The 70,158-nt window shown below is 45.1% G+C and overlaps 5 protein-coding genes and 1 pseudogene across 5 annotated transcripts; 4 read left to right on the top strand and 2 right to left on the bottom strand.

Annotated features, from left to right (window-relative positions):
• Positions 1-11,267: 11,267 nt before the first annotated feature.
• Positions 11,268-12,744, bottom strand: LOC136463687 (uncharacterized). Its single transcript, XM_066462658.1, has 5 exons — positions 12,593-12,744; positions 12,386-12,515; positions 12,071-12,282; positions 11,439-11,568; positions 11,268-11,318 (listed from the first exon to the last, which is right to left on the bottom strand). The coding sequence occupies exons 1-5, from the start codon at positions 12,742-12,744 to the stop codon at positions 11,268-11,270; spliced, it is 675 nt and encodes a 224-aa protein (XP_066318755.1).
• Positions 12,745-14,307: 1,563 nt separating this feature from the next.
• On the top strand, positions 14,308-16,789 carry LOC136463686 (small nuclear ribonucleoprotein SmD1a-like). The gene is made up of 4 exons (XM_066462657.1): positions 14,308-14,445; positions 14,565-14,641; positions 16,168-16,359; positions 16,449-16,789. Exons 1-4 carry the CDS (start codon positions 14,432-14,434, stop codon positions 16,514-16,516), a joined length of 351 nt encoding a protein of 116 aa, XP_066318754.1. The 5' UTR covers positions 14,308-14,431; the 3' UTR covers positions 16,517-16,789.
• Positions 16,790-17,449: 660 nt separating this feature from the next.
• LOC136463685 (ras-related protein Rab-2-A-like) lies at positions 17,450-21,558 on the bottom strand. The gene is made up of 6 exons (XM_066462656.1): positions 21,338-21,558; positions 21,015-21,154; positions 19,321-19,403; positions 19,030-19,234; positions 18,877-18,945; positions 17,450-17,789 (listed from the first exon to the last, which is right to left on the bottom strand). Exons 1-6 carry the CDS (start codon positions 21,381-21,383, stop codon positions 17,700-17,702), a joined length of 633 nt encoding a protein of 210 aa, XP_066318753.1. The 5' UTR covers positions 21,384-21,558; the 3' UTR covers positions 17,450-17,699.
• Positions 21,559-26,290: 4,732 nt separating this feature from the next.
• Positions 26,291-29,923, top strand: LOC136465803 (uncharacterized; annotated as a pseudogene).
• A 16,700-nt stretch (positions 29,924-46,623) lies between these two features.
• Positions 46,624-50,265, top strand: LOC136463684 (cytochrome P450 724B1-like). The gene is made up of 8 exons (XM_066462655.1): positions 46,624-46,823; positions 47,019-47,343; positions 48,000-48,152; positions 48,535-48,777; positions 49,161-49,247; positions 49,425-49,503; positions 49,722-49,828; positions 49,927-50,265. The coding sequence occupies exons 1-8, from the start codon at positions 46,624-46,626 to the stop codon at positions 50,179-50,181; spliced, it is 1,449 nt and encodes a 482-aa protein (XP_066318752.1). The 3' UTR covers positions 50,182-50,265.
• A 12,343-nt stretch (positions 50,266-62,608) lies between these two features.
• Positions 62,609-67,094, top strand: LOC136465802 (thiosulfate/3-mercaptopyruvate sulfurtransferase 1, mitochondrial-like). Its single transcript, XM_066464397.1, has 9 exons — positions 62,609-62,698; positions 63,164-63,223; positions 63,545-63,607; positions 64,025-64,149; positions 64,347-64,509; positions 64,696-64,755; positions 65,120-65,178; positions 65,235-65,286; positions 66,837-67,094. Exons 1-9 carry the CDS (start codon positions 62,648-62,650, stop codon positions 67,092-67,094), a joined length of 891 nt encoding a protein of 296 aa, XP_066320494.1. The 5' UTR covers positions 62,609-62,647.
• Positions 67,095-70,158: the final 3,064 nt, after the last annotated feature.

The following is a 70,158-nucleotide window of genomic DNA, read 5'->3' as shown; positions in this document are numbered from 1 at the left end:
TGTGGAAAAAACTTTGATCACACTGGTGAGCAAAAACGCCGTAGCCGCTGGGGTGTAGGTTTCTTGTAGTCTGACCAGTTTTACTCAATGTTTGTTTTCACAACCCTCGCTTCTAGGTCTTAACGTGTGAAAGGGTCAAGCATAGAGAATGTCTACCAGATAGATATGCTTTTATCAGCCCCCAAGTGAGGCCCGACCCCCTGCCCGTTGCTGGGGTCGGGTGTCACTAAAGATCGAGGAGTTGATAGCAAAACTGATAAGAGAAAGTGTGTGTAAATTAAGGGTAAAAGTGACGTAGCTGTTCGATGTTCCAGGCATTGACGAAGACTTCATCGTCGATGGTCTTGAGCTTGTAGGTGCCTAGTCGGAGCACCTCTGCGACAACATATGGTCCCTCCCACGGTGGAGAGAGCTTTGTGGCGGTCCTTGTTGCTCTGGACGAGGTGGGGCTCCAAGTCCCTGACATTGAAGGCCCAACCCCATACTCGACGGCTATGGTACTGGTGCAACGCTTGCTGGTACTTGACCGAGCAAAAGAGGGTGACATCGCGTACTTCATCTAGCTGGTCCATGTCATCCTTGAGAGACGCCTCGACTCCCAATTCATCGTATGCCCTGACCCTCGATGCTCCAAAATCAAGGTCGGTTAGGAGGATAGCCTCGGAACCATAGACCATGAAGAATGGTGTGTAGTCGGTGGCCCAGCTGGGGGTCATCCTCAGGCTCTAGAGCACCGCGGGAAGCTCCACGACCCATCGTTCGCCAAACTTGTTCAACCGGTTGAAGATCCTAGGCTTAAGACCTTGTAGGACCATGTCATTTGCGCGCTCGACCTGCCCGTTCGTGCGGGGGTGCGCCATGGTGGCCCAATCGACGTGGATGTGGTATTTATCATAGAATCAGAGGAACTTCTTTCTAGTGAACTACATGTTGTTGTCCATGATGATGGAGTTCGGGACCCCAAAGCGATGGACGATGTCAAGGAAGAATAGCACGGCTTGCTCGGACTTGATCGCGGAGATTGGTTGAGCCTCTATCCACTTTGTAAACTTGTCTACGGCGACAAGCAAGTGCATATTGCCCCCGGGTGCCCTCTTGAGAGGTCCAACAAGATTGAGCCCCCAGACCATGAATGGCCACGTGATAGGGATCGTTTGGAGCGCTTGGGCTGGCAGGTGGGTCTACCGAGCATAGTATTGACACCCTTCACAGGTGCGCACAATCTGTTCAGCATCGGCTACTATGGTTGGCCAGTAGAAGCCTTGTTAGAACGCATTTCTGACTAGGGTCCTAGGTGCGGCATGGTGCCTGTAGACCCCACCATGGATATCACTCAGCAACTACTTCCCTTATTCGATGGGGATGCAACGCTGCAGGATCTCGGTGTGGCTTTGCCTGTAGAGCTCACCCTCAATAAGGACAAAGGACTTGGCATGATGCACGAGCCACCGAGCCTCTGTTTTGTCCATCGGCAGCGCTTCATGGAGGTGGTAGTCGAGGTAGGGCGTCCTCCAGTCGGCCAGAGGGTCGGGCTCTATCGTTGGATCCTTGTCAAGCTCCATGACTTCGAGGTCGGATGGAGCCGTCGACTGGTTAGCACCCGAGCCTAGGGTAGGCAGCCCATCACTGGTTTGTTCTAGCTCCTCATAGCGGACTGAGGGCTTGTACTGATTGCTGGTGAAGACGCCTATCGACACCGGCTCTCGGTCAGACACTGTTTTCGCCAGCACGTCGACCGCCTCGTTGAGACGCCTCGGGATGTGACTGAGCTCGAGACCGTCAAACTTGTCTTCCAGCTGGCGGACTTCTCTATAATATGCAGCCATCTTGGCATTGTGGCAGCTTGACTCCTTCATGACTTGGTCGATGACCAGCTGGGAGTCATCTCGGATATTGAGCCATCGGATACCTAACTCAATGGCGGTGCGTAGGCCATTGATGAGTGCCTTATAATTGGCCACATTGTTGCAGGAGGGGAAATGGATGCGAACCATGTACCTCATGCGTACCCCGAGGGTCAAAATGAAGACCAGCCTCACGCCGACACCTTTCTTCATCAGTGATCCATCGAAGTACATCGTTTAGTACTCTTGGTCGATGACTGCTGGCGGCATTTGGACCTCGGTCCACTCTGTAATGAAATTGGCCAGCACTTGGGACTTGATGGCCGTTCGAGGGGCATATGAAATTCCTTGACCCATTAGCTCAAGTGCCCACTTTGCAATTCTTCCTGTGGCATCCTGGTTTTGGACAACCTTGCTGAGAGGGTAGAACATCACGATCGTCACCGGATGTGACTCGAAGTAGTGACGCAACTTCCTCTTGGTGACAAGGACGGCGTACAGGAGCTTCCGGATTTGGGGGTAGTGAGTCTTAGAATCGGACAAGACCTCGCTGATGAAGTACACGGGACGCTGCACTTTGAGGGAGGCGCTAACCACTTGCGTGGTGGCCGTAATGTAGAGCAGAAGCGGTTCCCCATCGGTCGGAGGGACTAGGATCGGAGCCTTCGTTAGAAGCTGCTTGACTATGTCAAGTGCCTCCTGGGCCTCCGGCGTCCATTTGAAACGGTCGGCCTTCTTCAAAAGCCAATAGAGGGGGAGACCTCGTTCACCGAGGCGCGAGATAAAGTGGCTGAGCGCGGCGAGGCACCCTGTAACTCGTTGTGCCCCCTTTATGTTCTGAATCGGGCCCATCCTCATGATGGCTGAGATCTTCTCTGGGTTGGCCTCGAAGCCACGCTCAGAGACAATAAAACCTAGCAGCATACCCCTTGGGACTCCAAAAATACACTTCTCAGGGTTGAGCTTAATGTCGTTTGCTCGGAGTTTCATGAAGGCCTGCTCTAGGTCGGCTATGACCTGGTTAGCCACTTTGGATTTGACCACGATGTCATCCACGTAGGCCTCAACGGTCCGTCCGATGAGATCCCCAAGACACTTGAGCATGCAGCGTTGGTATGTAGCTCCCACGTTCTTTAGGCCAAACGGCATTGTGACATAGCAGAATGATCCAAACGGGGTGATGAAAGACATCGTAAGCTGGTCGGACTCTTTTATCGCGATTTGATGGTACCTAGAGTACGCATCACGGAAGCAAAGGATTTCGCACCCTGAGGATGAGTCAACTACTTGGTCTATGTGTGGCAAAGGAAATAGATCCTTTGGACATGCTTTGTTGAGACCTATGTAGTCAACACACATTCTCTATTTCCTACTCTTTTTTCATACAAGAACAGGAATGGCTAACCACTCGGGGTGGTATACTTCCTTGATAAACCCGGCTACCAAAAGCTTCGCAATCTCTTTGCCGATGGCCCTGCGTTTCTCCTCATCGAAGCGATGCAGGCGCTGCTTTATCAGCTTAGAGCATGGCCTGATCTTCAAGGCATGCTAGATGACTTCTCTTAGAATGCCTGGTGTATCCAAGGGTCTCCACACAAAGATGTCTCTGTTGGCGCGGAGGAAGTCAACGAGCGCGCATTCCTATTCAGAGAAAAGCGTGGTGCCAATGCGCACCACTTTGCCCTCGGAGCTGCTAGGGTCTATGAGGACCTCTTTGGCACCTTCTACAAGCTCGAAAGACCTAGCCAACCGCTTAGGGTCAGGCATTTCTTCGATGATCTCCTCCCTGATGGCCGCAAGCTCTTTGGAGGCGACAATTGCCGCGGCGTGTTCGCAGCACTCGACCTCGCACTCATAGGTGTGCTAGAAGAAGGTGCCGATGGTGATGACCCCGTGTGGACCCGACATCTTCAACTTCAGATAGGTGTAGTTGGGGATGGCCATGAACTTCATGTAGCATGGACATCCCAGGATGGCATGGTAGGTTCCGTGGAACCCGACCACCTCAAAGGTAAGGGTCTCCATCCTGTAATTGGTCGAATGCCCAAAGGTGACAGGCAGATCGATCTGCCCAAGTGGTAAGGCCTGCTTTCCTGGCACGATGCCATGGAAAGGTGCCCTGGTCAGCTAGATGTGTGCTCGGTCGATGCCCATGGCATCGAGCGTTTCAGCGTACATGATGTTGAGGCCGCTGCCTCCATCCATCAGCACTTTGGTGAGCCGCTTCATGCTAATGATTGGATCGACTACGAGCGGATATCTTTCTAGCTATGGGGACGCTTTCTGGGTGGTTGGTCCGATCAAAGGTTATGGCGGACTCCGACCATTGGAGGAAGGTAGGCGCGGCTGGCTCAGCCGTATAGACCTCATGGCGCTTGGAGTCATAGGCCGCCGACCCTCCGAAGATCATGAGGCAGCCATCTAGTGCCGAAAATCTACCATCCTTCCCATTGGCATTGTCTGTGGTCAGCTTGGGCTCCTTCCTATGCTCCCTCTTGTTGGAGCCTTTGGACAAGAACTGCTTCATGAGGACGCAGTCCTTGTATAGGTGCTTGATGGGGAAAGCATGGTTTGGGCATGGCCCTTTGAGCAACTTCTCAAAGTGGTTCGGGGTACCCTCGGTGGGCTTCCGACCATCTTTGCGGTCGGCGGTGGCCACGAGCGAGCCCTCGCGCCACTGCTTATTCTTCTTTTTGTTGGGGCGGTTGGAGGCGCCTTCGCCGGCGTCCTCGTCTCGCTTTGCCTTGCCTTTGAGGCGATCAAAAATTGCCCCAACCGCCTCCTTGCCTGAGGCATGGCTGGTGGCAATGTCGTGGAGCTCCTTAGTGGTTCATGGGCCCTTACATACCAGCTTGTGAACTAGGGACACATAGGTGCTCCTAGACAGGAAAGCTCCTATGACGTCAGCATCGGTGACGTTGCGCAGCTCGTTGCACTGCCAGGAGAAGGGCCGGATGTACCCACGAAGATTTTCCCCAGACTTCTGTCGGTAGTTTTTAAGATCCCATGGGTTCTCAGGATGCGCGTATGTGCCCTAGAAGTTTCCCACGAAGATCTCTTTTAGGTCCGTCCAACTTTGTATTCGGTTGGGCGGAAGGTGTTCCAACCACGTTCGTGCCGAATCAGCCAGGAATAATAGAAGGTTGCGGATAATGAAATCATCATTATCCGCTCCACCGGCTTGGCAAGCAAACCGATAATCCTCGAACCATAGTCCGGGATTTGTTTCCCCAGAGTATTTCAGGATGTTGGTCGGCGGTTAGTATCGCGGTGCGAAGGTGGCGTTGAGGATGTGTCGGCCAAAGGCCTGAGGTCCCAGCAAGTCGGGGCTCAGGCTTCGGTCTTTGCCACTGTCGTAGCATTCGCCACGATGAGGGTGGTAGCCATGGCTAGCCTCCTCCCTCGCATCACCGTGGGTATGCCTACGGGCATCAAGGGTGTCGCGCGCGTCACGGTGGAGGCTGAGATGTTCATGCACCGGGACCACAGCGTGCGGCCTACCGCCTTGCAGCGCCTGGTGGACTGACATGTCCCTGTTGGGTTGCTCTGAGGGATCGCGCTGGCTGGTGTCGAGCTAGCGTCATCGGGACAGCAAGCTCTCAGCCTGTTGCGTCACCGTACACTCGAGTAGTGTGCGAATCTCATGATGGGCCCGACGATCCTCGGGTGTCGCGGGCCCTAGAAGCCCTTGGAGCAAGGGCATCGCAGCAACGATGTTCTAGCTTGCCCGGGTGAAGTGTGGGAGGGCTTTATCATCCTCGATGATCCTCCGGTTCATGTCGTGGGCCACAGCGCACGCACGCCCACCATCTCCACAGCGCTCGATCTCTCGTTCGAGCTTTGCGCATTCCTGCTCGAGCTAGAGTCATGCTTCCTCGAGCTCTTGGTGCTGGGCCTTCAGCTGCTCTACCCGTAGGCGAGGTGGGGCCCCTGCATCCCCCTCGACCTTATCATCGAAGCCATTCGTTGGGGTAGCCTCTCCCTCGTGGATGCTTTCGACGTACCCCTTGGGGGTACCTGCCATGAAACATTCACGAGAGGGGTGATGGCTCCCCCTGCTGGAGTCAGAGTTGGAGGGCGACTCTGATTCTCCTGCGAGGAGGTCATGGAAAGATTCCACGACATATTCGGTCATCCCCACAAACTCATCGTTCATGGAGGATGGGGGCGTGCGTTGCGCCACAAGGAGGCCAACGGTCTAGGCGGCGTTGCGCAGACCGAACAGGAGCACTGTTGGGATGCTCTGGATGAGGTATTCCGGGGAAGCGGCTCTCCTCCGACAAGCTACATTGTGACATTGATGAACGAGAAGGTGAGGCGGCCTAAGTCCTCCTGGGATGGTCGGGGTCCCAGTAAGACGCCGAGCTGGCGTTCTAGCCTCCTGTAATCGAAGCTGAGGAAATGGTCGCTCCTAGAGGCACGGGCCTCCAGTGCGCGCAGCCGCAGCTCCTCAAGCGCCTTGGCGATCACATAGAGGCCGGTGGAGTGGAGAGATTGGACGGCGATGGGAGCCTACACCAACTCTCCCCCCGTCATGATGATGAAGTCTAAGTTCCTAAAGCGCACGTGCGCGTCCAGGACCCAGCTGACGTCGTGACTAGCTATCCGAGGCATGATGTGGATATCGAGACGCGCAAAAAGCCCCTACCTGATGCGTCAACTGTCGGTGTTTTGAGTTACCAACTAGTAAATTTCTAGTATTGCACGTCTGACTCAGATGGTGTACTTAGAGGACACGAGGTTTATACTGGTCTGGGCAAAAAGTCCCTACGTCCAATTCGTCGCTGATGCTCGTATTACTAGCACTGAAAAGTTTGTAGTAGGGGTTACAAATGAGCGAGAGAGGGACATGTCCCAAGTCTCTGATGTGCGTGTGCTCCTAAGGCGTGTTAGGGCGTGTGTTTTGATGTCTACAGCCATATAGAGTGGTGAACCACGGTCCTCCCTCCTAGGGCGTACTGCTTCCCCTTTTATAGACAAAGGGGAAGAGCAGGTTACACAGAGAGAAAGAGGGAGAAGAGCCAAGGAGAGGAAGGCTTCCAGGACCGCCGGACCTTTCTTCTTCTGTATGCGGGTCCCACCGACACTGTAGATGGTGACAGGGACGGCTCCATGCCGAGCGCCTGTTCACCGTTGATGCGACGCCCCAGCGTTGTCAACAGGTCGTGATGTCCCATTCCGTCCCGGCGGGCAACACGGCGAACCAGCATAGTGACCACGCGTTCGTCACTGTTGGTGATGTGAGTTCCCTAGAGTGACATGTCGCGGGCACGGGTCATATTGAGATGTGCCCGCTCCCTGCACGATGTCAGAAGTTTGACCTTGGGTTGTACTTTGTGACCCGTAGTGGTTGGCGACTGTGGCAGAACCTCCTAAGGAATCGGGCCCACATGCACCTATCGTTGTCTTAACAGACCTCGGATAGCGTACACGAGTTCCCAACAACTCAACAGGTCTGTCGGGTGTCCTCGGGAAACCCGAATCATCCACGTTTCTCTTTTCAAACAGGATCCCAATCACAGTCATTGCAGATTACAACAGTTTATTCAAATATATACCAGAGTAAAAGATAGCGGAAGTCTTAAGATAACATAATTACAAACCAGTTGTTTTCAAACTTACAATACCATAAGTGTTATACAACCATAGTAGCGGGATAATATTACATTAACTTTATTTATCAAACAAACTAGTGCCTTGTCCAAAGGCCATTCATTACTCCTCATCATCATTGACTTCAAACACTGACATGCAGCAGGGACCAAAACAAGCCTGCGCATACGACTCACCTGCAACAAGGGTTAACAAACCCTGAGTACAAAGGTACTCAACAAGACTAACCCGACGTAACGGGGTGTAAGACTTTAGAGATGCAGGGGTTTGGGGCAAGGTAAGGATGAAGCAAGATTCAAAAGTTCTTTGCCAAAAGCTTACTATTCTTCATTCTATTTTCAAGTTTTACCACTAAGTACTTTTTGTTCATTATCTCAAACTAAATGTACATTTCTCGTATTCCTTTCCTTCTCATTCCATTCTTTTCTCATATTTTAGTAATTCACCAGTCCTACATTGCTTCTGTAATGAATCGAGTCTCCATATCCGCGGAGTACCGGCAATTCGAATTGATTCAAGTCCCAGCTGGGGATTCCTTATCACACGACATATGTAGAACTTAATCTTGCATATATCAACCTCGCTACAGGATCCTCCTATACTAAGCCGTCTCCACGCCACCCGAGAGCACAGCACACCTCAAATCCGGCCACATTCCAGCCACGAGGGTACACGCTACTCCCACCATCTCTCCACTCCCAGTGCGCGGGCATTCGTCTTAGTATCGGATTAGCCGAAGTAGGCTTACCGGAGTATGTGACCAGTACTACAAAGTGTCTCGTTCAGAAGATCCACAATGAGTGGCCTTTAAGCGACATAGTCGGTAACATTACCCAACATTCAAGATAAGTCACCCGGCTAGTCTCTAATTCATTCTACATTCTTTCTTTCTTTGGCCAGTATGCCATCTTTGATTGTATCAAAACTTTTACTTTGAAAGCCTACCATAAAGCATACTAAGCACACTACGCCTTTATAAACGAAAACATCTTCAAGGATGGTAAACAATTATCAAGGTAGGTAATGCATCAAGTAGGTAACATTTGAATTAAACAACTTAATGCAATAAATAACATAGGTGATAAACTTTTCAAAGTAAACAAGGTAAGGGTTTAATGCATAAACCGGGGCTTGCCTTTGTTGACGATTTCCGGTTCCGGATTAGTACCACAATTATCAAATCCCGTGACAACCGGGGATTCTTCCAGAACTTGCTCAACTAGAATCGTTTCGTTCTCGGGTTCTACACGAAATGATAACATATGCTTTAACATGATGATAATGTAAACATGATGCTTTCACGATACATGAAATGTAAAAACACCCGCAATGGATTTTATTTCACGGTACAGTTGCAAGCCAACAAAACCAACCTGTAACCCTATCATTAAGAACCACACATGTGACTTGACCTAATGGATCTTGGAACCCTACTAGTCACAAAACATGACCAAAACAAGATCCAACACTAATCAACACTTAGGGTTTTGACGAGTTAACTTGTTAATGACTTTTGTTATCACATGAAATGTCATTAAGATTTACTAATTACATATTAGATATTAGTTCAAATACTAATTAAGGTACTAAGGATCATTATAAGTTAATGACTCAAGGTCAATAATCAATTCTAAAATCAAACAAATCCCAATTGATTAAACATTAATTAAATGAATAATTAATTAAATAATTAAGTCTACATTAGGTATAAAATAAACTTTGTCCAATTAAGCTCAAATTTATATGTAAGCTTCCTCATGACAAATTAGTGTACCAAAACAAATTTCATAATTTTTGGAGTTATATAGTGACTTACAAAAATCATGAAAATTGCATTTTTCAATTAATGGACTGAATATTTGAACATTCAAAATTTATTCAAATTTCAAGTTTCAAATTTTTAAATCATACTAGAACATGTACAGAAGCTATACAAAAATTTTCAGAATTTTTGGAGCTATGATTATTTTTCTACAAATTTCCAAAGATTCAGTACTATTCACAAATTCAGAAAACAAAAATCAGCACTGTTCTTCTTCTCCCTTCTCACTGACAGGTCGACCCCGCGTGTCAGCGTCACAGAGACAGGGCGCGGCGGCGCTGCCGACTCCGACCGGCAAAACGCGCCGTCGGCGGGACTCTGGCGAGGGGACTGGTACCAACAGGATCACCACCTCACAGCGGACCCATCCCGACCCTTGGACAAGCAGCAGGCAGACCGGAGATGACACTACGACGACTATGGCGGCCACGGCGGCGATAAACGCGGCGGCACATGGCGTATCACCGGCAACAACACAGTAGAGTCAAAAGCGAAGGGTGAAACACGATCAGGGACTCACCACGAACACTTTGATGTGCTCGGTGGAGTCGGAGACACTCTAGAACGTCCTGGCCACGGCGAGCTTGACGGTGGCGGAGCTCCGGCCGGGCTCGGGGAAGAAACAGTTGCGCCGGGCGATTCCGGCCAACACCAGCGACGAGAGCAAATCGAGGAGGAGCGCAAGACCAATGCGATCACGTTGACGTAGCTGGGAATGACCGACGCGGCTCGACGATGCCTACGGCGAGCGGCGGAGCTACGCGGTGGAGGAGCAGAGCAGAGGGGAAGAATGAGAATGACGGCGGCGACTGTGGCTATTTATAGCCGGGATGAGCTCGCCCGGCTGCGACAGCGCACGACAGAGACGCCACGGCGACGGTGACGTGCCTGCGTGCGGGAAAGCGGCGAAATTTGATCGGCGGTGACCCCCCGCGTGGCGCCGGCGGCAAGCAGTGAGGTGGAGATGATTTTTGAAATAATTACAGAACTGCCACTGCATTCATTTCTCAAATTACTCAGAAATTTTCTAAAGAAGTTGAAAATCTCCAAAAATGAAAGTTGTTCAATTTTTCAAGTACTACAACTTTGGTTTAAGAAACATTTTCAAATTCTGCCTCCATTTTGAAATTCAAATTTGGGGTACATTTAAAGATTTGAATCATTTCAAAATTACTCCAAATTTTATATGTAAACTTGAAAAACTTTGAATACCAAAGTTGATCTTCATAAAATAATCTCCAACTTTGCTTTTTGCCTCAACCCCAAATTCCTCATAGATTTTGAATTAGTTAAAAGGGGCAAAAAGGACTTTTATAATTTGAATGTGAATTCAAATTTGATTTGTCTTCCTTTTACTTAGATTTTGATTTTTGACCAGCAACATGGCCCATTAGGATTATTTGAGTCAAAGGACATATGACCTCACATGATCACATGAAATTTAACCCTTGTGGTCATGATCTGTATTTAGGGTTTTTGAAACACATCACATGAAATAACAACATTATAAAATAAACCTTATTTAGTGAATGCATTCAAAACTTTATACTATATGAATGCTTTGCAGTGCACATGATGACATGTCAAATTTTAGTATTAGGTCAAAACACCAGAGGTGTTACAGCGACGGTACGGGCTTCCGTCAGGAGCCACACCTGAGGGGTCGGGCCAGGCAGAGCCCCCGACCCAGAGGTCGGGCGAGGCGGGCCCCCCGACCCAGAGGTCGGGCGAGGTGGAACCCGCGCACCTGGGGGGTCGGTTGGAGCTGTAGCTGCGCTCGTGACTGCTCGGTTGAATCAATGTTGATGATCATTAGCTCCTCCTCTTCGGGTACCCTACTGTTGGTTCCTGACAACATGTTATTCTCATGATCTCACGCGGTCCTTAAATCCTTATGCAGTGGAGGGATGGTCCTTGAGGAAGCCAAGGAGCATGTCGTTGACCTGCTCTGGGAACTGCTCGTGCACGAAGTGGCTCCCCTCCGGGATTTAGGTGATCTTCAGGTCCGGCACGAAGGTGTCCATGATGGCCCCGTTCGGCTTATCCAGAAGCTGGTTTGTTCAGCTTCTTTTTTCAGCCGAAACAGTATTTTTCTCTCACAACAATTCAACCAGAATAGTATTTTCAGCCAGTTTCAGCTAAATTTTAGCAAGCCGAACGGGCCTGATGCCGCCGCGCATGGCAGTCTCGAACCCCGGGAACTTGAAGCAGTAGTCCTTCTCCCCCATCACCATGAACACTGGTACCTTGAACTTGGCGTCCGGCCGGTTCAGGGTCTTGTGTATAGCTCTGCATGCCCAATGGATTTTCCATGGAAGCAAAAGCAACGAACATCAGTCTCTTAGGGCACGTTTGCGAGGGTGTACCTCGCCGGCCTGGCTGGCTGGCCATGGCCTGGCCACCCTTAGTCCGGTCCAAATGGTGCAAGTGGTCGTGTTTGTCATCGTGGCTCAACAGAGCCGAGCTCGATTGAGATCGTGTTTGTTGTGCTTGTAAAATTGAATGCGGTGAACTTAGAGTGCGCCTCCAGCGCTCGAGCGAGCCGCTTCTGCGCTCGAGCGAGCCGTGCCGCCAGGAAACGAACCTCCACCTCGTTTCTCGGGAGCCATGAGAGAGAAGGCAAATTGCACGGCGACAGCCCGGCTCGCTGGTGGGCCCTAGCTCGCAAACATGGGGAGTTGCATGCGGAGGACGCAGCCCGGCCGTCGAGCCAAGGTCACAAACGCCCCCTTAGTGTTGAGTCTCTGCCGTTTGGCTGGCGAGAGCCGAGAGGGGTGCGCGCGGTGGCTACCTGTACATCTGGAGTGGGTAGCGGAAGCCGGACTTCTCGTAGAGCTTGGCATAGGCGTCCAGGTCGTCCGGCGTGGACAGGTCGGCCAGGTCCATGATCTCCTGCCCTTCCTTGGCAATCGGGATGTCGGCGCGGGAGAAGAGCACGTAGACCGTGCGCACCACTCGCCTCACGTCGAACCGGCCGAAGTCGACCTCCGCCCTGCCCGGCTCCTGCAGAAGAGAAGCAGAAGGAACGCCAGCTGCAGACTGTCAGTTTCAATAAGAAGAAGAGTTTTTCAGAGGTGATGCATGCAGTCAGTGGAGTGCTACGCACGCGCCAGCGCAGGACGTAGAAGCCTTCGGGCAGGGTGCCCAGGCACACCACGCCGCGGGTGCGGTCCGGGTGCTGCAGCGCGAACTCGTACGCCGGAAAGGCGCCCCAATCTTTGCCCACCAGGAACGCCAGCACGTGTGGCAAGCAGGCTGATCAGTGGCAGTGGGACACGGCAAATATTTCCGTTTGGTGAGCTGTTGCTTTACCTTTGGGACGTTGAGGGCGTCGAGGATGCCGAGCACGTCAGCGACGAAGTGGTCAAAGGAGACCTCCTCGTGCTCCGGCGGCAGGTCGGACAGCCCGTACCCACGGCAGTCCGGCGCGATGGCGCGGTACCCCGCCGCGGCCACGGCCAGCATCTGGTGGCGCCAGGTGTACCATATCTCCGGGAAGCCGTGCAGGAACACCACCGTGCCCAGGTCGCCTGCAGGAACACACCGGTTGTGAGGTTTTAAATCTAAGAGCTCATGTAACTTTTAGCTGCTTCTCCCAAATAGGCTGAATTTTATATCTTTTATCTAAAAATATAGTTTAATAATCTATATTTATATTAGAAAGAAATGATAAGAAAATTTTTGTCATATATATTTTTTGATGTCTTCTAGACAACTAAATGATACATAACACAAATAGAATAGAATATTTTGATTAATCTAAACTTGTTTGCCTACCATATTAAGACACATTTAGTGAAATTTTAGGTTTTACTAAATACGTATTTATATTTTACTGAAGGCATACTTAACTAATAATAACAATTCAGGGGTCATCGGTACTTTATCGTCATCAAGCTTATTGAACAGCACTATTAATATATGTCGGACTCTCTTTTTACTCTGAACCGCAATACAAATATGGACACTATTATACATGCACACACACCCGTAGAAACAAGCACACATCCTACCATATTACGAGTACCTCCGAAATACTAAGCCGATATGTTTTGAGATCTGTAAGTCATCACATGCACCTCGCTGTCAACAAACATGTTCACCTACCACGAGATGGCATGTTTCAAGTGTTTCAGACGTATGTTTCAAGTGTTTTATCTGGATGTTGCATATGTTGTAATGACTATATACGCATATTACAAGCGTATGTTTCATGTGCTTGAACACATATGTTTCAAGTGTTTCATGTGGATGTTGCAAAATAGATCTAGATGTTGCATATACATGTTTGTTGCAAAAGTGTATGCTTTAGGTGTTTCCATAAGTATGTTGCAAGTGTTTCATCTGGATGTTGTATAAGTAGATTTGGATGTTGCATATATTTGCAATGGCTGCACACGTGTTTTAAGTCTTTGAGGTATTTGCAAGTGTTTCAGACGTATGTTGAAAGTGTTTGAGCTGTTTCGGACGTATGTTGCAAGTGTTTCATTTAAATGTTGCAATGGGACTCACTTACCGCAGCCGGCTGCTGTAGCTGCTGGCGCGCTGTCGTGGTGCGGGCGCTTGAGATCGGCTGACGCATCCGCGACGCGCATCCACAGACGGGGTAGGTGACTGGAACCTTCTCACGTGCGGGCACGGCGTTCAGGACGGGAAGCAGCGTGGGCAGCGGAACAGGCCGCCGCGAGTGACGCGCGCGCTCCGTTCTGTTATGCAGGAACAGACGCGCTCCAGTGCTCCAATCTTTTTTTTTTTTGTTGTTGCGGGCTTGATCAGACGGGTGGAATAAGTAACGTTGCAGCATCCGGACGTGTCCTGGGCCGGACGTCCCGCTAGCTGCCCGTAAAATTTTGCCTTTTGTCATTTGTCTTCATATATATGCTTATCTATTGTGCTAAAAAAATTTAAGATCCATAACAACGTTCGGGCACAAACCTATAAACCTTTTGCTTTAGAAAACCCACCGTAGGCCCAGATACAGCCCATTGAGCCCATGCCATTACGCGAGTACAGTCCACAGCCGCAGATTGGGACTTGGGAGAAGGGGTTTTTATGCCTCCTCACCCCGCTCCGAATCAGCTCGAGGCAGCAGCTCCCCCGCAAAAACCCTAGCTTTACCTCCGCCCCGAGTCTCCCACCAAGCGGCTCCAAGATGAAGCTCGTCAGGTAAGCCAGCATCCCCTTTTCCCCCTCTTTTTCCTCGATTCGGTTCACTCTGCTGATTCGTTTGGTGCAATTTTCGTCCGAATTGGTGCGGATTTGGGCGGGGCATTGCGCTTTAACAGGTTCTTGATGAAGCTGAACAACGAAACGGTGACCATCGAGCTCAAGAACGGCACCGTCGTACACGGAACTATTACCGGTATGACATCCTGCGAACTTTACCACTGTGGGAACTAGAGGGGCGGGGGGCACCTTTAGGTGTGCGGGCTTAGAAAGTAGCTTAATACTGTGTTTGTGGCTATAACCTAGGAAAATGTGACTAACAGAGCCAATATATGATCTTTTACTGTCATCCAGTTTCCTCTTAGTCGAATTACAGTGGATTTTATTCATCTCTAGTATGCCCATATAATCGAGTTATTCCTTCCATATAACATGCGACTTGCAGCATCATGTTTCCATTTTGTGTAATTCACTTTAATTTTTGCATTGCTACCAGTATTGGCTGTTAGAAATCTGATTTGAAGTGTTGGTCATTTTTATAGTTTCTAATGCTTGGTTTCAATGGGTAATGTTGCTCCTGCATACAAAAAATTATGCTTAAAGTGGATAAAATTTTCAGGCGATTTCAGTCGTCAAATGTGGAATTGAAAGATTTCCCGATGCAACCTAAACCAAATTTGAGTATAGTTTTACAAGTTCCTTCTAAGTTAGGTGCTTGTGAAAAATGGAGGGTGAACCAAGCATTTATTTGTGCTTCACACACGACCATGTTTACTTTTCTTGTAGGCATCTTTTTCCCCCCCAAGGGTTCAACTTTCATGTTTACTGACTTAATTAGTCTATACTAGTGCACTTTTGAACTTTGGATAGTATTTTCTTTTTTCATGTCCTCATCATATGTTGAAATTTTCAAGAAATTCATTTTATCTACAATACCTGCACTAGATACTATGGTATTTGATAAAGGATATGTGCATTGTCCTTTATGTATTGGATTAATCCTACTTAGCATTAATAGTCACAATGTAATGTTTCTTTCGTAGTTTGTCAGATCGATTATGATTTACATGTACAGACAGCTAGGTTCAGGTAGTTAAGTATTTTTCATGGTGTTTAGAACTTATCATATGACACTGTAATTAACTAAGAGTAGAGAAGATTTATGTCATTTGTTTGTGATTTAAAAATTGTTCTTCTAATTTCAGTCCTTACAAGAACTCCACAAATCTTAGATTTTGCTTTATTGGTAGGATCAGTTATTCCGTAGTCCGTACCAGTATAACTAAACATGGCAATCTCTACCAACATTCAAAAATCTGAAGCAGGGAGAATTTTGAAGTTTGATCTTGAGTTATTGTTGAATGTGTCTTGCAGAATGTGTAGGAAATACTACTATGGCATTTAATTAGGTTAGTAAGCTGCCCAAGTACATAGGATATTTCAATGGTAGATTATTTAGAAATTTGAATGTTGAAGTGACATGAGATGTAAGATTACAGATTTTGCCAGAAAACAACAATGGCTAGTCTTTTAATCTTTTACTTACTAGCCTTTCATTTGTCGCCTATATCATTGCATATCTGTCAGCAGCTTTCGTGTGATTTTTATTATAATCAGTTTTTAACATCCCATTAAAATTCTCTCCCATTCCCTCAGACTTTGCAGTAATCCTAGAAATAAGATTATTCAGTACTGTATTCTGAATTTATGATCACTTTGTAGGCGTTGACATCAGCATGAATACTCATCTGAAGACTGTAAAGCTGACGCTAAAAGGGAAAAATCCTGTTACCCTTGATCACCTTAGTGTGAGGGGAAACAACATCCGCTATTATATCCTTCCTGATAGCCTAAATCTGGAGACTTTGCTGGTTGAGGAAACACCAAGGGTCAAGCCTAAGAAGCCTACTTCTAGTCAGAGTTCCTTTTCTTATTCTCCCATTTCAACCTTAGATTTACTACCTGCTAGGACTGTCATCTTATCCATCTTCATCCAAAACCAGGGAAGCCGTTGGGACGTGGGCGTGGCCGTGGTCGTGGGCGCGGTCGGGGTCGGGGACGGGGACACTGAGCATGCTGGCTGCTTTTGGAAATTGCACTGCATGCATCTGCAGTGTAATCTACATTCCTATCAGTTGCACGGAGTTTGGAAATTGCACTGCGTGCATCCGCAGTGTAATCTACATTCCTATCAGTTGGACGGAGTATGCCTTTGATTACGGCAATCATATTAGTGTCAGTTGTTTTTGCTGTGGACTCATGTTGATGAGGTTACAATGTGATCATATGTTCTTTCCCTAGCACTCATATGGATGACCACTAAATACTATCTTTATTAAGCATATGTCCTACTTTTTGCCTAAGATACCACGCAATGATGGTATTGTCTAATCGCAGGTGTTCTATGCCTTACATTCCCAATGTATTTCTCTCACAACAAACTAGCACCAGCCAGCCCAAACCAGCCCAAAAACCAACCAGCAAACAGGCCGATTATCAGTGCCGAGATCATTCTCTAGTCAGCCATACTTGTTGCAATTCTGGAGGAAATGCAAATGTCATGATCTTTGTTTTCTTTAAAGATTCTTGTGAGAATCCAGTGATGCAATCAGGGAGATTGGCCAGTCGCCATAAGCATCACCTGACCTTTTTTTTTGTTGAAAAAAGACACTGAAAAGGGTGTCTTATATCTGATATTGATAAAGGAAAACAGTAGACTTTGCCACAGCGATAGGCAGCAGAGTAACAACACTGGCCACACAAGCATATTCACATTTTTAACAAATGAAAATACCATAATAAAGCCGATCGCAGTTTGGCTACAGAAGACAGCCCATGGGGCAATAATAATCGTGAATGATTGCCTTTACAGAATCCAGTAATGCAATCAGGGAGAGATTGTCCAGCAAGATCTATGCCTCGGGTTGTTGCTATGTAAGCACCACCAAATTTCATCGTAGCGATAGGGTTGCAGGGAAAGAACATGACTTGCCAGAGAAGCATATATACATTTTGAACAAATGAATACCATAAAACTGATTTCAATTTGGATACAGAAGACACAAAGGTAGTAATCGTGAATGATTGGCTTTACAGAAAGATTGCACAAGTTGAAACGACAGCTAACACTGAAGATGGTTTCTTCATGGATTGAAACGTGATGGCTGAACGAACAAATCATCCAGGGCCAGCTACGCAAACATCAAGATACTGCAGGGAGAACCTTGTGCAATTGTATGACTTGCTGCCACCACTCAACTGCAGCAGCCACCAGCCTGAGAGGACGAGCCAGCACCACCTCCAGATGAGTTGGGAACAACGTAGCCAACTTTGATCCCGTTGGACTGTAACATTTAGGGAAAACGTTATATATAATGCAAAACATATAAAAGATTACAATGTTTCATCAACACACACAAAAAAAGGAATAGTATGGTACCATCCTGTACCTGGACACTTCATGCAAAAGACATGTACCTCTTTCACATTAAAGAAAGAATTTCTCCACCCCAAAACCGTAAAAGAATATCAAATTTTGGTTTCATGTATACTTGTAGTAGTTTACAATCTAGATCATATTAATACCATCATCGAAAAAAAACTTAAAAGGACGCCTATCATTACACATTCACACTCATATAAAAAAAATAATGTAAGACTACTCTTTCAACCATTAGCTTTGATGAGGATTAGAGATCTAGAATTCCATAACCATACTTCCTACTGTTAAGTAGTAAGTAGAAAAGGTTTGAATTGGAAGAGTTGTAATGTCACCCCCCCCCCCCCCCCCCCCCCCCCCCCCCCCCCACCCCCCCTCTTTTTCTGCACCAAAAAATCTTGCTGAAGCTGAGGTTTTGGGAATCCTACACAAAATACTACGGAGTACATAACATCATATGGTTCATATGGTAGTTCAATTGGTCTTGAATGTACAAGTAAGTAAATGCATCAGATAGGCCACAAACATTTTTAATCAATCTTCTACAGGTTTCTAGAAAGACAAAAGGATTTGGGGGGCAGTGAAAAAGTGCAAGAGTTTTTTTAAGTTTTGTGCAAAAATGTGACTGAAATGACAGTTCTATTCTTTTGTTGTTTTTTCGATTTCTAGTGGCAAGTTTGCAATAATCATGCAAACCAGTGGCAAGTTTAAGACCAATCCCGCATTAAATGAATTATTACTGTAAAGTGCAAGAGGTTTTTTTTTAGTTTTGTGCAAAAATGTGACTCAAATGACAGTTCTATTCTTTTGTTGATTTTTACGATTCTAGTGGCAAGTTTGCAATAATCATGCAAACAAGTGGCAAGTTTAAGACCAATCCCGCATTAATGAATTATTGCTGTGGTATAAACTTGCGATCTCAGTAATTACGAATGCTTAGCACAACCTTGAACAAACACTTGAAAAAGGAAAGGAAGTTACTAAAGACTAACCTCATTTGATACATCAAATATGCCATCTTGGATTTTCTTGTATATTGTACCAGCGGTCTTAATGAATGCCTACATCAGAAAAAGATGTTAAAATGGTTAGAAAACACACTAGTGGGCAATAGCTGTAAACATGTAGTAGGGTAAAAAATTCACCTCCTCAACATTTTGTGCAGTTTTAGCAGATGCCTCCATAAAGACCAGACCATGCTCCTTGGCAAACTGTTCGCCTTCCTCATAGCTCACAGCACGTCTATGAGAAAGATCACATTTGTTTCCAATCAGCATCACTGTCATGTTAGCATTTGCATGCTGCCTGGCATCTTCTAGCCAACTTGCGAGATGATTGAAGGTCTCCCTCCTGAAGTCCGGTGACAAACAAATTATCAGTGATTGTAAATGCCGAAATAAGATATAGAACCAAAAAAACATATAAGTAGTGAGTACCTAGTGATATCATAAACCAAAAGGGCACCAGCAGCACCTCTGTAGTATGACCTAGTAATAGATCTGAATGATTCTTGGCCCGCCTGAAATTCAAGTCATAATCAAATGAGAATATAGAGCTTTATGACTTCAGACTCAACAAAAAAATAATGTTGCAGTTGTAGTTAATTAAAACCATACTCCTAAGCAAATAAACAAAAGCCAACAAGAACATACCACATGATGAAGAAACAAACAATTATAAAGATAAGCAGATTCTGAAACTCGAAGTTAGGTGGGAAATGGCAATAAAAAGGCTTTACATGTTACAATACCCTGGTTACAAGTGTTAAATAAATTTTGAAAACATGTAGCCAGACCATGGGAGCAATTACCAAAGGTATTTTAGCAACAAAAGTGTTGCAATTACATATAGTTGAGATCAATACAGGTGCAATTGTCTAAGAGGAGATATTTCTTATATCACTATATAACTTTATTAGGTTTATTGATAAGTACGAATAAAATCAGCGATCATACTTGCAATTCAGAATGCAAGACTATGCTTCTTTTGGTACTGCCAGTAGTACTCTATATGGAAACAAGGACTAATAACATATTGTAATCATAATATACTAAAGCCTGTTAGCTTGTTGGGGTCCGGTGGTATGTCACTACCTCGATTGACAGTAGCAAAGCATGGCCCATGAACTAGAGGGGGCTAAATTGCTTACTTCAGCATCAAATCATGGTGAGATGTTAAATAGACTTCTAGGGATTTATGGGTCATTGAATTTCTGTCAAGCAGCAAGGGGGGAGGGGGGGTTGGCCTCCACTACCCTCCGCCCCTATCGACAGATGCTGATTGATTTGATAGTGATAGCCTAAATTTGGGATGTTTTTGTAAAGGGTTATTTGGATTGGTACCATTACAATTTTCAAAGTTTGGAGAAGTACCATTACTATTCAGCTATTGTGAAGCGCACCATTATAATTCTTCGTTTCTTTGAAACATGCCATTGTGTACGCCTGGGAAGGACATGGGCCCAGCTGCAGGTGTATCTGGCGACTGCGTATTTTCGTATGGTCGGTCTTTGCCCCTCACCATCTGCTGGAAAAAGGTCCACGGCATCAGGCTGACTGGCCTCTCTCACTCTCTTCCTCCTCTCGTCCTCTCGAATCGTCTCAGGCGAAACCCTAACCCTAGTAGGGCAGAGCCAGACGGCAGCGACCGGGACGGCGACGACCGAGAGGAAGGCAGCTGCTGGCCATTGCTGACCTTGGATGCGATGGATCCCTGATGAGCGGAATGGCTGACCCCCTCAGGTGCGGTTTGCGGGAGATGGAGGACGGCGACATGCATACGACCTTATTCGCTTTCTATAAAAGCAGGGTATCCTACTTGAAAAAGGAAAATTGACAAGAGTCTGCAGAAGGATACAAAATTTTGCACAGAGTGGCTGGATGTTGCAGAACTGCAGAGTCTGTGATTCCAAAATCGCAACATTATCAAGTCAGTACAGAAAACCGCAAGAGGAACATAAGTACCATCGGCAATTAAGGATCCCAATGGCCAATACTCAACTGCCTTGTTTCTGAATTATTTTGAAATTCCTACAGCCACCGTTGCTTAAAACTGCTAACCTCGCACACAGCCTAAACAACACCACGAAGAGGACAGGAAAAAAAGAAGGGAAGAGAGGAGCACGACGGACCGTGTCCCAAATCTGGAGCTTAATGGGCTTATTGTCGATGGTGATCATGCGGGCGCCGAATTCAACGCCGATGGTGAGGTCGTGCACGGGCTGGAAGCGCTTGTCCGTGAACTGCAGCAGCAGGCACGACTTCCCCACGCCTACAACACAAACAACCAATCAACCAACCGATCAATCGCCGCTCGTATCTACCGACACCGACGACCATACGACACCCGAGCAGCAGATCCCCAGCCGTGTGGATCCAATCCAATCTCCCCCGCGCGGGGCAGGGCAGCGGGGATCAGAGGAGCAGCCGATACGGGAGCGAGGGGGCGACGGACCTGTGTCGCCGATGATGATGTACTTGAAGAGGTAGGCGTACGACATCCTCGATCGATAGGATCGGGTCGGTCGGTCCCGGCGGCGGCGGCGGTCCTGCGGCGGCGAGTTCCGGAGGATTCGGTTCGATCCTGCGTCGTTGGGGACTTGGGGTGGGGGTTGTCAAGGCCGAACGGGAACGGAGCTAGCGAAACGTAACTGGACGCGACAGCTAATGGCGACGCGTCCCGTCCCAGCGCTCCCAATCAGGATTCCAACGGGGCGCCTCGCTGGCTGGGCGGTGGGCCGGCGCGCGGCGCGGTTTTGCCTGCCTTCGTACCTAAGGAATTGCTGCATGTGATGTGTTTTTCTTTTTCACTTCTTGCCTGAATTTTAAAATAATTTCAGGCTTTTATGCCACCAAAGTATAAGTAAATTATTATTTTTTATTTTTTCATTTGTCTTTATATCATAATATATTAAATTTATAGAAATAATTATAAATTGTTAATTATTTTTGTGCCAACACAAAAAAAATTGTCGGGTTACTGGTTTTGTCTAACATGTTTTCTATTCTCGGAATTAAAAATTGCAGATTGTGCACACAGAATTGTAACGAACTAAACCTGCAATTTTAATATAAATATATGGCCGGAAAGAAAACTAAAACGCAGGCACCTAAATTTTAGCAAATCCTTTTCTTTGATATAATTGCACCAAACAAGTGAATGGACATTCACCAGCACATACTTCTTATAATCTTATATGAACACAATGAAGAATAGCATTTTGAGATTGACGAAAGTTACCATAATCTTGCTACATCATCTATATTTCAAAAGATGGTGTTTCTTTCGAGAATAAATCTCGCTACTTCATTGTAGAATAATCTCTGCAAAACACAACATAAGCATATTCTAACACTAATATAATCAAGTCTTAGCATTGTGCTAATTGGGAGCTCTCAAATGTAAGTAAACATGTCCCCTCTAACTTTAGCCACCTTCAACAATATCCAGAAGGCCCAATCAATAATATCCACAAGGCCTGGCGTGAGGTATAAACAACTCCAACACATATAACTAGCCGTTGCACTTACTGGCACAAAAATAATATAATTGTGTGTACTAATGTGTCTTCACTAAAGTACATGGGTATAGTCAAACTAACATTTAGAAAATGCTATTGAACCCTCGACAACATCTTTATGCAATCTTCTCAGAAAGTACATGGGCATAAAGTGTCTAAGCAATCTTCACTCCTACTATGGAATTGCACTGGTAAGCATCTTCCTCATCACTAGTGTAGGATGATGCCCTTGTCAATGTTCTGGTGAAACATTTGGCACGCATTGCTTGTGCAGTTGAAAATAAGAATTTAGTTGGTAATGGCCATTTTTACATTGCAACACCGAAAATTATAAGGTACTGTTACAAAATAATGGTTGTTTGCCATGAACACCACACCCATTAAAATATTAATTTTCAAATCTTGAAGAAAGAAAGTTTAACACCCTAAATTTAATTTTGCAATAACTAAAGTTTTTGTTAGAGTTGAATAGAGACAACACCTAATTATTAGAAGGAGGAAAATAACATGTCATAAAATAAATTAAAGACAATAGGTTATGAAGTTGTTGCATTCATGCCCTCATGCATTATGTTTAATTGGATGTGAAAATGATTTAAAATGCATTTGAACAAAAAGGATTTAAAATCTATTTGAAAAACATGTTCGCAAAAATATCAAAAGTTCCTAATGTCGTTTTGGCCAAATACCACTTCAAAGCCTGGCCCAAACTACTCTTTTCCACCCCCTTCCTTGTTTTCGGCTAGCCCATCGTCCTAACTCTAATCAAACCTATGAGTTTTGGTGACTATGTGAGTATAGGAATAAATGGATGAAAAATGGGCCAGATCGGAGGTCAAGTGACCTAACCCTAGGTCGGCCAACTCCCCATCTACCCACCAATGCATCCCATGCGAAGGAAACACACTTGGGAATCATCCTACATGTTGGTTCAACATCGGTTTAAATCGAGGGATGAGATGAATCAAGCACAAGGATTCATGGGCCCATCCAACAGGTCCATTCCAATACTTTTTAGTCAAGACTTTTTTTCATTTAAGATCACTTATTCGTGGCTAAAATATCCAATACAAGGGATGTTGTATTAACATTTTTTAATCTTGTATGAACATTTGACGAATATCCTCTGCGCCATAAGCCAATCAATATATAAAAGAAGTCTTGGGGCGAAGACACTTGTGGCCATTTTCATTGTGACTAACTCAATTGCATTCACCATAGTAAAACACACATTAGTCACAATACTTGTGCTCATCCATCACCAAAACTCTAAGCACACAACATTGGGCCTAAATGTGTTCAACCATACAAGGATTAATATTGTGCAATTCTCAAAAGCATAATGTAAAAGAAGTTTGATTAATTCATAAAAGGTTGTTGGTGTTGGAGGGAGTAAGGTTGTCCGCACCGCGCAGCGGTAAAGGCGACGGTACGCCAGCGGTAGCGTACCGCGCGTCCGCACCGCGCGCCTGTAAATGGCCCGGGAGCGTACCGGCTGCACAGAAAAACTCCACGGACCGCGCACGCGAGAGAGAAAACGTTAAACACTGTAGAAATACTGTAGCGTAGAGAGAGAAAGAGTTGGTGAGAGAGAAAGAGAGAGAGTGGAATAAAATATGGAATAGTGGGTATAGAGTATGGGATAGAGATAACACGGATGCGCGAGAAATGGATATAGAGTACAGAATCTCAATGACTAGGATAGAATATTTCTTTTTAGAGATGAAAATATAGGTGAACGAGTGCGGATAGCCTAAGAAGTTTCTACCACCCCTTAAGTTTTATTAGTTGGCCAGAAACCGACAACAATTAAAAAGGCTCTCACTTTTCTCAAGAGATTGTTGGGGCTAGTTATTAAGGTTGAAGACTTCTAAATTATTAAAGCAGATTCACGTCACTGCACCGCAAAATTACCCCACTATACAGTCCCTCACGGGGCACACCTGCGACCGGACTGCTGCGGGCCTGCGGCGCTGCCTATCTAGGAGTACAGTATAGGACGGCGCACGCTTCCGACAGAATGAGCCAGTACACGTGCGCATGGCAGGTCTACCTCGCTTCTTGTCGTGGTTGCGTTGCGTATTTGCGTGCCAAGCAGACGGCCGACCAGCACCACATTGCTGCCTCTCGGAGTAATACACGTACGGTTCAGATCGGGATCAACGCCTTGTTTAGATGCCATCCAAATTTTAAGTTTTTTTACTCTCTCTCCATCACATCAATTTTTAGCCGCTTGCATGGAGTATTAAATATAGATAAAAAATAATTAATTACACAGTTTAGTTGAAAATCACGAGATGAATATTTTGAGCCTAGTTGGTCCACGATTTGACAATATTTACCAAATAAAACGAAAATGATACTATTCATCGGGTTCACTTTTTTTGCAAAGTGAACGAGGCCAAATAAAACATGTCTTCCTGTCATATCTGGTTCAGATCGGGAGCAAATAATAATTTCTATATATAAAGTATACATATCGCCCGCAGCGCACCACGCATCGGATCGATCGCTGCACCGCTGTTGACTTTATAATAAAATATGGGAACGAGATTACCTGACCGAGCTCTTGGCTCATGTATTTATACTCAAACATAATGTACAACAGATTACATGCTGATCTCAACAGATCATGCCGTAATACACGAGATACATACGCTTGCCTTATAAGCTAAGTTACAACAGCCGTATCATATCATATCAACAGAAGATATCCTATCATCTAACACTCTCCCTCAATCTCAGCCACTAACAAGGTTGAGATTGAATCTAAACTCCTTCAATTTGGATGCCGTGATAGGCTTTGTGAATCCATCTGTCAATTGATCATCGGTGTTTATGAACATGATGTCCAAGAGCTTCTGTGCTACCCTTTCATGCACAAAATGTGGAGTCTTTCAATGTTTCCATGATTTTCGATGCTTGTAAACCGAAGAATCTCCGAAGAAGTTTCATGATTTCGTGAAGAGGGCGACGAGGTGGTAAGCATCGTACGTGACAAACTTGCGCGAAACCTCAATTTTTTATCATAGCCTCCACATATGATATCTTGACATCTTGACAAGTTTCATGATTTTCGAACTTCGTTTGCTTTTTATAGAATTTAAAAACAACTCGACCGTAAATTCGTAGTCATGTTTCGTGAACAAGATGTTCAAAATTGATGGTCTGTTCCTGGATACGGCATCACATTATACTAAATAACATGAATATCATTTTTCCATTCATTTTTTCATTATTCGAATGACTAGCAGTTACAATTTGAATTATCCAAGAAAATTCAATTAAATGAAATAAATTAAAGAAATATAGAAAAAGTCCGAGAAATGTGCCACATTGAAACATGGAGTACCAGGTATTGTATGAGGACTGCAGAAAAAGTTTGGAGGTCAAAAGTAAAAAAAAAATATGGTTTGCCGAGTATAAAAAAATAACACTCGGCAAATGAGCCTCTTTACCGAGTGTCAGGACGACGGGCACCCGGCAAAGATTTTTAAATTTTTTTTAAAAAACCCCTCTTTGTCGAGTGCCAGGCCAGGTGGCACTCGGCAAAGAATTTAAAAAAATAAAAAACCTTTGGCAAGTGCCAGATTGGGGGCATTCGGCAAAGAATTAAAAAAAACATTTGCCGAGTGCCAGATCAGGGGCACTCGGCAAAGGAGGAATTTAACCCCGCCAGCTAGGCTGGCCCACACACACCGCACACACGCACGCACCCGCGCCACCGGCCAGCGCAGCGCCGCCCGCGCCGCTGCAGGAGGAGGAGAAAGAGAGGAGGAGGAGGAGAGGAGGAGAGGAGGAAGAAGGAGGAAGAGAAGGAGGCCGTTGAAGCAATGGTGCCTTCGCATCCGGCCATCTCGGTCGCCATTCTGCAGTGGTGAGCCCTTATGCCGTCTCTGCCTGATGGATGTGGATGCATGAATAGATTAAGATGTCCTGGTTAGGGTGCCTTCGTGTGCATGTCGGCCATCGTGCCGTTCATATATATGTGCATGTCGGTCATCGTGCCATTGGTTTTCTTGCAGGTTTTGGAAACCTCACCGTGCAGGGGAGGTGCTACCGAAATTTTATATTGACAGTTTTATGTTTCTGTTTTTGCAGAGAAGAGCCCGTCGGAGCAGAGCCGGAGTACCTCGGCGACCCCGATCTCCTTCCTCGCCGCTGTGGGTCTGCCTACACCGTGTCGCCTCGCCACTGCACCGACCCATCATGGCCCCGCTAGCCTGACTCCACCGCCACCCTAGGTATAACCCCTCTTTCCGTATCATGGTCGTAGATCACGTAACCCAGTTAGGCATCTCCCGTTCGAAAGAGATACGGTTGGAAATATGCAGATATTTCCATATCTAAAACCGTATTTGTTTCAAATTGTCCATATTTTTTGGACAGCCCGCGGATGCGTAGGTGGGGTTAGTTTCCATGGTCTGCTCCGATCTGAGATAGAGTTTCGGCATCATCTTCCTTTTGTTCTCTGAATACACACTCTCCCTAGCAGGACATATATTTGGAGAACAGCGGGGAGGTGCTGTCGAAATTCTGTCTCAGATAGGAGTAGAGCATGGAAACTAACCTCATCTACGGATCCTCGCGTAGGATTAGGACCTATCCTCACTTATTAGATAGCAAGAACGTCGTGTAGATGCAATTGATGTTTATATTACTCGTCGCTATATATGTTAGAGGATAGAGGACCGTGAGTGGATATACACGGGCCGCGTAAGTCAGGGTTAGGTCACCAATGAATGGATCGACAAGACCGATGCTTTCTTAGAACGGGCATGTGGCGTGGCTGCTAAAGGAGCGAGTAAAATTTGTTGTCCCTACAGCAAATGTGCAAACAAGAAAAAACAAACGAAGAAGGTCATGGGGGAACATCTTTGGAAGAATGGATTTATGGCAGACTATACCCGGTGGGTCTACCATGGTGAAGCCAATCGTATGAGAGAGGAGGTGGTGAGACCACGCGTCGAGGATTATGATGCTGATGCGGGGGTAGCAAAGATGTTAAATGACTATCATGAGTCACAGTTCGCTGAAGGACGTACGGAGGAGGAGCCAGAGGCAACCGCAAAGGCGTTCTACGACATGTTTGCCGTGGCACAGAAACCCCTTCACGGCCAGACAAAGGTTTCTCAACTGGATGCCATTGGACGCATAATGGCGTTAAAGTCCCAGTATAGCATGAGTCAAGACGCCTTCGATGGTATGTTGACAGTTATTGGCAGCCTGCTTCCGAAGGATCACCTTCTACCAAAGAGCATGCATGAGTCACAAAAACTCCTTCGTGCACTTAAGATGCCGTATGGGCAGATACATGCTTGCCCAAAGGGGTGCGTCCTATTTAGGAAAGAATACGTGGAAGCAAAGTACTGTCAAAAGTGTAAATCCTCTAGGTTCCTAGAGGTAGATTCTGGTGATGGCCAGAAGAGGCAGCTTGATATTCCCGTGACAATCCTACGACACCTTCTGTTCATACCGAGGATCCAATGGCTATACATGACCGAGGAATCCACGAAACAGATGACATAGCACAAAAATGGCAAATGATACAATCCTGACAGGATGGTACATGCATCCGATGGTGAAGCATGGACCCACTTTAATGGCATTCATCATGAGAAAGTTAAAGAGGCTCGTAATGTACGTGTTGCGCTGGCAACAAATGGGTTCAATCCTTATGGAATGATGGCTGCCCTATACACATGTTGGCCCGTGTTCGTTATCCCCCTCAATCTCCCCTCGGCGTATGCTTTCAACGACAGAACGTATTCTTGTCGTTGATAATTCCTAGACACCCGAGAAATAATATAGGTGTGTTCATGGAGCCTGTGATTGATGAATTAGCCCGTGCTTGGGAGGAAGGGGTATGGACATATGACCGAGCTACAAAGAAAAACTTCAAAATGCATGTTTGGTACCACTACTCCCTGCATGACTTCCTAGCCTATGGGATATTCTGCGCCTGGTGTGTTCACGGGAAGTTCCCATGCCCAGTATGCAAGGAAGGTCTGAGGTTCATTTGGTTGCAGAAGGGTGGCAAGTATTCATCATTCGACAAACCTCGGCAATTCCTCCCTCTTGACCATGCATTCAGACGAGGCATCCTCGGTCTTCTGTGCAAGGAGCACTTCCCTGGCCTGGTTGAGTATGCCAGAGTGACGGGGCTGGCCTACTCTTTTGACCACTACGCCGCCACTCCCGATGCTACAGATCAGGCCCGTAGGGTATTCAACAACAAGGCGGAGCGAGTGAAGCAAGAGCTGTGGGTAAGTCCTCGCACTACATTGCTCAATACATCGCATTCATTGGACATTCTTGAAATAGTGAATGGATATATCGTGTTTGTATGCAGGATTTCTTTAGATGCCAGGATGGACATGAGGCCAGGGCGGATGCGGTGGCTACCAAATGCTGCAAAAAACTCGTGCTCACATTGGTACGCCGCGCATCCCCAGTGCTGGGAATAGATGGTGGACAAGTGGTGCTCACGTGAGTGGGAGGAGACACACAACTTGTGCCGGAAGCGACGTTTGATGATGCTAGGTGTAGCACACCATCAAGGCAGCTGCAGCCTTAGCGGATACATAGAAACATGGGTACGTGAATTCATTTATTTATTCTAACGCTCAATTCTGCATGATTTCTAACCATCTTGCTGTTTTTCTCGCAGTCGGCGTCACATGGTGGCCAGCCTTGCTCCATCTTCAAGGCATTTGCTATGGCCCACAAGGGCAAGGCGACCTTCAATGTCGACTACAACTTGGAGGATGGGCCCGAGGTGTACAGCAATGCGACCGTCCACAACCGTCTTAGTGAGTACACATCGATGGCAAGGGAGGTCCATGGGCCACAGTACGATCCGAGCACCGAGGACCTTGATGGAGAAGTCGTCATGAGGGTGGGAGGAGGCAAGAAGCATGGGCGGTACTAGATTGGCGACGACCCAATCGACTTGGCCGCTACTCCCAGTCTCTCCTAGATTCGAGCAAGCAGCACGAGCAAGAGCCCAGCCATATGACCTCGACGGGACACTTCACACCACCGGGTGGAGGCACTCGAGGTTATTCCTAGTTTATTCGTCATTCATTGGTTTTTTCATACCTTTCCTTTGCATTATTATAACATTGGGGTGAATATATTGTAGGCCCAGCTGGAACAAGAGAGGAGGATACGGGAGCAGATGCAGACAAAGATGGAGAGGGTGGAGGCCAAGCGGGAGGCCGAGCAGTGGAGGATGGCGGAGATTCTTCAGTACATGCAAAGTCTTGGCGCCGCTACAGGTGTAGTTCCGCCACCTTCGCTATTCGCTCCACCTCCACCTCCAACTCCTCACTATTCTACTCCTGTGAGTATAAATGTTTTAGTTTGTATGTTCATGCTTACGGTCAAATCTAGTGGAGTATGAAAGTTTTATTCATGTATGGTATATATTTATCTTGTCTCACACATGCAATCTCTTCTTCTTTGTGTAGAATCAATCGGCGGCATCGAACGATCATCATGCTTCAGCGAATCCTTCACCAAATCAGTGATGATACTTGTGGTTGTTAATGGTACTTTTGTTTGCAATTGTGGTTGACGATGATGGAGCACTTGGATTGCTTGTGAACTTATTTGTGATATATTGTGAGACATGTGACGTTTGTGATATATATGTGACGTTTGTGATATATATGTAGTGTTGGTGATATATATGTGCTGTTGATGATATATATGTGATGTTGGTGATGTTTGTTATATATATCTTCTATTTGTTTGGATGGGATGTAAAAAACAAATAAAAAAGGCTATTTTCAGTCACTTTACCGAGTGCAATGGCCATGACACTCGGCAAAGTGACTACCTGGGAACATGCTTTGTCGAGTGCAATGGCCATTACACTCAGCAAACATCATAGATTTGTCGAGTGCCATGGGCCAGGCACTCGGCAAAGGTCGCCTGTTTGCCGAGTGTCTTGTCGGCGGCACTCGGCAAAGTGGCCACCTTTGCCGAGTGTCTAAGTCAACGGCGCTCGGTAAAGCGGGTACCTTTACCGAGTGTTTGACCTTCACACTCGGCAAAGCTGCCGTCACGGTGGCACTCGCTATCACAACCACTTTTCTTTGCCGAGTGTCGGATTGGCACTCGACAAAGCCTTTGCCGAGTGCCCGATAAAGTGCACTCGGCAAAGAGGTCTTTGCCGATAAACTGTTTACCGAGCGCCCTTTGTCTAGTGTAACACTCGGCAAAGGCTTTGCCGAGTGTATATCGGCCTTTGTCGAGTACCTCAGGCACTCGGCAAAGAAGCCACCTCTAGTAGTGCTTGATGGTACGATGGTTTACTTTTGGTAGAATATTTGGAAAGAAATGAACCGAAGAACTTTCCAACATACCACTTTGGTCTTTGCAACCATTACAGTTGGCATTCTTGATCAAGGAAGAAGTCCAACTCTATATAAGATGGCACACTCCCCAAATATTTCACAGGAGCAACGCTAGGAGCAGTCTTGCTGATGTTTCTATTTAGGTTAAGCCTATGGGTTAGTCTGATTAAGTGTTGGCAAGGTGGCGTGAGGATTTTTTATCCGATCTAGTTGTAGGTGTCCCCCTATTTTCCCTTATTTTATTAGAAACATGCTGTTGAACAGGTGGTGAGCAGAGGATGGAGCTAGTAATCACCTTTGTCATCGCCATGGTCATCATCCCCATTGCCAACGATGGGCACTCGGGCTCCTCCTCGTCCTCTGGCCTCCTCCTCTTCCACCGCCTACTTTCCTCTCCATGCTCTCAGGCCTCTCCACCTCCTCCGCGCTCTTCGCACACCTCCCACCGACCTCCAACGTGCGCTGGGGCATCGCCATGCTATCGTACTTTGCCTACCTACTCGCGGGTGTCCGAGGGGATATGAGGAAGCTCTTTGCGACTGCTCCTCCCCCTCTACCACTTGAGGAACCGGTACCTACTCAACCTCTCTATCATCCTCCAAGCTCCCCATGGCTTTTATGCGCACTACTACCAACGTGTGTGCATTCAGGAACTCTGAAAGCTCTAGTTTGGTTTTGGTTAATTGATGAAACCCTAAGTGCTAACCTAGTTTATCAAAGTGATTATGAGATAGGTAGCAATACTCCAAGTGATGAAGCAATGGCGAAGATCATGACGATGGTGATGGCATGGTGATGATCAAATGCTTGAACTTGGAAAAGAAGAAAGAGAAAAACAAAAGGCTCAAGGCAAAGGTATAAATAGTAGGAGCCATTTTGTTTCGGTGATCAAGACACTTAGCGAGTATGATCACATTTAGGTTAGATAGCCGTACTATTAAGAGGGGTGAAACTCGTATTGAAATGCGGTTATCAAAGTGCCAGTAGATGATCTAACTCATTGCATATGCATTTAGGATCTAGTGGAGTGCTAACACCCTTGAAAATGTTTGTGAAAATATGCTAACACATGTGCACAAGGTGATACACTTGGTGGTTGGCACATTTGAGTAAGAGTTAGAAACTTCACCGGTGGAGTGTCCGCCCGTAGAGTGTGGATAGTCCGACGGTGCCACCGGCGCCCTAGACAGAAAAGACAAGGGGTTCACAGAGTGACCGGATGCTGGTGGTGTAGTGACCGGACGCTGGGTTTAGAGTCCGGTCAGTAGCAGCAGTGAGCACGCGTCTTGATCTTGTGACCAGACGCTGGTGCGAAGAGTGACCGGACGCTAGCAAGGTGTGTCTGGTCAATGCTGATGTACGCTGACATGTGGTGCACAGTGGAGACATTGAGTGACCGAATGTTGGGTGAGTCCTGTCGAGCATGACCGGACGCATCCGGTCGTGAAAATTCACATTTGGAACCTTACTGGAAACGACCGGACGCTGAGGTCCAGCGTCCGGTCACTTTCTAACTAACGCGTCCGGTCATCAATTGACCGTTGTAATCGGGTGATCGGTGTTTGAAGCCGATGACACATGGCGCACATCGCATGACCGGATGCTGAGGTCTAGCGTCCGGTCAATCTGACCGGAGCGTCCGGTCGGCCCATGTTCAGTGCAGTGAGGAGCCCAACGGCTCTATTTCATGGGGGCTTCTATTTAAGCCCCATGGCTGGCTCAAGCTCATACTCTTGGCCATTTGTATTGACATAGCAACCTTGTGAGCTTAGCCAAAGTCCTCCCACTCATCTCCATCATTGATCCATCATCTTTGTGAGATTGGGAGAGAATCCAAGTGCATTGCTTGAGTAATTGCATCTAGAGGCACTTGGTATTCGTGTTGCACTACGGATTTCGCTTGTTACACTTGGTGGTTGCCACCACCTAGACGGCTTGGTGCAGTCGTGGAGGATCGGCATGAGTTGGTGATTATTCATGGCCATCTCCGGTGATTGTGAGGGGAGTTGTACCTTCCCCGGTGGAGTGCCGAAAGGTAACTCTAGTAAATTGCTCGTGTCATTGAGTTACCTCACTTGTGGGTAGGTTCTTGCGGTGTCCAATTGTGTGGACGAGGTTCGTGCAACACCTCTTAGCCGCCGAACCACCAAGTGTTGGTCGACACAACGGGAACTAGCGTGCCGGCAAGCACATGAACCTCAGGAGAAAAATTGGTTGTCTCTTGCCCTTTGGTATTCTCCCGGTGATTGATTTAGTATTTATCTTGTGATTGGTTCACTCCTCTACACGGTGGTATAATCACCCTACTCACTCATTTATATTCTTGCAAACTAGTTGTGGCAAGCTCTTTAGTGTAATTAGAATTAAGAGCTCGCTTTGTTATTTTAAGTTCATCTAGTGGAGCTCTTTAGAGTAGCAAGATTGAGAGCTCTTAGTGAGTAGTAACTTTGCAAGTTGTGTGCCTAGTAATCATTGCTACTAGAATTGTTGGATAGGTGGCTTGCAACCCTTGTAGAGCTAGAGTAAGTTTGCATTTTGCTATTTGTCATACTAATCAAATTGCTCTAGTTGATTTGTAGATTTTTAAATAGGCTATTCACCCCCCTCTAGCCATATTAGGACCTTTCAAACTCCGCTACAGTCTGCCCACACCGTGTGGATCCGCTGTGCTCAGGACACATCGTGCCTATAACACCTTAGGTGTTTATCACTAGTTAAGTAGTGGGCTTGAGCTCCAACATGACAAGTTAAGTGGTAATCAAGAGCTCTAGTTCAAACTAGTAAGTGGTGACAAAGGTGTTGAGATCAAATCTATGAAAATGAGCCCCAACGTGGACTCGGACAATACACTTTGCTTACATGTGGACCCTAGTTAAGGTTAGGCATGAGTAATGTTAAACATGCTTGTTTCATGTACATTATATCAACATGCATCCATCTTGAACAGTGGAAAGGTTTCATGAAGATTGGAGCCAAGAAGCCACATGAAATGATAAGTTATAACCTTTATGGAATTGCTTTATTAAGTAAATGGGAATATGAGATGTCGACCAAACCTTGGTACCTTTCCCAAATGACTCTAATTGAACTCTACAACAAAAGTCATGAAGGGTTCGTATTGAGCAAATGTCAAAAAATGCCTCAATTGGTCAAAAACCCTAATTCTAGGGTTTAACGAGGTGCTGCTTTGACCAAGATGAAGCAATGGTTTTTGTACTAGATATGAAGTTTTACCTTTAATAAAAGTTAAAGTTTGAGTGGAGTACAACAAACTTTATTTTTGGACCAAGACCTTATTCAACTTTTAAGTGGCTCAAACAGTGGCCTCAAGTTTGAATGCAGCGCTCCTTTTGAGCTCTCAGAAATATTTCTAAGTCCCCGATTGACAACAACAAGTTGACATGTTTATGAATTTTTATCTTCCAAATTCATATGGTAACTCAACTGGATTCCTTAATATGAGTTGAAGTACATTTTGTGTTGCAAACAACAAAATAAGTCTCATCAAGTTTGGATCACGTTTACACCTTCGGTCTGAATGTTTAGAACTTGTTTTTAGTTTTGTTTACTGATCTTTAGAGCTCTAGATCTCTCAAACCAATCCGAATCTCACTTGGATCCTTTAAGCAAAGTTGTTCATCACATATAGCTCTACAACTCATAGTATGAAAGTTTGATCTGCTACAACACGAAATCAAGAGTTAGTGAGGGGAGAAATTTAGGGATTCAGTCGGTTTTTGAAACGATTTGAAAAAAGCTTCAGGAGCAGCGCTGTCGTCCAACCACGCATAGGGGAATGATGCTGCGTGGCCTGGATGCTCGCTCGCATGTTCGCCACCTCGCTCTAGAAAGATGTCAAGTTTGTATGGAGTTCGACTTGTGAGGAAGCTTTCCAAGCCCTAAAGAAATTTCTTACCTCTGCTCCTATTCTTGCCCAACCAGATATTGGCAGGCCATTTGATGTGTATTGTGATGCCTCAAGGACTGGATTAGAATGCATGCTTATGCAGGATGGACGTGTGATAACTTATGCTTCATGCCAGCTGAAAAAGCACGAGGTGAATTATCTCACCCATGGTTTAGAGCTGGCTGCTGTGGTGCACGCTCTAAAGATTTGAAGGCATTATTTGTTGGGAAATAAAGTGCATATTTATACGGATCACAAGAGCCTCAAATATATTTTTACTCAGTCTGAGCTGAACATGAGGTAACGGAGATGGTTGGAGCTAATCAAGGATTATAATTTAGAGGTTCATTTCCATCCTAGAAAAGCTAATGTGGTAGCTGATGCTTTGAGCCGGAAGTCGCATCAAGTTAAAGAAGCACCCTTGTCTCTCAACCATACTGAGGTGCTAGCCCATATTGCTCTAGTCTCAGATTTACTTAAGCAACTTATTATAGAGCAAAGGCAAGATATTTCAGAAATTCCTCACATCAAGAAGTTAATTGCCGAAGGGCATGGTCCTCATTTTAGTGTTGATGACCAAGGTGTAGTGAGGTTCAAGAACAGATTGGTTGTTCCCTCAAGTGATGAGCTTAGGAGAAAAATTTTGGACGAAGCTCACAATTTTAAGTTATCCATTCATCCAGGAAGTTACAAGATGTATCATGATTTGCATCACTTGTATTGGTGGTCAAATATTAAACATGACATTACCAAATACATCTTAGAATGTGACATTTGTGGAAGGGTTAAGGCGGACCATATGCGTACGCCTGGATTTTTATAGCCCTTGCCTATCCCTATTTGGAAATGGGGGGATATTTCCATGGACTTTGTTGTGGGTTTTCCCCGCACGGCAAAGGGGTATGACTCTATTTGGGTCATTGTGGACCGCCTTACCATGTCTGCTCATTTTCTTCTGATGGATACCAGATATTCAGCCAAGAAGTATGCCAAGTTGTATTTTGACCAGATTGTGACCCTGCATGGAGTTTCCCTTACTATCGTCTCTAATAGAGGGTCAGTCTTTGTTACTTGTTTCTGGGAGCAACTCTAGAAATGTCTTGGTACTAGTCTCCTCAGAAGTTCAGCTTATCATCCGCAAACTGACGGTCAAACAGAAAGAGTCAATCAGGTACTTGTGGATATATTGAGGGCTTGTGCCATTTCTTTTCCTGAAAAGTGAGATGAATGCTTTACTCTAGCTGAGTTTTCTTATAACAATAGTTATCAAGAAAGCATTCGAATGGCACCATTTGAGGCCATGTATGGTAAGAAATGTAGAACACCTCTTAACTGGGTTAAGGTGGGTGATCGTGGATATTTTGGGCCTGATTTTATCAAAGAAGCTAGAGAGCAAGTTAGTATTATTTAGAGCCATTTGAAGGCAGCTCAAAGTCGTTAGAAAACTTATGCGGACAAGAGAAGAAGGCCCTTGCAATTTGAAGTTGGTGATCATGTGTATCTCAAAGTGTTGCCCATGAGGGGGTGCATCGCTTTAGTGTCCGGGGAAAGCTAGCCCCTCGCTATGTTGGACCTTACAAGATTTTGGCCCGGTGTGGTTCTGTTGCCTACCGTATCCAGCTCTCGGATATTTTGTTAGCCGTACATATTATCTTCCATGTTTCCCAGTTAAAGAAATGTTTGTAGGTCCCCGATGAAGCGGTGGAGATTGAAGGACTCACTCTCTAACCCAACTTGTCTTATATTGAGCATCCTGTTAAGATCTTAGATGCAAAAGAAAGAGTGACTAGAAACAATGTGGTGAAGTTTTATAAAGTTCAGTGGCAAAACCACTTGGAGGACGAAGCAATGTGGGAGCAAGAAAGTTATATCTTAAAGCATTATCCCCACCTTCTCTCTAGTTCACCGAGGTAATTGTTTAAATCAGAATTTATTCTTATCTATTTTCCCACACTAGGCACATGAAATCTCGGGACGAGATTTTGTTTAAGGGGGTAGAATTATAACACCATCGTTGTTACACCGTAAATCATTTACTAAAACATGTCATGAGCATCATGTTTATGTGTTAATGCATGTAATAAAGTGTGTAGATCAATTTCCGTAACTCAAAACGATCAACAAAAATGTGAAACGAAAGTTGATTCGATAGTCATGTTATATCACTTAAGGTTAAAAACCAATTTTTATTAAGCAAGAATGCTATAGAACATATATGTGTCACCTTAATAAAGTTGGAAGTACAAACTTGGTAGATGACAGTGAAATACTTGCGGTCGAAAAATGATATTACTAGCTAATATTTCCGCTAGCTTAGAAATCGTAAATGGAAATCAAATTCAGCTCAAAAACTTAGAAATTTTCAAGTCTGCCAACAACTAGACATTGCTATGTTTAGCAATTTAATGTGAGAGATTGGGTTAAAGGGTGGTGCAGTGTTATAGCTTGGTTTGGTAGTCTCATGTGCCATCTTGAGCATGGTGAAGATGGTTTAGGTACTAAAGCAACCGTTTGGTCATGTTGAGCGCTTTAAAATTTGTGCACGTACTTGTCTCGGGCTAGTTGGTTGTGTGACCGCGATCACCGCGCTCAGGCGCTTGGCGTTGTGCGTTGGCTCGGCTGCCGCTAGCCGTCGCGCGAAGCCACAGCTATTGCCGCTAGCCCCACCGCGTGGAGACGCGGCTGCCCCGTCCCACGCTGTGCTGCCACCGCGTCCACCGCCGCTGCCTCGCATCACAACATTGCCGCTGATATCGCATCATCGTCGTGTTCGCGCCTGTATGCTGTAACCGCTGGCCCGCTTTGATGCGGCGTGCACGTGGCTGTGCCGCCATTGCCATGCCATTTATGACACTGTGGCGCGCGGGCCATGCCAGTCGGACATGCGCACGCGTTGTCCGTAGCACCGGCGTGTGGTCCTCTCGATCTCGTAGCTCGCATCCCGCCAAGGCAAGGACGAGCCGAGCCCACCTATCGCGTCGTCTCTCTCTTTCCATCTTTTCCCTCTGTTTTCTGCCGCTGTCGAGTGACGTCACGGTGAAGCCAGAAAATGAGCACCTCTCATCAATTCCTCGTGCTCGCGTCTCCGCCTTCATGTCCCCTCTCCAGCCGACCTGACCCCTTCTTGATTACGGATAGGCCGAGCTCCAATTTTGGATGCTTTGCCCACCATCGAGCTGTTAAGACCCGTCGTCGCCCACGCCGTGGCCAGCCTCCACCACTTCACCTCGCGCAAATTCCTCTGCACCACTAGCTCACCTTGGCTCCCTCTTCACCATGCACACGCCAGTGGGAGTGCTACCGCCTCCCCACTGCTGCTGATGCGGTCGTGTCTGCCGCAGCTCGTCGCCTTGCTCGTCGCACGCACGTGGCCAACCCTACTCAGGTTGTTGTCGTCTGAACCACTACTTTGGCTGGGTTCATGGTGTGCCCATGGTGCTTATCGCCTATCTGTACCATCCTATTAGCGCTATGGCTCACCAGAATGCGTTGCCGCTGTTGTAGGTCATCTGCCACCGGGGAGAGCCCTCTCTATTTCACCCCGTTCATGCAACCACCACCCATCGTCGCGCATCGGTCCATAGGTGAGCACCGGTCCCCTATCTAGGTCTACGAGGGTCTCGGGTGGCCGCTGTACCGCCTAGTGCCACCGCCTGCTGTGCCGGCGAGCGCGGGGCATCTCGAGGACCTCTCCGGTGCGAAGGTGAAAGTATCTGAGAGTTCCGTTGCAAAGTCGTTGTCTATAGAAATACTATGTGTAGTGTTTGCGTGATTTTCTGGTAACGCGAGGACATTTTTGCAAGAATGCACGTGCACGCAGGGTTTCCTCGCCGTGGGCCGCCTCACGTGCGTGGGTCGGTGCGTGTGGGCCACACCGTGGGCCGCCGTGCGAGCGCACTGCGTCGCGTGTGGGCCATGTTGGGCCAAAATCAGTTTAACTTTTTTCGTAGAGAATAGAAATAACTTTTCATTTTAATTCTGAGCTGAACTTTGGTAATTAATATAAAATAATATAGGTCTCAAAAAATTGTGAAACAAATTTTGTTAACTTCCTAAAATTGTGCTCTATCTGTTACTGTATTTAGTTCATATATATACATGTTGATATTAGGAGCTATTAAATCATTTGAGAGTGCTTAATATTATTAGGTTAAATATTGTAGGAATTTTTGTGGCAAAATGGTGATAGTTTTAGCTTTGAAAATTTTACAGTAGCTTCATGGTATTATTATGTGCTCACTATAATTTTTGTAGCTTTAGAATAGACTTAACATAAGGGTGGTTAAATGCTCTTTGTTTCAAATATACATTAAATCATTAGTAGAAATAAAGATATATCCTTCATTTGTAACGCTTGGTGTTTATTAGTTGAACCCAACACTTTACTTGGTAAAGATGATAGTTAGCTTAGTGCCTTAGTCATTAGAGCTAGCTTAGTAGTTTACCATGTGTATTCTTATTTTAGGAGCTGTTGTGCTAAAATACTAAGTGTTGCATCATCATCGCATGCATGTAGAGAACGAGTTGGCAAAGATCGTGACCATCGGAGACCATGAGTTTGAGGAGGTGATCAAGGAGTATGAAGAGAAGATCCTCATGTAGGAGGAGGTCCCAAAGCCACCACTGACTGACTGAGTTGACACCCCGCCTACTCAAGGCAAGCCTCGGTGCATAACCCCTATTTTGAATAATAACTGGATATATATATGTGATGTGCATTTACGTTATATGCTTATTGTTGAAACTACATGCATAGATATAACCTACCTATAAGTCATACTAGCATAGGTCGAGTAGCTGCTATGCTTAGGCTATCGGTAGCGTGAGTAACCTATCGTTACTCACAATAGGTGATTATTATTACCACTCTAATGATAAAATGGTGAAAAGAAATAGAGACTGGGCAGGGATATGGTACGGGTATTGGTGGGTGTAATAGGTTGTGTCTCGTGGCCAATAGGGCATACCTTGGTTACACTGTCTTCCCTATCCGTGTCGGTTAAGGACCGTCCGTTGCATTGCATTCTAGTCAGGTCACAGACTTATTATCCTGAGCACATACTTGCTTATGGGAGCGGGAAGGCTCATTGCTCTCTTGTCGTGGGTTCTGGCTCTTTCCGAACCGACTGATTGGGGGTAGGGATGGTGGATGTCTAAGCACCACACTGAGTCTGGGACTTAGGTGTGGGGGCTTGGAGTCCAAGTTTAGATAGGGACCTAGACCCCTTGACAGGAGAGTGGTGGGTTGGTCCTACTTGTGCCTGGGGTACAAGCGGGGCATGTGTTTCGGGGTGCCCAGCTGGGATACATTGGTTTACGAATCACCATATGATTCGGTACGGCTTATCTACGATCTAGCACCATAGTAAGAACTGGAAGATGAAAGAGGATGAAATGGATCTGATTGCTCAACTCTTGCTTGAAAGTAGAACAGGTGCTTACATAGAATGGTTAGCTAATGAACTAATCAAGACTGGTAATAAGAAACATACATAAGGATTCACTACTAGTAATGCTTTTTGCAAAAAGGAAACCCAGCAAACCATAAAGCTTATCGTATTCTTTGGAGTCAGGAAATTATTTCCACTAGTCGGGTAAGTCTTGTGAGTACATTGTGTACTTAGGGTTTATTTACCCCTGTTGTAGGTGCAGCTTGAGGAGTAGCTGTTGTGTGGAGGATTCTTCTGATGGGCATAGACAGATCCTTGTATCTTATCGTTAGATGTTTATTTTAATTCCATTGTTTAAATTGCGCACTCTGAACTTGGTATTGTAATAATGTATTTTTGAGAACTATTGTTGTATGAAATGGACTAAGTGATGTAAACTTGTTCTCATTATTGGATCCTGGTGAAAAAACATGGATTGTTCGAGTTCTCCCTTGGGGTGTGCTCGATGGAACCGTTTGATGTAGCTAGCTTTTGGGGTGCTTACTGTCTGGTGGAAGATGAGCGCCTCCAGAAGCCTGCTATTTCGAGCGGTTCTGCCACATATTTCAAGAGGTGTGCAAACTAGATTAAGATTGGTATCATTTTGTGAGCATTTCTCATTTGTGTCATCCACTGAACCAAAGAAGATAGGTGAAGCTTTGAAGGATATTGATTGGGTAAATGCTATGCATGAAGAGCTAAACAACTTCATAAGAAATCAAGTATGGGAGTTAGTTGAGAGCCCTAAGGATCATAATATGATTGGAATAAAGTGAGTATTTTGGAACAAGCAAGATCAAGATGAGATAGTAGTAAGGAACAAAGCAAGATTAGTGGATCAAGGTTACACTCAAGTTGAAGGTCTTGACTTTGGAGAAACATATGCCCCGGTTGTAAGATTGGAAGCAATTAGGATCTTGTTAGCCTATGCTTGTGCCCACAACATCAAGTTGTACCAAATAGATGTAAAGAATGCATTTCTCAATGGGTACATCAATGAGCTAGCCAATGTTCAACAACCACCAGGTTTTGAAGATGAGAAGAAACCCAACCATGTCTACAAGTTGAAGAAGGTATTGTATGGCTTGAAGCAAGCACCAAGAGCATGGTATGAGAGGTTGAGGGATTTCTTACTCTCCAAGGGATTCAAGATGGGCAAGGTTGACACCAGTCTCTTTACCAAGAATATAGACAATGACTTGTTTGTGTTGCAAATCTATGTTGATGACATTATCTTTGGATCAACCATTCAAGATTTTTGTGAGAAGTTTGGAATAATGATGGCAAATGAATTTGAGATGTCCATGATTAGAGAGCTTAGTTACTTTCTTGGTCTTCAAATCAAGCAAATGAAGAATGTCACATTTGTGAGTCAGGGCAAGTACATCAAAGACATGCTCAAGAAGTTTGGAATAGATGATGCTAAAGCTATTAGTACACCAATGGAGGAAAATGGAAATTTGTATAGTGGTGCTAGTGGCAACATGGTGGATCAAAAGATGTATCGGTCTATGATTGGAAGCCTACTCTATGTGACCGCATCAAGGCTGGATGTGATGTTTAGTGTATGCATGTGTGCAAGATTTTAAGCCTCACCAAGAGAGAGTCACTTGAAGGCAACAAAAAGAATATTGAGGTACTTGAAGCATACATAAAATGTTAGATTGTGGTATCCCAACGGAGCAAGATTTGAGTTGATTGGATATTCAGACTCTGATTATGCAGGATGCAAAGTTGAGAGAAAGAGCACATCGGGCACATGTCAATTATTGGAAAGATCACTTATATCTTGGTCATCAAAGAAGCAAAATAGTGTAGCACTTTCAACCACCAAAGCGGAGTATATTTTGGCTGGTAGTTGTTGTGCTCAATTCCTTTAGATGAAGGCTACTTTGAGTGACTTCGGAATCAAATTCAAACAAGTGCCATTGCTATGTGACAATAAGAGTGCCGTGAAGCTCACCAACAACCCGGTTCAACATTCAAGAACAAAGCATATTGATGTCCGTCATTATTTCATAAGAGATCATCAACAAAAAGGGGATATTTCAATTGAGAGTGTGGGCACCGATGATCAATTTGTCAATATTTTCACCAAGACACTTGATGAGAAGAAATTTTGCAAGCTAAGGAATGAATTGAACATACTTGACTTCTCAAATATGTGTTGATGCACCCCCATTATATGACATGCCTCTCCTTTGAGCAAAGCAAGGTAAAATTGATTAACATGTCATTCATCCCTTGCTAAGGACTTGCTTAGTGCATTTAGTAATTCCTATCATGACTTAGGCTCATTCATGAAAATCAAATGGATTTGATGCTTGTATGGTACCACTATTGCTTTTATGTTTGAAATGATCTAGTGGTAGCATATGACATGTTTGTAGGCTTGTGAACCTAGTGTTTAATTTAGAAAATGAGCTATAAGTGTTTAACTCAACATGATCCAGATAACCCTTGAAATGAGGTGTGAAGAAGCTTGCCCTTGGATCAAACCGAGTTAAATATCTTTTGCAAGTGGTCTAGATTGAACCAAATATGAAAAATGATCCTCACATAACATAGTTTCACCCCAACCTATCTAAAATTTGAGCACACCTTTTTTGGTATTTGATGTCAAAGGGAGAGAAGTAATTCACAAAGATAGTAAGATAAGGGGAGCAAACAAATGAAATGGTAATAGAAGGGGATCAATTGAAATTTGAAGCACACAAGTAGGGGGAACAAGCTCATAAACTTGGATATTGCATTTGTATGTGCATTACATATGTTTGCTTGCATGGCATAAGTTTTTAATTCCATACCCATGCTTGTGTGGTGTATGCTAGATAGTAGAAAATGTTTTATGAAATGGAAACTAGTGTGCATAGAATGATATCAAGATATTCACATGCTTTTTCAAGTGGTACTAGAGCCTTGCTTATAATGGTGATCTCATGAGGTATCTAGTGTGTTTGTTTTTATATGTGGTGTCGAGCAAATCATGGTGATAAGGATGGTATTATTGGCAACTACGATTGTTATCACGCTTCAAAGGTCCATTCTTTACACCTTAGCATCATTTGGTAGACATTACTCTCCCACACTTTCTAATCCACGCATATGTGCAAGCTTTCAATCCAAACTCTTAGCACATATGTAGGGAGAGCTAACGCTACTAATTTGGGTTTATGAAACTTGTCCATATCCTTTACACATGGTAAAATGCTTGGCCAAGCAACATGAATCCAAGAAAACTTTATTGAATATCTTTGTAAAAAGGTTGTCATCAATTACCAAAAAGGGGAAGATTGAAAACCCTAGTTTGGTTTTAGATAATTGATGAAACCTAGGACTAACCTTTGATCTAAGTATGTGAATTAGATAAGATAATCCAATCCAAGTAGTGGAGCTAGATGATGGTCATGGTGAAGGTGATGGCTACAAAAAGATGGATCAAGTGCTTCACATTTGGAAAAGAAGAAAGAGAAAAACAAAAATGGGCTCAAGGCAAAGGTATAATGATAGGAGCCATTTTTTGTTTGCACTCAAGATACCATAGAGGATGTGAGTGATTTAGGATTGATAGGCCGTACTATAAAGAGGGGAAATCTTTGGCTAAGCGGTTATCGAGTGCTACTAGGTGACATGATTCTTGCATATGCATTAGGGACCTAGTGTGCTAACAATTAACCATTATAAAATAATTTAAAAAATGGTAACACATGAGCACACAAGTTCTACACTTTGTGGTTAGCAACTTGGAAGCAAGGGTAAAGTGGTTGAGGAGTTAGAAAAAGAAAAAGGAGGACACAACAGTGACTGGACTCTGGCGCCAAGGTGACCAGACTCACCCCGGGCGCATCCGGTTAGTCAACGCAGAAATGGAGGTGCTCGGCCTCACGATCGGACGCAGGCGAGGGCACACGACCGGACGAACAAGGGTTGCGTCAGGTCACACGTGACGTACAGTGACGTAGGGGCGCTAGAGTTTGGTCTGCGGCGTAGAGGTGATCGGACTCAGAGCCGCGTCAGGTCGATGTCGACCTGACGCGTCTGGTCTCAAAAAACCCTCTTGGGGTGCTTACTAGAGTTGATCAGACGCTGGCGGTGGCGCGTTCGGTCGTTGGGCACTAAGTTCGATCTTGGCTTCGCTGGCTCGGGCGCAAGCGGGAACTGATGCAGCGACAGTGCGTCCGGTCATGCGTTTGTGCATCCGGTCAGTATTTAAGTAGTGAGCGCTGACTATTTCGACCGTTAGAATCCAAGGAGTAGCGTTCAAAACGGCACCACGTGGACGACATCCGTGGACCGAACGCAGCCGACTGGACTCTAGGGTGCGTCCGGTCGGTCCTCGACAGAGCAACGACTCTATTTGCTTGGGGTGCCTATTTAAAGGGTTTGGCTGGCTTGGGGCTCACTCTCTTGGCACTTTGACATTCTTGACATCCTTGTGAGCCTAAGCAAACACCTCCCACTCATCTCCATCACTGATTCATCATCATAGTGAGATTGTGAGTGATTCCTAGTGCATTTGTTTGAATGATTGCATCTAGTGGCATTTTAGGATCGTTGTGGCTGCTGATCTCTTGTTACTCTTGGTGGTTGCCGCCATCTAGATGGCGAGGAGCAGCGGAGGAGCATCGGCATGAGTTGATGATTGTTCATGGCCGTCTCCCGGTGATTTGTGAGGGGTCTTGTACCTTTCCCGGCGGAGAGCCGAAAGTTAACTCTAGTGGATTGCTCATGTCATTGAGTTACCTCACTTGTGGGTGGTTTTTTGCGGCACCAAGTGTTGGCTAGGTATGTGATACCTTTTAGCCGTCGAACCACCAAGTGTTGGTCGACACAACAGGGACTAGCGTGCCAGCAAGCACGTGAACCTCGGAAGAAAAATCGTGTGTCATCTTGTGATTGGATTTCTCCCGGTAATTGATTGGCATTCATATTGATTGGTTCATCACACTTGCCATGGCGGTATAATCATCCTACTCTCTCTTGTATTACTTTCTTTACTTTCTTGCCTAGTGTCATGCTCTTTAGTGTAGCTAGTTGTGAGAGCTTGTTAGTTTGGTTAGTGAGGCTCTTTAAGTCTTTAGTTAGCCTTTGAGTGCTCACTAGCTTAGCAAGTAGCAACCTAGGTTTATGTGTGAATTAGTGATCATAGCAACTATAATTATTGGGTAGGTGACTTGCAACCCTTGTAGAGCTAGAGCAAAATTATATTTCACCGTTTAGTGTACTAACAAATTGCTCTCGTGATTTTGTAGAGTTTTTAATAGGCTATCCACCCCCCTCTATCCATATTAGGACCTTTCACCAGCTCTGGGTCAGGGAGCGCCCCGGCATCTCCAACCCTGGCGGCGTGACCTGTGGTGGCCCCTGCATAGGCGGCAACAGAGGCATCTCTGTCGTCCACTAGGCAGTCTTCGCCGGAGGACGGGTGTCCACCAGCGATGCGTCCACTTCCTGAGAGGCCGTCGCCGGAGCAGACGAGCACTCAGGTGCTGGTGCTCATGCTAGGGGGCTCACGATGAGTGAGGTAGAGAGCTCCTTCACTGGAGAGCAGGTGTCCACCCGAGATGTGTCTTCCTGAGCGACTGTTGCTGAAGCCGATGGGCACCCAGCCGCTGTTGCTCCTGCTAGGCGACTCACGACGAGTGAGGCGGCGAGCTCCTCCAGCATAGGGTCGACCCATGTGGGAGCCTCAACGCTCACGCACAGCTCCCACCCTAGCGTATCAGGCTCGAGGAAGTAGAGTGCAGCAGCAGTTGGAGCAGCGTGGTCAGCGCAGTCGACAGGCACGCCCAAGCTGAAATCCCCCATCGGCTTACTCTAGCGCCGCCATTGTCGGTGGCGGGTTCTGTCGGCGCCCCCCGCGGCATCTAGCATGGCCCCATTCGAGCCGTCGCGAGGCGCGTGCTGGGAGCCGGTGGGTTGCCACCACGAGTGGAGTGCTGTGGCCGGTCGATGCCCTTCGCCGCCGACGTCGCAGCTTGCCTTGGCCGCTTGCAGTCCTTGGCGACATGGCGGAAGCCATGGCAGCACAGGCAACGCGACTCATTAGCTTCTAATGTAATGGTGTTTGCGAATTAATAAAGTGCTCCAGGTTGCTTTCCTCGAGAAAAAAATAGCAGCGTTACCCATGTGACCCATTTGCGTAGTACGCTATGGAACATGTGGAGTATATCAAGCAAGCAATATACTCCTATAATATGTAGATATATCTCCTGAAGTAAGCCATACAATCAATCAATATATACTATAATATATGTGTAGATATATCTCCAAAAATAAGCCATAGTATTAGTAGAGGATGCAAATAATATGTAGATATATCTACTGAAGTAAGCCATACAATCAATCAAATATGTAGTATAATATATGTGTAGATATATCTCCAGAAATAAGCCATAGTAAGCATGCATACGATACGCGTATAAAAAGGGCCGGGGTCTCATCCCCTCCCCGCAATTCTGTCACACCAACAAGATAATCTTTCCGCGTTTATTTTGACTTGTACATCTAGAAGGTGTACAATGGTGACGACTGTGCTGTTGGCTGTCTTTGTAGCCGTCGTCCTCGCCGCGGTGGTGTACCGCCACTTCCTGCCGCTGCTCCGCAACCCCGACGCCCCAAGGGGCAGCTTCGGCTGGCCCCTCGTCGGTGAGACCATCGGCTTCCTCCGCCCCCACGCCTCCAACACCACCGGCGACTTCTTGCACAGTCACATCACCAGGTTCGTTAAGTTCGTCACCATGCACATGCATGGACGTTAATAATTCTATCTAGTAGTCAGTCAGCATCTATCGTTAAATTGGTTCCAGAGTAGTACATGCGTCCTTCGTTGCTCATGATGGTCTCTCGTTTCCCACGCGGCCGGCACGCATACGCCGCTGCCGCTGTCGCGCCACCGTGCTCGGCCGGCATGCAGGTACGGCGCGGTGTTCAAGTCGCACCTGTTCGGCGCGCCGACGGTGGTGTCGTGCGACGAGGAGCTCAACCACTTCGTGCTGCAGAACGAGGAGCGGCTGTTCCAGTGCAGCTACCCGGGCCCGATCCGCGGCATCCTGGGCGGGTCCTCCCTCCTGGTGGTCACGGGCGAGCGCCACCGCCGGATACGCGGCATGGCGCTGGCCTTCGTCGCCTCCACGGGGCTGCGGCCCGCCTACCTCGCCGACGTCGACCGGGCCGCGCGCGCCGTCGTCGCGTCCTGGCGCGGCCGCTGCGCCGCTGCCTTCTGCGACGAGGCAAAACAGGTGACGTCCCAGCAGCTCTCTCCGTCCCTAAGCTAGCCTTTGCGCAGGCGCGTTAGCTCCTGTGGATGTACAAGGTCTCCAGATCGGTGGCCGGCCAGACAAGATCCCGTGTGACAAGGGACAGCACTGCGCTGTAGCCGCTCGCGTGTGCATGTTTTGTCTGCACACTGGCACACTGCACTGCACGCGTGGTCTTTCTATACTCCAGATTCTATCATATCCCAAAGCTCCGAGTTAGGCTCGGTTTAGTTTCTAAAAATTTTTACCTCCTGTAGTAAAAGAGCATGTTTAGACATATGCATGGAACACTAAATGTAGACGAAAAAAAACTAATTGCACAGTTTTCGGCAAAATCGCGAGACGAATCTTTTAAGCCTAATTAGTCCATGAAAAGCCTTAAGTGCTACAGTAACCCACGTGTGCAAATGACCGATTAATTAGTATCATTAGATTCGTCTCGCAGTTTTCTGATGGGTTCTGTAATTTGTTTTTTTATTAGTATCCAAAAACCTCTCCCAACATTCTTCCGACACATTCGATGTGACACCAAAAATTTTTCACCTCCCCACTAAACACACCCTTAGCGTGTCTCTCTTTCTGGCTTGAATTGACTCTGCGTTGTTTGTATGCATGTTTGGCCGGCACTTGGCATGCAGTTTGCATTCGGCGCCATCGTGGAGCAGGTGCTGGGCTTGTCCCCGGAGGCGCCGCTCATCTGCAGGCTCCTCGAGCACTACTCCACCTTCATGAAGGGGCTCGTCTCTCTCCCTCTCAACATCCCAGGGACACCGTATGCCAGAGCTGTAGAGGTGCGTAACTATAGTAAGTATATCCGTGGTCAAATATCTGCGTAACTATAGTAAGTATATCCGTGGTCAAATATCTTAGGCGTATGATTTTTTGTTATTGTTCAGGCAGGCGCAATTTTGTCATTGTTCTTATATAAAAAAAATTCTAATTGTTCCTTCTGAGTTGTTCTATTAATTGTTATCTGAAAATTCCGAAAAATTCAGTCACTTTAAATATAGCAACTCCCTATAAGTACGAGGAATGTAGTTATTCCATCAAATTTAAGGGATGAACTCACGATGCTCCACTCTATCTAAAATGGGATTGTTCCTCTCAAACCATAGTTTTACTTCTCTGATAGTCTTCGTCGCTTAATTTAGTCTTATGAACTATTATGAGCAGGCGAGGAGGAAGATATCTCTCACTTTGGAAGAGATTATGGACGAGAGGTGGAAGGGCGATGATGGGTCATTTAGGAAGTCTGCTTTCATAGACGTGCTCATCGCAAATAGCGAGCTGTCCCACGATGACAAGGTCACCTTCGTGCTGGACTCGCTTTTAGCAGGCTACGAGACCACCTCCGTCTTGCTGTCCATGCTCGTGTATTTCGTCGGGCAATCTCCCCAGTGTCTGGAGCAACTGAAGGTGCGTACGATACGACAGGGATCATATGGTGCCTGCATTTTAAGGTGAATAATCAGTTTGCTGATCAAACTGTTGTGTTGAAAGATATACTTGTTGGCCCGATTGGATATCAGATTTAGATCTGGAACTACTAGAGGACAACTTGGTCCTTGGCCGTTTGGATTGAATAGAAATGTAATGACTTATTTTTTTTTTACAATGACACTCCCTTGCCTTTTATAGGCAAATGAGACTCCCAGTTGCTACAACATATTCTAATGAGCATATTCTTAACACTAGGTTTAGAAGTCAAAAAAAGTAAAAAGTGCAGAAAAAGTAAGATATAAGTGCTTTAGCACTAGGCCTATCGGTCAATACTGAGCAATTTCCTGTGTAATATGTAGGTAGAGCATGAGAGCATAAGGTCCAGCAAGGCAACAGATGAGTTCTTGACCGCTGAGGACTACAGGAAGATGGAATATACCCAACGTGTAAGCTGCTTGATTCATCTCTCTGTTGAGAAGCGGACGATAAACAAACTCATGCCTCTTGTGTTATCTGAAAAACATTTGTTTTAGTTAGCATGATACTCCATAGGAGTAATATAGACGATATATGCTTGCATTAAAATATAATGCAGCCCAACATTTGCCTGCATGATGTTGCAGGTTATCAACGAGACGTTGAGATGCGGTAACATTGTCAAGTTTGTGCACCGGAAGGCCCTTAAGGATGTCAGATATAAAGGTAAAATAAAATGGATATACTTTTTTTTTGGGTGATCATATATATGATCATTTCTAACACACTTTGCCATGATGGGAGGATTATTGCACTGTTCCTTAATTTTGTGGTATCTATTACTGGCTGTGTGGTGCCTCCCAATGACTGTAAAATCAGTATATGCTGCGAGAGGATATGTCTGTTCCAGTGTCCCTAATCCCTATTGTACTTTGTTTTGGCAGGGTATGTGATCCCAGCTGGCTGGAAAGTGCTGCCAATTTTGGGCTCCGTTCATCTGGACCCTGCGCTCTACAAGAACCCCCAAGAGTTTGATCCTTGCAGATGGGAGGTACACGCACGCATGAACCGTGTTGTTTGATCGATTCGATCGATCCCAGTACTCCCTAGCTACTGATGCGATGAGTTCGTTATTTATCTGCATTGCAGGGGCTGGACCAGACGTCGTCAGGCAAGAAGTTTGCGCCCTTCGGCGGCGGACTCCGGCTGTGCCCCGGCTCGGAGCTGGGCAAAGTGGAGGCTGCCTTCTTCCTGCACCACCTCGTGCTCCAGTACAGTTGGAGGTTGGACGGCGAGGACGTCCCGATGGCGCACCCGTACGTGGAGTTCAGCAAGGGCCTGCCCATCGAGATATGGTGCCACCAGCAGTCTGATGCGGCCCCTTGGTTCGTCGGGCAGCTCTAGCGTCCATGCATCCAGCTATCGATCGATCAAGAAGCAGGAAGCAGGAGCTGAGGACGACGAACGACTCAACTCTTGACAGTAGTGCTACACTGACTGACGGAGCGGAAGCCAGCCGGAGCCCCTCCAAAAGCGCCCTTAACCTTAGTTTTAATATACCGCCTTGGATCTTGGATGCTGTATAATGTGCATGGCAACCTGTCAAGTATGCTAAGCTATACACATAGAGGGTGATTGGTTGCTCAAGGGTCAGCGAGCCGGGATGGAGTGGCTGTCCAGGCTCTTTCCAGCCATGATAAGACTATGCACTTTGCTGTGTTTGGTTATATATCTTTGTTGTTGGTCCAGTACGAAATGATATCGTGTTTGGTTGCACGCATGCATCAAAGTTTTGAGTGTCTGACACATGGGCCCCTGCACCATGCATGTATGAAGCCATCCCGGCTTGCGAGGGAAGGTGAAATTGAGAAGACGAAGACGTGCGGGATGGAGGGAGGTAGATGAATGGAACGAAGCAGGCAAAACGTACAAGGATGGAAACCAAAGATAGTGCACCACTTGGTACCGGATGGGACTCCGGACGATGCGAGCAGGGCAACAATCACCCTCATAATGTATGTAGAGCTCAACTACGTGCCTAGTAGTACTCCCCATAGAATCAGACCCAATGGAATTTCCCGCTCCGGACGGTGTCCCTAGCTAATAACCAATCGATCCATGTCACACGCCGCGTACTAAGCGATCGTTCCCTATGCGGCCAACACTAGTACAGAAACAAGCTGTACTCCCGGTTGGGAAACCCCTTCAGTCCCGGTTTCCCAACCGGGAGCACGAATCCGGGACTAAAGGGCCCCTCCTTTAGTCCCGATTTCTCGCCCGGGACTAAAGGTCGGTTGGTAATACCAACCGGGGCTAAAGAGGCCTCTCGGCCTGACCACGTGGGCTGACCCTTTAGTCCCGGTTACCAACCGGGACTAAAGGTTTTCCTTTTTCTGTTCTTTTTTTTGTTTCTATTTTCAATTGATGATTCGTTTTGGTTTTCGAATAGGTTTTCAAATACGCATTCTACGCCCACCAGATGCAAGAGAACCAAATTGAGGACACCCTGCAACAGATCTAGATCAAAACAAGAGCACAGATCTAATCAAACTGAACAAATCCAAACCACCACAGACAACTAGATTGAGACCAAATCGAAACCACTATGAACAACTAGACCAAATCGAATAGAAACATACTGAGTCATAAATCAAGGAAGCATGAAGGTGGGCACAAATCAAATATGAGCGGAGACCAAATTACAAATCCCTAGATTCCCTAATAGACGAGCACACGGAGGCGTCGAGCTTGGCCAACTGCTTGACGCTGCAGGGACCTCGTCCGCGTCGGACCGGAGCACGCCTGGTGCCCTGCCGAGCCACCGCCGGGCTGCCGCGTGCGACCAGCGGCAAGCCTACCACCGTCTGGCCGCCGCGTGCGAGCCGTTATCGGCCGCCCTGCGCATGCCGTCGCTGGGCGCTCTGCGCGAGCCACCACTGGGCCACCGCTGATTCGAGAGAGGCTCACATGGTTTTTGGATTTTGGTCAAGAAGCAAAGAGGAACGAGGATGCTTTCCAGCACTTGCGAACTTTAGGGCCTGGCTACCACACAGCAAGCAGATAATAGAGAGAAGCCACGGGAGGAACAAAGGGATAAGGACAGGGGGTCACAGAAAAATGCGATGGACTGAGATTATGGAGAGTGAATCAGCTCGCGCGGCTCGGGGAGGAAGATATAGGAGGGGACCTTTAGTCCCGGTTGGAGACAGCAACCGAGACTAAATGTCTCTTTCTAGTCTCGGACGGAGCCTCCAGCCAGGAGTAGACTTTTACTCCCGGTTGGAGGGACCAACCGGGAGTAAAAGTTAACCTTTAGTCCCGGTTGGTAGCTCCAACCGGGACTAAAGGTCCCCTGCAGCAAAAGCCTGCCGCAGTAGCCGTTGGACAGAGACCTTTAGTCCCGATTAAAGCTACCAACCGAGACTAAAGGTTTCTCTAGTCCCGACGCGAAAAATATCGAGACTAAAACCAAATTTCAAAGTGGATCCAAAATCGTTTCTCTACTAGTGCAGCACATCCATGCTCGTTGGACTGGAACCCAATTCGCCATGAACTGATTGCCTCTTCGACGATTCGCTGCCTCACGAGGATAGGCAGCACCAGGCAACAGCGATATGGGAACTTACATGGGCTGCAGAAACCGTAACACTAGTTGGCCTAAACAGAGCCCAGCTACAATAACGATTCGTTTAGACCCCATCTCGTCTTCGTCCTCCACCAGTCCAACACAAGAAAAGCTGTTTCTCAAAAAAAAGGAAAGCTTCTCAGTTCTCTTATTTTCTCACAACAAAACAACATCGGTCGGCTTATCAGTCAAAGAAACCATCATCCGAACAACACTATCATTATACGATGGCCGATAAGTTTAAACGAACATGGTGCAGCCATAGCCAGACCTCGTCATATTGGATCCTCCGTCCCTGCCTAGGAGGATCAGGTGATTGCGGGGATGCGAGAAGACGCAGCAACGGGAGCCCGCGAGGAAAGCTCCGCGGCGGGGAGGCCAGGAGACACGAGACACGCGACCAACTTGGAATTTGGAAAGAAGCGCGCTGGCCGCTGGGTAAACAGGAGACGCCATTGCGCTGGCAACGTGGAGCATTACCCGCTGGTCCGCTACCGGCCGTCGGGATCAGAATGGGCCACATGGAAACGGACCAGATGTTTCAGCTTGGTCTTCCGCGTTGTGACTCCCGTATTTTTTTTTGTTTTTTTCCTTTTTTTAAAGTTTTTCACAAATATGTTCTTGATGTTTAAGCTCGGCGCCACCATCGATGACGCCGAGCTAAGAGTCCAGATTTTAAAAGCTTACCTCCAGGAACATATTTGTGAAAAACTTTCAAAAAAAAACCAAAAAATAAAAAATTCGGTTGTGACTCCAACCGAAGACGGCAGTGCAGCCAGAGCAAATCGTCGGAAGGAAACAATTTTACTGCTAGACTCGGTGGGGACTTTCTAACGTGCTAACTGCTAAGCCTTCTAAAGGATGTGTTAGCCTTTTCCTTCCAGGTCGGTGGCGCAGGCATGAACAATCCATAGACAGGATTTTGTTAGATAAAAAACCCATGGACAGGATGTTGTCGGTAGGTTTGTAATGATCAAGTATTAACAAAATCTTTGTACGCTATTTTGTTCTTCTTTTGGTACAATGAGATTAAATATAAACAAGATGAATGTAATTTTCTTTGAATCATCAATGTCGGCGTTTTTTGACCAAACACATTAATCGTCAACCACCGAAACCATTCAATACACTAGATGCTCAAAAAAATGGCACGTAATTTGCATGATTTGCTCAAAACTACACAAGCTGATCACAAGCCAACATATCGCGGCCAACAAGACACTGCATCTTTGCTTTGCATATTTGATAAACCTGAGCACCCATGTCCATTTGAAGACATTGCAAGAAAATGACAGGACACCCTTTATTCATACGTGAGTCATTTCAGTAAATTTCGTAACATCATTATTAATAGCATAAACAAGTCCAGATGCAAGTCGCTAGCAGGGAAAAAAATTGAGTCCACATTCACTTTGTTTGATTATTTTTCCATTCTTTAGCCATCTGGCTAATGCTGAAATTTGGTTTATGCTGATGCTTATGCTAAAATATTGTAAAAAATATATTATTTTATGGCTAAAAAGTAATTCTAAATTAGCTCAAGCAAACAGAGCTTAAATCCATGGAAGTAACCGACCAAAATGCTCCCGACTAAGCAATAAATAAGAAAGCAGCAAGCATAAACTTCTGTCAATTATTGCTTCTCCACTCTCTTCTCCATGAGTACAGCAAGCTAGCACCTCCCTACACCCCTCTGCACCTGGGAAAAATTCTCTTTCTCTGTGCCAGAAGTAGCAGATCAACATGATGCCACAAGTAGTAGCTCAGGCTGTGTTTAGTTCGTGAAATTTGGGAATTTGGTTACTGTAGCACTTTCGTTTTTATTTGGTAATTAGTGTTCAATCATAGACTAATTATGCTCAAAACGTTCGTCTCGCGATTTCCAACCAAACTGTGCAATTAGTTTTTTTTCGTCTACATTTAATGTTACATACACATATCGAAAGATTCGATGTAATGGCTACTGTAGCACTTTTTAGGAAACTTTTTGGAAACTAAACACAGCCAGACACTTCCCCCCAAAATCAGATGAAGCATTCAAGCTGGTAACTAACAGTCCAGCTTTTATCAGCCTGTTCGGGAGGCCGTATCGTATCGTGGATTATTTACTGCTGGCTGGTTTGGTGTGAGAGAAAAACACTGTCCCCGGCTGAAAATTTACGATCGTTTACGAGCAAGCGAACAGGCTTATACTGTTCCTCACGCCAAGCACCAGAGAAGTATGTCGAGCAGCAACTCCACTGTGCTCCTTTCTTCTTTCTTGCAAGCAACATGATGTTGAAGTATAAGTGAATTGTTTATCTACCCCATTAGTTTAAGCTTTTAGGTTGGTGTAAAAAAAACTAGAGGTCACAAGTTTGAATTCTAATTAGCACAATTAAATAAAATAATTGTTAATAAATAGGCAAAGATCTGGAAACAGTGAGGGGTGGCTGCCATCTCTATCTCTTTGCACCACTGGGTGTCATGTGGTGTGGGAGCACACATCACATAAAAGCATGCTGTGCGCGGTGTTCTCCTTATCATTTTTTTAATTACAGCCAAAAACAAATTGTAGGTGTCACTTTTTTCCCATGTTCTCCTTATCAAAATCTTTTTAATTTCAGCCAAAATTTTTTTTGTAGGTATCACTTTTTGTCGACCAATGCTCATATGTTACACCTCGCTTGTGAATACAGGGGCATACAAGAAAACTAACACATGACTTACTAACTGCTATATGTTTGTCCTATTCCACATATGTTATACCTCGCATAGGCTCTTGTTATAACAACTAAGAGGTAAGAGTTGACAAATTGAACGTTTTGTGGTTTTAATCCGTAATTATTGATCAGTTTTGCATAATGAAAATTTAAATTATAGAGTAATTGTAGGTTAGATTATCGTCCTAGCAAACTTAAAATGTGCCTTGCTGTTATTCTTATTAATTTGAGATACATGTTTTGCTCGTGGACCTTGCGTTCGCACACAAAACACAACCAGCCTGTTCGGTTGGCTGGTTCGTATCGTTGTTGGTTCGTGAAGAAATACTGCTGGCTGGTTTGTGTGAGAGAAAAATACTGTTTCGGCTGAAAATTTACGATCGTTTACGACAAGCCACAACGAACAGGCTGACCACTGCAAAACTCCCAAAGCTCTGTTGTACTGTTTGTACTACGAACATGCATGTACCCAATCTCTTAATTATTAGGTTCTACTGTACATAGTAGCATCATCTACATATCATTTCAAGACTAGGAATATATAATGTACAAATCTCTTCACTGTTTATTGATTGAGCTCGCTGGACGCCGTTAATGAACAAGCGCCCTGTTCGTTTGGCTTATAAATCGTATTTTTTTCAGCCAACGAATTGTTTTTTCTCTCACGACAAATCAGTCAACAGTACTTTCAGTCATGTCTTATCAGCCAAGCGAACAGGGCAAAGAACAACTTCTGGCACAGTTGATCTCACTGCCTTAGTATAGATGTATCTGATCCCATTTTTGAAGTCAAGTCATATATGTGTTTTTTAAATCATTCCTATTGGTGCATGATCCCATCTCTATTCGATCTGGTGGAACCGTCAAAGTCGCAGACGCCAGACGGGACGCCGTAGTCGATCAACTTGATATCTGTTGGCCGGTCGGTGCACGCCGCGTATAGTTTAGCGCCATCCGTACGTACTAACCTTGACACAGGCACATGCACTCAAAATCTCAAATACGGGTGAAAACCAGGTGTGACTACGGTGACATTAACAGCATGAAGAAACGTTAGTTTAATTGCTGGCGGCATGAGTTGGCATACGTACTGCATCTTGCCAACAACAAACACCGGTAAAAAAACTGGACGCGTGCATCTCGTAGGACGAGTGTCAGTACCGTAGGTAATTAATAACATACTTAAATTTTATGGATTACTGATCAGGGATAAACTTCTTGGAGTGGAAATCAGGAAGGTGACCCGGGATAACTAACTTCGTAGGGCTTTATTTGGATCCAGTCAGATTTGCATCAATTCACGTGTGTTGGGGTGGATTGGAATAGAACTTAAACAAAATTCGATCCTAATCTACTTGAACCACATGTAATATATCTTGCAGCCGCTTGCAGGCGTCTCTGATTGACTGCATCTTGCTCGTGCAGTAAAAAAATATGCCCTTGCGGAGTAAGAGTTATATCTTGAGACTTTTCCCTGTGTGCCCTTATAAAAGATCGTAATTCCCTGTGTGCCCCTGAAAAAATTCAGCGGTCTTCAGCGCCACTACTTCAACTTTTTCGTGTCATCCATGCCACTTCCGTCAGTTTGGGCTCTAACGCCGTTAAACTGCAGGTGTGAAAAGACGAAAATGCCCTTAAGTTCAAATATGTTATTAATTTTTTTTGAGCATCTTAACGACTTCAAATGAAAAAACTCAAAACTAGAAAGTTGTAGATCTCGTCGAGATCTATAATTTTCATATAAATTTTTTTTTCATTTAATTTCGCAAAAAAAAATATGATTTGATATGATTAATATATCTTAGAAAAATCATATTATTTTTTTTGCGAAATTAAATGAAAAAAAAATTTATATGAAAATTATAGATCTCGACGAGATCTACAACTTTCTAGTTTTGAGTTTTTTCATTTGAAGTCGTTAAGATGCTAAAAAAAATTAATAACATATTTGAACTTAAGGGCATTTTCGTCTTTTCACACCTGCAGTTTAACGGCGTTAGAGCCCAAACTGACGGAAGTGGCACGGATGACACGAAAAAGTTGGAGTAGTGGCGCTGAAGACCGCTGAATTTTTTCAGGGACACACAGGGAATTACGATCTTTTATAAGGGCACACAGGGAAAAGTCCCTTATATCTTCTAGGGTTAGTTATTGTTGGAATGTATATATTACTGGGGAATGGAATGTTGTGTAGTTGTATGGACATGGTTTACGCTAGCTACATCATCTGTGCTGTCGTTGGATCTTACTTAGCTGGGTGTATATCCCTTGTTTGTCCAGCTAGCTAAAAAATTGTCTTTTGGATCTCTGGACAAATATGGTCTAGTCAGCTTTTTGAAAACTTCTTAGGTTGATGGAAATATCGATCCACACGATCGATTCCTTACATTTTTTTTAGCTAACGGAACAGATGATTCCAACAAAAGCTGTTTGCGTTAATTGGAGGCTTCTTGCAGCCGCGCTGTTAGGAATAGTCAAGGTATTTTGAATTAATTCTTGGTTGACATCGACAAAGTAATACATGAGGAACACGCTACCCAATCAACAGACCCTACGCCATAGCGATGACATGGCATTTCACATCAGAAAAAATGGAGACAATCAGCCTGTTCGCTTGTTGGTTTCAGCCAGCCCAAACCAGCCAGCCAACAGTATTTTTCTCTCACAACAAACCAGCACCAGCCAGCCCAAACCAGCCCAGAAACTAACCAGCGAGCAGGCCGAATGTACGTAGTTCGTCCACTCCATAGGATACGCGCAGAATCGGACATGCACCTCTTCGAGGACTGCAGGTTCACCAAGCCTTAGTGGAATGAAATCGCCACCTGAACGGCAATTCCTAATTCGCACCCGAATGCCTGGCCGCTTAGGCCATATCAGCTGCGCCGAGTGCAAGCAGGAGAGGCCTCCGCTCGATCATCATCCTAGTATGTTGGGAGGTTTAGAAGGGAAAAAATGCAAGAGTTTTTCAGCACGCAGAATCCACAAACCTTGCTGTGCTTCAGAAAATCAAGGAAGAGATGGGAGTGTGGATCATGGCGGGAGCGAAGCACCTGGCTAATATTATGAGCCATCACTGTATGCAGTTTTGATCGGCACCTCCCCCAGTGGAGGTTTTTTTTCCTCTTTTGCTCTCTGTGTTTGTCATTTTTTTTCATGTGGCTGTACGGTATCTGTTCGAGCATTCTTTTTTTTTAATATAGCGAGCAGCTCTCCTCCGGTTCGTTTAAAAAAAACGCAGTTCGTCAGTGCCTCAGTACATATCTATCGCCACGCACAAGTACATATACCTATTTATCTAGTAGGAAGTTTCAAAATTCTTATGCAATTCATGCGCTGTATACATATATGCATGCAGAACTTTTTATTAGATAGTGTACTGGTATGTAGCATACGTAGTCAACGGTCTTATATGTTAATTTCCCTAGTAGTGTAACGCAAAAAAGAAGTGGTTCAAAGCTACAGCTACTGGTTGACTTGGACCCGTTCTGGGAAAGGCGAACTATTTCCTATTGTTTGTTGACATAGGCCCCGTTCGTTTCGCCGAAAAACAAGCAGAAATATTGTTCCGACTAATTTGTTGTGAGAGAAAAATAATATTTCAGCTGAAAAAATAAACTGAAAAGTACAGATCATAAGCCAAGCGAACATGGCCGTAGGCAGTAGTACAAAGTCAGGGAAAAATTTTCCCCAATCATCGGAGCTGTGTCTTCATCGAGTCATAACTGCTATCTTTATTTCTCGAACGGACCTTTGACGGTTCAAATAAAATCCACCTACACTATTTATTTGCTCGATTCAAATTGCATTGTGTCAAGGAATATGCAAGATGTTCAAACAAAACCCACGTACGTCATGTATTTGCTCGATTCAAATGATATGTAGTGCGTGACCTGTGGCCGGCTGCTGGGCAACACGTTGTTGATCTGTTCACCAATAAGGGACATTTAGCACGTCTAACAGAAGGAAATGGGCTGTCCTCCCCTTAACTTTACACATATCTGTCTCGTTGCACCATTCACGAGCAATTTGCAGTTTTGCACCAATTAGCGGGTTGCGTCATACGAAGCTAGCCATTTAGCTTTAACGACGGATAGTTGAGTTTTTTTTTTCAAAAAAATGCTATCCCGTTTAAAAGTGTCCTAAAAACCCTAGAAGTACTAACATTTGTTGATGGATAGAGCACAAACCAATCCATCAAAACCATAAAATGAAGGAATTTATCTAGCATTTCCGTTATAACCAATTAGTCATATCATCGCGTGTCATCGTCCAACTTACTATTAATAACAGGAGAAATGTCACTACGCCAGATTCTTACAATAGGAACGGTGGTATTTTTACAGTAAGGGCGGCTGGGGTTGGGGGCGCCCCTACAGTGGGCATCCTCGGGCCCCAGCAGCCCAGCCGCCCCTACAGATGTCACTGTAGGGGCGGCTGGTAACCTGAGCCGCCCCTACAGTTGGGGTTGATCTGTAGGGGCGGCTCAATCACCAGCCGCCCCCACAGTGCCCATTTATCTTTTTTTAAATTTTAAAATTTAAAAGGTTCAAATTTAGTTAAATGATAAGATAACCAAAATAAAAGTTGTAGATATTGATGAGTTGAACAACTTTTGTATTCATCACTTTTACTTCTGAAATCATTTAGGGTTTTAAAATTTGGTTTGAACTTGTCAAATTTTAAATTTCAAATTTTAAAATGTGTAAAACATTGTCACATCCAAGTTTGATCCAACTTAAATGCTGAAGCATGATTTTAGAAATTTTTAGAAAAAAAAACCATCACATTTGGCGTTAGTATGAGGGAGAACAACTAGTTATAAAGTTTACCCACAGATTAAAAAGAGAAATCACACTGTTCTAGATGATCCTTACATGATCATAGTGAACAGTGTGATTTCTTTTTTTAATCTGTGGGTCAACTTTATAACTAGTTTTTCTTTCTTATACTAGCTCCAAATCTGATGATTTTTTCCTAAAATTTTATAAAATCATTCTATATCAATTTATTTTGTTGGTTTTGTCAATATATACATATAAAAAGTTTGAGCAATTTAAATTTTGAATTTCAAAAAAATGCAACTTCAGACAAGATTTTGGTACCCCAAATGATTTCAGCTGAAAAAGTGATAAATACCAAAGTTGAATAACTCATCAAGATCTACAACTTTTATATTAGTCATTTCTTCATATGACAAAGTGGTAATGACATTGTTCACAAATATAACACATCTCTTGTAAGGTTTTATAAACTATATGAGACATGTGTAAGATTAGTGAACAATGTGTGCTAAGAATTTATCAAATGAAAAATAACCAAAATAAAAGTTGTAGATATTAATGAGTTGAACAACTTTGGTATTCATCATTTTTTATGTTGAAATCAATTTGGGTCTCAAATTTTGGTTCCAACTTGTCGTTTTTCAAAATTTCAAATTTGAAAGGTTCAAATTTTGTCAAATGACAAGATGACTAAAATAAAAGTTGTAGATATTCATGAGTTGAACAACTTTGGTATTCATCACTTTTTATGTTGAAATAAAGTTGGGTCTCAAATTTTGTTTCGAACTTATCGTTTTTTAAAATTTCAAATTTGAAAGGTTCAAATTTTATCAAATGACAAGATGACCAAAATACAAGTTGTAGATCTTGATAAGTTGAACTTTGGTATTCATCACTTTTACATATGAAATCATTTAGGGTTTGAAAATTTGGTTTGAACTTGTCAAATTTCAAATTTTAAAATGTGTAAAACATTGTCACATCCAAGTTTGATCCAACTTAAATGCTGAAGCATGATTTTAGAAATTTTTAGAAAAAAATCATCACATTTGAAGTTAGTATGAGAGAGAACAACTAGTTACAAAGTTTACCCACAGATTAAAAAGAGAAATCACACTGTTCTAGATGATCCTTACATGATCACAGTGAACAGTGTGATTTCTTTTTTTAATGTGTGGGTCAACTTTGTAACTAGTTTTTCTTCCTCATACTAACTTCAAATCTGATGATTTTTTTCCTAAAATTTTATAAAATCATTCTATATCAATTTATTTGTTGGTTTTGTCAATATATATATGAAAAGTTTGAGCAATTTAAATTTTGAATTTCAAAAAAATGCAACTTCAGACAAGATTTTGGTACCCCAAATGATTTCAGCTGAAAAAGTGATAAATACCAAAGTTGAATAACTCATCAAGATCTACAACTTTTGTATTGGTCATTTCTTCATATGACAAAGTGGTAATGACATTGTTCACAAATGTGACACATCTCTCGTAAGATTTTTTAAACTATATGAGACATGTGTAACATCAGTGAACAATGTATGCTACGAATTTGTCAAATTAAGAAATGACCAAAATAAAAGTTGTAGATGTTAATGAGTTGAACAACTTTGGTATTCATCATTTTTTATGTTGAAATCAATTTGGGTCTCAAATTTTGGTTCCAACTTGTCGTTTTTCAAAATTTCAAATTTGAAAGGTTCAAATTTGATCAAATGACAAGATGACTAAAATAAAAGTTGTAGATATTAATGAGTTAAACAACTTTGGTATTCATCACTTTTTATGTTGAAATCATTTTGGGTCTCAAATTTTGGTTCGAACTTATCGTTTTTTAAAATTTCAAATTTGAAAGGTTCAAATTTTGTCAAATGATAAGATGACCAAAATAAAAGTTGTAGATCTTCATGATCTCTACAACTTTGATGTTTATCAAATTTTCATTTGAGATCATTTGGTGTCTCAAAATTATTTTAGTAGTTTTAATTTTAATTTTTTAAAATTTAATTTTTTTCCCATTTTAAAGGTTCCATTTTGCAATTTTAAACTGTCGTAGTTGTTTTAGTTATTGTATATGTAAATATATCTATAAAAAAATAATTATAAAATTTTGTACTGTATTATTTATTATTTACATATGAATAATTCATTTTGATTTAGAATTTTGAAAAAAAAAATTCAACTGTATGGGCGGCTTATAACCTCAGCCGCCCCTACAGTGGTTCGCCTTAGTTGGTTGCTGCCTCTGCTTCCCGACGCTTCTCTTCCCTTCCCCACGCTTCTCCTCCGTATTCCTCCCTCTTCCTGTCCCGAGCCCAACACCCTCCCGCGGAACGACGCCTGCGCCTCTGCCGCCTCCGTCCCCGCCTTCCCTTCCTCTCTCTCCCTCGCCCTCTCCCGACGTGCCGGCCTGCCGGCAGGGCCCCAGCACCGCCGCCTCACCGCGCCACGCGCTCGCCCACCGATGGCGCCCCCGGGTTGCGGTGTGCCGCCACGCGGGCGCCCCGGCGGCAGTCGTACCCGCCCACGCCACAGCCCAAGCGGGCCTCGCCGGTGGCCGCCGGCGCGGGTGCCTCCTACGCGGCTTGCTCATGCCGATTCGCATCTCCTCCTCCTGTGCCCCACGAAACCCTAGCTACCTTTCTTCATCTCATTGGCCCATGATTGCTTAGGGTTTGGGGCTTCGGCGGCTGGAGCCAAATCCGGACGGTGTCGGAGGCCGCTGGCGTCCACACGCTACCCCGGACGGAGCCCATGGTGTCGGCCGAGTGGCTGCACGCCAACCTCAAGGACCCCGACGTCAAGGTGCGCACTAGTTCTAGCTGGAGTGTGGCGATCTGTGCTTGGCCTGTGAATCATTACTTGTACATCTTGTAGTAACTTGCAATTCGTCAAGTCAGTCATAGTATCGGTACCTCTTGATTGCTATTTTAGTAATCTTAGCTTAGCCGCCTGATAATCCATGAGAATTGTGTCAATAGATGACGCTGTCTGTGCTATGAAACCAGCGCTTAATTTGTGGATGAATGGATAAATTAATTTGTGGACGAATGGATAAATTGCTTATACTACAACTTAAACAAAGGGAAAACGAAATCTGAGGCTTGTTTGACACTATGGTATATACTAATACTAAGCAGGATTAGTTATATAACATATATCCATGAAGATTCAACTATAACAATGGGATTTATTTACCTGATACACTTTGTTCTGTCAAATGTGCCTTTCTTTTCATTAAGTATTTCTTAAGCTCATACTTCTGTTTAGGTACTTGATGCCTCTTGGTATATGCCTGCAGAACAAAGGAACCCATTACAAGAGTACCAGGTATTCATTCAGCTTGTTTGAGAATTTTAGAATAGATGTGTTACAACTTGCTAGTATGCCATTGAACTTGCATTTCTCTGATGATTTTGTACACATATCAAATCCCTCCGCACCCCTCTTCTCAAATTACACATCTCAACTTCAAATTAATCCATCAGTGTGTCATTCATTGATCACCACATGGCATCAGTAGGCTTACCTAACCACACTGACCTTGATATACTAGCGACTGTACCTAACTTGTCCATTATGAGAATTGCTAGGCCCATGATTTTGAAACTGTATAATGCAGATATTTTCATGCTTCAATCTTGTTTCTAGGTGGCCCATATTCCTGGTGCCCTGTTCTTTGATGTCGATGGAATATCTGACAGAACATCTAGTGTAAGTTTAGCTCTGTTGCTTGTACATTCTATTGTTAACGACTCAATATCATACAAACTCTTTATGTACTACATATAATTTTGGATTTTAACTGTTATTGTTGATTGCTTGATTCTCTCCTAGTACTATATTTATATTCCTTAGTCCTTGCTATAAATGATAAGTTTAGCTCTGTTGCTTTGTCAGCCATTTTTTTAACTTCCCAGTCCTTAGACTTACCACCTTATACTGTACAAACATTATCATTTGCTTTGTCAAGGTGATAATTTAAGCTGCTAAACATGGCATGCTATATAGTACTTGCACCTTTTGTATTTCTTGTTTATACTAACAATATCATCAGATCTGTTTAGTTGCTTTGGGGGGGTAAGCATCTGCTTTTGGATTTGAGATGTATTGTTTTTTCCCCTGGTTCAGTTACCACACATGCTGCCATCTGAAAAGGCATTTTCTGCTGCTATATCCGCTCTTGGCATCTACAACAAAGATGGGATAGTAGTTTATGATGGAAAGGGTCTATTCAATGCAGCTCGTGTTTGGTGGTATGCTTCTTTTGTTCACAAAAGTATATAAAAATTGCTAGGGTTGAGGACCAAGTTAGTAGTGGTTGAAACAAGATGCAAATCTTATTTGGTCATTAATGAGTAATGACTACTAAGTACCTCTTGCCATGCAATTCGTTGTTCGTAGTTTTTGATATTTGATAGAAGTTCTTCTATGCTTGTTACCTTGACAACAGGATGTTCCATGTATTTGGACATGATAAAGTTTGGGTGCTAGATGGAGGTTTGCCCCAATGGCGTGCTTCTGGGTATGATGTTGAATCAAGTGCCTCCAGTGATGCCATCCTAAAGGCCAGTGCTGCTGGTGAAGCAATTGAGAAAGTTTACCAGGGTCAATCGGTAATTTGTTCTATTATTTACCCTTTTTGGCAATACGTCCATTTCAAGTCACAAATGCACAGCAAGAACCTTGCTACTGCTGTTGAGCTATTGGACTCTTAGTTAAGTACGGATACTATTAGCAGATGCTCTAATTGGTGTTTAACCTCAATTTCAGCTATACATAACCTCAGTATGTTTCTCCAGGTTGGTCCAGCTACATTTGAAGCAAAGTTGCAGCCTCATCTTCTTTGGAGTCTTGATCAGGTCAGTTCTTAAGGGTCCCAAAAACTGCCTATTGTTGCCTTCGCAATTCACCGAACATGTTCCACATATTTCATACTACCTTGGTCCCAAAAAGAATGACCTTATAGGTTTAGTGAAAGTCAAACTGTTGTAAGTCTGACCAAATTTATAAAATAAAATGTATCAATATTTATGATACCAAATTAGTACCATTCAATTTGTCATGCAATATAGTTTCATGGTATACTGATTTGGTGTCCTAAATGTTGATACTTCTCTATAAATTAATCAAACTTATTATAGTTTGACTTTACTAAACCTATAAGGTGATTCTTTTTTTGGAAGGAGGTAGTAGCAACTAGCAACTAATAGACGATTTTTTCAGGTGAAAGAGAACATCAATACCCAGACACATCAACTTATAGATGCTCGATCAAAACCTAGGTATGTAACTCATATTCTAATTCTTAAGTCTATGAGTACATCTTACATGCATGCAGGAGCAGTGTATACAGCCTCTGCCTGTATCCATATCGCAGGAATGAGAATATTGTTAGCATATATATTTGCTGAGAACTCAGTCTAGCTTTTGCATTTTGATACTTAAGTATCTTTTAAGCAGTACACCATAGTAACACTAATACAGTTATGCTATAGAATATAGATATGTTTTTGTAATTCAAGTGTATTTTGTGTACTCATTCTAAATAATGGTCTTGTGTTTGTGGATGTATATATGTATATTTGTGGCGGTCAGATTCGAATTTAAATTATATATATATATATGTATGGTTAGATTTGAATTTGAATTATTTATTTTTTTTGCTGGAAAATCCACTACAAATACACACAGCAGGGGTGGCTGGTGATACAGCCACCCTTACAGAAGTCCACTACAGGGGCGGCTGATATTACCAGCCACCCCTACAGAGGGTATTGTAGGGGCGGCTGAAAACACCAGCTGCCCCTACAGAGGGCACTGTAGGGGCGGCTAAAAACACCAGCCACCCCTACAGAGGGCACTGCAGGGGCGGTCAGAAAACCGCCCCTACAGAGGCACCCTCTGTAGGAACACCCTGGGAAGGGTGGCTGGTGCAGCCGCCCCTACAGAGGCTCTAGAGCCACCCCTACAGTAACATTTTGTAGTAGTGTGTTTTGAAGCGTCCGTGTAGATTCATATGAAATGCTCTAAGAAAAATATATAAATCCTACAAATTCTCATAAACCTCCGGTCATCAATTCTATAGACCCTAATCATCAGCATCAATAATAAGCTACTAGATCTAAATCTTTTCAAAAATTTACCCACCTTCACCTTATAAAAATTCCTAAATTAATTAACAACTGAATATATATCTTGATTATAATAGTATCCCCTATATTATGAAAAATAATCTAAAACTACACCTAATCTTCATCAAAATCATTACTCATCAATGTCAAATATGATAAATAATATAAAGTAACCCTTCATTTTTTTATCTAAGTTATCTCCATCCTAGGAAAACAACCTAACAGAACCAAACCTATGCCATTATGAAAACAATTTAAAGTACCCTAATTTGCATAATGGCATATTTTTTTAGATTATGCACATCCATATCATTACTAAAAATCAATATTAACCTCAAAGACCATTGAAATATCATTTAAACAGTAAAAGGAGGTAAAACCATGCATTTAGGCCCTAAATACTTTATTAAATATAATTTAACAGTAAGAAAAAGAGGAAGTCTAAATAACCTAAATAGAATGGAGAGAAGTGTGATTAGATGAGCTAGATGGATGTTTAATTTACTATAATAGGATGATTTTGAGTGTGTTTGGTTTTATGCCATCCCACGCTATCAATGAGATAAGGCTGACACCCTTGTTGACACAACTGCTTTGTTAATTATGATTCTTAGAGCATCTCCAGCACACACTACCTATCCCACTACCTATCTCCAATTTAGGTAGTGGAGGACAAAAAATCCACTCAAGCATACTATGTACTAGGCCTCCTAGATTTGTTGGCTACCCAAATTCCCCCTCTCACTATCCATTCCTGTTGGCCTAAAGGTGGCTACCAAAAAATCTACTCGACCATTTTTCTCTTGCAGGCGCACGTCTTCCTCCCACACCTTGTGGCCACCGGCCTCCATCCACACCACCGCTGGCACCACAGGCCCGTCGCCGAACCTCCCATCGGCCGAATTGGGAGGTCCTCCGCTGAGGCCAGCCTTCCTCCGCCGCGGCTGGCGCTTTCCTCCGTTGGATCCAGGTCTCTAACCACATCCGCCTTGGCTGGTCTTCTTCCCTGCCAGCACCAGCCATCAGGCGTGCGCGAGGTGTGCGCTCCGCGACGTGGGCTTCCGTAGTGCGGCGAGCGCTCCCTAGCATGAGACCCCTCCATGGCTGGACGCTCTCTAACACGGCAGGTGCCTTGGTCGACGCGAGCCCCCTCCCTGACATGGCTCTCCTCCCCAGTGTGGGAGGGGGTGCAACACTCCCCGCTGGCCTCTCCTCCCGGTTCAGAGGGGCCCTGCTCGGCAGCCCTCCCCAGTCGGACGCGGCGCCCTGGTCCATGCAGCTTGCTATGGCCGAGTTCCTGTTGTCATAGAGAAGAATGAGAGACATTATGACACATGGGACCTATCGTGGGGTCGAAACCGCGGCAAGCATAGTTGTTCGAGTCGGTGTCAGAGTATGGGTCTCTGGTGGCTCGGGTGGACTCAAGAACACAAGAATCACAGAGAGGATGCAACGGTTTATCCTGGTTCAGGCCAGTCGATGCCCTACGTCCAGCAGCTGATGATCCTTATACTCAAAAGCACCTAAAATCAGGGGGTTACAACAGAGTGTATAGAGAGATTTGGTAGGGGGTTAGCTCGGTGCTAATCCTAAGGTTGCCTCACCACCGGTGGAGTCTTCCCCTCGTCGGAGAGGAGGAAGACGATGAGATGCAGTGGAGGAGCTCTCGGTGCCCCTCCTCTATGTTGCTATGCTCTCGGTGCTGAGCAGGAGTGGATCAAATGGAATGGAATGGAATGTCTTGGGTTCCTCTTCCCCCTCTCTCCTAGGTTTGACCTTATCCCTTATATAACGAGATAGGTCGGGTACATGGCGGTTTGGAGAGATGAGTCTATGGTCTACATACGTCGAAGTCCAAGAGGGTCATACAGCGGCGCTCTATGGACCGTGGCAGTGTCGTGGAGCTAAAGAAGCCTTGGGCATCGTCCGGCTGCTCTATTCTAACACTTTGCGTGTCAGGCTATGTCGGCTTAGACCGATCTCCCCCAAGTGGACCTTCTGGAGTCTTCTTAGTGGTGAAGGAGGTCGACTCCAGGGGCTGACACGTGGGCCCAGGAGATGCCTAGCCCTTGGAGGCTGTGGGAAGCTTGTCTTCTTGTGTCACGCCTCGTGCGTGACCCTATCATGAAAGTGGCCAACAAGGCCATGCCCGTAGCATGGTGTCTGTGAGCCCCCAAGCCTCGATGGCTCAGGGCTTGTCTTCTTATTCCTGGGCCTTAGCTGGCATCATAGGTCAGGCAGGAGCCAAGGCCCAAGCTCTAGTGTGTCATCGATCAGGAGCCCAAGGCCCAGGTGAGCCCTTGAGCCCTGTGCGAGGGCTACATCATGCCAAGGCTTGGATAGGTTTCTTCATCGGAGGGTGCGTACGAGCGTACCCGATGGGTATAGCCCTTGAGACCCCAGGCGATACTAGAGGGATCGGTCGGGGGGTCCTTCGGTCGAGAACCATTGATCCTGAGGCTTAACATACCCATATGTTAGGATCTCATCAGGAGCCCCCGAGCCCTTCATGGCCTCATTTGGTTTGATTCATGATGGCGACAAAGGGCTAAATTCGATCTTCTGGTGACCGAACTAGCCATGATAGGGATGGCTTCTACTGATAGGAGTGTGTTGCCCTATATGGGGCCTTTTCCCCTAGTGTGATAGGAGTGCTTGGCTATCGGGGCCAAGTGGTAGTGGTGCTGACCCCTTCTCTACTCCTATGTCATGTAGGTCTATGACCCGAGCGAGGGTTCAACAAACTCATCTAGGAGTTACTGACTTTAGGCCTAGGGGCACCCTTCCTTTTGGTCAAGACCTACCGTGGGTTGGGCTATCGAGAGCGTCTAGGCTCTGGCTCAGGGCCACCTGATCACCCGGCGCGCCATGCCCTTCTGGGGGCTTCGATAGCAGGCCCTAATCCTCTCGGGATGGCCTTCTAGGGTTGACCTTCTACAGCCATGGTCAGGGCGCGGGGAGCGTGTCGAGCTTGGGTGGGGGACCCACATTGGGTCCATTGCTCAGTGGCTCCTGACCCAACTCTAGGGAGTTGGTTGGTTTTGGTGATGCACCGCCCGAGTGCCCATTGATCGGGGGGTCAAGTTGCTCCATCTGGGGAGCCAGTGCAGCCCCTAAGGCCATCGTGGGGCCTCCTTGTCAGCTGGCATGGCGGCTTCTAGGCACATCGCGTTCGCTGATGCTTTGGGTAGGCGGTTTGATGGCGTCGGGGCCGTTGTGCCTAATGGTGGAGTTAAGGCATGCGCTCTCACGTCGTACCACTTCATCTAGGAGATGGGACGTCAGGGCCACGTGGAGTGGATCTGGCAGAGGAGGAGCCACAACACTTGATGCCCATGGATCTGAGCCGTCGATGCCGACTGGTGGGCTCGAAGGAGTCGGATCCCCTCAAGTCCTACGAGGTGGCATGCACGTAGTGGGCAGCGTGCGCGGGCTAGGGCGCGCGTTCACTCTTGTGTGCTAGGGTTATTGAAAAGGTCAAATAGGGCGGAGAGGTCGCACCTTTCATTTCTATTTCCCCCATCGCCCTTCCACCCGAGTGTTGCCGAGCTTGCCTGTGCATGCCCTTGGTTGATCTGCCATGGCAGAGTGGGACACTTAGAGGGCCGAAGGTGAGATGCTAGAGGTGGCCCAGGCATGGCTGATCCTTCCCTCCTCTAGATGGGACCTGGCGGATCCAGAGGCGTCGGAGCCCAAGCCGGGGGAGTTGTAGATCATCTCCTCCGTCCCTTTCCACCACATTGGGTTTAGGGTCCTAGCGTATCCATTCATTGGGAGGTTCCTCCAATACTTCAGGCTGTGGCTTCATGATCTAACACCGCATGGGGTGGCACATCTCACGGTGTTTGTCACCCTCTATGAGTGTTACTTGGGGATTGAGCCCCATTTTGATTTGTGGTGAAGGATCTTTCAGCTGAATCTAAACAAGGACGACGATGGATCCATGTAATGGATCGGCATCACCGCCATCTTGCTGTGCAACAATATGAAGTTGCGGTACCTGGAGCTTTCCTTTCCTACCTTAGAGAAGGGGTGGCACTGGAAATGGTTTTATCTCTCTGACCCCTCTGGATCTCTTTTGGCGGACTCCCTTGACCATCTCTGGCCGATGATGCAACCATCTAGGAAAAG

Source organism: Miscanthus floridulus, chromosome 7, assembly GCF_019320115.1.
Source record: "Miscanthus floridulus cultivar M001 chromosome 7, ASM1932011v1, whole genome shotgun sequence".
Lineage (NCBI taxonomy): Eukaryota > Viridiplantae > Streptophyta > Magnoliopsida > Poales > Poaceae > Miscanthus > Miscanthus floridulus.
The sequence above is the reverse complement of the archived record's forward strand: the minus strand, read 5'-3'. Positions and strand labels throughout refer to the sequence as shown.

What these genes read in the sequence shown, in the direction of transcription:
- LOC136463686 (XM_066462657.1), top strand. An exon ending in CGTACACGGAACTATTACCG is followed by an intron (nt 14,642 to 16,167) that starts GTATGACATCCT and finishes ATCACTTTGTAG; the next exon opens with GCGTTGACATCAGCATGAAT. An exon ending in GCCTAAGAAGCCTACTTCTA is followed by an intron (nt 16,360 to 16,448) that starts GTCAGAGTTCCT and finishes ATCCAAAACCAG; the next exon opens with GGAAGCCGTTGGGACGTGGG.
- LOC136463685 (XM_066462656.1), bottom strand. Translation starts at nt 21,383, where the DNA reads ATGTCGTACGCCTACCTCTTCAAGTACATCATCATCGGCGACACAG. An exon ending in AGCTCCAGATTTGGGACACG is followed by an intron (nt 19,404 to 21,014) that starts GTCCGTCGTGCT and finishes CTTGAATTTCAG; the next exon opens with GCGGGCCAAGAATCATTCAG. An exon ending in TTGGTTTATGATATCACTAG is followed by an intron (nt 19,235 to 19,320) that starts GTACTCACTACT and finishes ACCGGACTTCAG; the next exon opens with GAGGGAGACCTTCAATCATC.
- LOC136465802 (XM_066464397.1), top strand. Translation starts at nt 62,648, where the DNA reads ATGGTGTCGGCCGAGTGGCTGCACGCCAACCTCAAGGACCCCGACGTC. An exon ending in ACCCATTACAAGAGTACCAG is followed by an intron (nt 63,224 to 63,544) that starts GTATTCATTCAG and finishes TCTTGTTTCTAG; the next exon opens with GTGGCCCATATTCCTGGTGC. An exon ending in ATCGCAGGAATGAGAATATT is followed by an intron (nt 65,287 to 66,836) that starts GTTAGCATATAT and finishes TTTCTCTTGCAG; the next exon opens with GCGCACGTCTTCCTCCCACA.
- LOC136463684 (XM_066462655.1), top strand. Translation starts at nt 46,624, where the DNA reads ATGGTGACGACTGTGCTGTTGGCTGTCTTTGTAGCCGTCGTCCTCGCC. An exon ending in TTGCACAGTCACATCACCAG is followed by an intron (nt 46,824 to 47,018) that starts GTTCGTTAAGTT and finishes GCCGGCATGCAG; the next exon opens with GTACGGCGCGGTGTTCAAGT. An exon ending in AGATGGAATATACCCAACGT is followed by an intron (nt 49,248 to 49,424) that starts GTAAGCTGCTTG and finishes ATGATGTTGCAG; the next exon opens with GTTATCAACGAGACGTTGAG.
- LOC136463687 (XM_066462658.1), bottom strand. Translation starts at nt 12,744, where the DNA reads ATGCTGGCCGTGGCCGCGGCGGGGTACCGCGCCATCGCGCCGGACTGC. An exon ending in GACGCCCTCAACGTCCCAAA is followed by an intron (nt 12,516 to 12,592) that starts GGTAAAGCAACA and finishes GCCACACGTGCT; the next exon opens with GGCGTTCCTGGTGGGCAAAG. An exon ending in TCTACGTCCTGCGCTGGCGC is followed by an intron (nt 12,283 to 12,385) that starts GTGCGTAGCACT and finishes TCTCTTCTGCAG; the next exon opens with GAGCCGGGCAGGGCGGAGGT.